This window comes from Monodon monoceros, unplaced genomic scaffold (genome assembly GCF_005190385.1).
Source record: "Monodon monoceros isolate NGI ecotype Baffin Bay Population unplaced genomic scaffold, NGI_Narwhal_1 Super_Scaffold_21, whole genome shotgun sequence".
In the NCBI taxonomy this organism is placed as follows: domain Eukaryota; kingdom Metazoa; phylum Chordata; class Mammalia; order Artiodactyla; family Monodontidae; genus Monodon; species Monodon monoceros.
The window spans coordinates 46273540-46345628 of NW_021703778.1; positions in this window are offsets into that span (position 1 = coordinate 46273540).

Consider the following 72089-nt stretch of genomic DNA (forward strand, 5'->3'; position numbering starts at 1 on the left):
CATTTATTTACTTCTCCATTCAATAGAAAAAGCACACAATGTCTTTTGGTTTCTGTAGGGGACACAAAGATAGATATAACATAAACCGACAAGAGTTTGCATCCTACTAGAGTAGATCAGGCAGCAAACAAATATAAAATAAGATAACAAATGCAGAGTGTCATAACCAAGGTGCTTACCAACTTCTATGACAGTTTGAAGGATGATATCATTTGAATGATGTCTTAAATAAGAGTTAAGAATGGAACCCACAAAGGTATCTGTATAATGTTCCAGTAGAACATAGAAAACAAAAGACCGAAGGAACAAAATATGTGCAAGGAATGCCAGTACATTTGATCTGACAATTACAAGAAGGGGCACAGAGGAGAATGGCCAGGGAGAAAAGACAAAAATGACATGATTACCTGGAATTGAGGAAAGGTGAAGCCAGAATATCTGAATGGATTGAATGTCTTTAGTCCTGTCAGGAGTTGGGTATCCTCCAGCTCCTACAAGCATCCTAGTATCACTGAAATGCTTTTTCTTAAGGATGAAGAGCATTCCAGCCTCATAGACTGAGAAGCAAATCATTATTTATAGATCAAAAAAATTAAAGTCCTTATACAGGATTTTTGATTATCTAATCCTATGAGATTTCCCATTTATAAATTAAAAGAAAATGAAGACCCAATCATGGCTTCCCTCTTCCAATGTTAGAGCGTTAATTCAGAGAATGTGTCCTGCCATGTCTCCGGGCTCTGATTCCTACCAAGCAATCAACTTTGACTTTCTCTAATGCTTCCCCACAGCAAATGCTAGCATAATGATCTGCTTGGCTATTATGGGCTTTATTAAGTTTATTCATGGGCATCATGTTTAACATACTATTTTTAAAGTATATTTAGAGTTATTCAAACCTGAGAAATTGAAACTGAATATATCAATGAAGTAGAAATTGTGGCTTAAAAAACTGATGACCAGGGCTTCCCTGGTGGCGCAGTGGTTGAGAGTCCTCCTGCCGATACAGGGGACATGGGTTCGTGCCCCGGTCTGGAAAGATCCCACATGCCGCGGAGTGGCTGGGCCCATAAGCCATGGCCGCTGAGCCTGCATGTCCGGGGCCTGTGCTCCACAACAGGAGAGGCCACAGCAGTGAGAGGCCCGCATACTGCAAAAAACAAAACAAAAACAAAAACTAATGACCCATATTAACAAATTTAGAAGCATAGAAATCAGACAAAATACATTCTCAGACAACAATGGAATTAAAGTAAAATTAATAAGAATATAATTAGAAATTAATAAAAATTAAACAAAATCCATGGCTTTTTAGAAATCCATAGGTCAAAAAGAAGTCACAAGAGAAACTAAAGAAAATACATCTTATCAAAACTTGTAGAATATAATGAAAGCAAAGCAGAGAGGGAGATTTATAGCATTAAATAGGTATACTAGAAGAAGAGAAATATCTATAATTAATAACCTTAGCTTCTGTTTTAGGAACCTAGAGAAAGAAGAGCAATTTAAATAATCAGTAGAAAAGGAATATAAATAAGAACAAAAATTGAAAACAGGAAAGCAATACAGAAAAATCATCTGTTTTTTTGAAATTTTAAGAAAAAAGAAAAAAACCTCTTCCCAGGCTAACCAAGAATAAAAGAGGAAACAACAGAAATTATCAATATCAGAAATGAAAGAGGGGCCATTACTATGGTTTCTATGGGCACTAAAAGACTAAGAAAGAAATACAATGAGAAAATTTATGTCCACAAATTTCCTAACCTAAATGAAATGGACTGACTTCTTAAAAGACAAAAACTATCAGTACTTACTCAAGAAAATAATAGGTAACCTGAAAATCCCTAAATCTATTAAGGAAATTATATCAGTAATTTATAGCCTTCAAAAAAAAAAAAAAAACACCCATGACCAGATGGTTTTACTGGTGAGATCTGCTACATATTTAAAAAGAAAATAATACCAATTCTCCACAATCCTTTCCAGAAAATAGAAGAAGAAGGAGCCCTTCCCACCTCATTCTATGATGTCTGCATTACCCTAATCAGGTAATTATCACTATCCTAATACCAAAACCAAACAAAGACATTACAACATAGGAAAACTATGGACCAGTATCTTTCATGAACATAGGTACAGAAGTCTCAACAATACATTAGCAAATCAAGTACAATACTTTTTAAAAAATAATTATACATCATAACCAAGTGGGATTTATCCTAGATATGCAAGGCTGATTCAACATCAAAAAATCAATCACTGACATCAGCAGGATGTGTTGGTAAAATCATATAATCATATCAACTGATGCAGAAAAATATTTAACAAAATCTAACACTATTCATGACAAAAAACACTCATTAAACTAGGATTAGAAGGGATCTTACTCACTTAATAGAAAAATTACACAAAGCTTACAGTTAAAATCATATTTACTGGTGAGAGACTAGATGCTTCCCCTCGAGATCAGAATAAGGCAAGAATGTCCTCTCATCACTCCTATTCAACATCACAACCAGAAGTTCTAGCTAGTTCAATAAGACAAGAAAAAGAAATAAACAGTACATAAATAAGAAAGGAAGAAATAAAACTATTTTTATTTGCAGATGACAGGATCATCTATGTATATAAATTGCAAAGAATCTAAAAACAAACAAAAACCAAAAACTCCTAGAGCTGATAAGTGAGGATAGCAAGGTCTTGGGATACAAGGTGAATATATAAAAGTCAATTTAATTCCTACATACCAACAATGAATAATCAGATATGAATATTTTAAAATACCAAAACAAAAATAGAAGTATTCAGCTAACAAAATATGCACAGGATCTATATATGGAGAATGACAAAACACAATGAAAAAAATCAACAAAGATCTAAAAATGTGGAGAGATATTACCTGTTCATGAATTGAAAGATTCAGTAATGTTAGTATTTCAAATCTACCCAATGTGATTTAGAGATTCTGGACAATCCCAATCAAGAATCAAAATCCTAGCAAACTGTTTTGTATATATTGACAAACTGCTTCTGAAGTTTATATGAAAAGGCAAGAGACCTATAATAGCCGACACAATTCTGAAGAAGAAAAGCAAAGTTAGAGGACTCACACTATCTGATCTAAAGCTTAATATAATGCTATAGTGTTCACGAGAGCATGATATTTGTGAAAGGAATAGATACATAGATCAATGGGAAGAATAGAGAGCCCAGAAATAAGCCCATACAGATATAGTCAACTAATTTTTTTTGACAATGATGCAAAGGAAATCCAATGGTTCAAGGATAATTTTTTCAACAGATGGTATGAGAATAATTGGCTGTCCATATGCAAAAAGATAAATAAGGAAATAAGGAAATAAAGAAAGAAGAATAGACAAATCTCTCCTAAATAATTATACGATACTCCGCTTCTCAATTAGGTGGATCATAACTCTCCACTCCTTTAGTGTATACCATTCATAGTGATTTTCTCCCAAAGAGGGCAGCATGGAAAGAGGGAAAAACTAATAACTTTACAGTAGAGAAATCTAATGAGTCATGTCGATAGTAGATACCCTTGATAAGATGTGGTGAGAAGGGCACTCTTTCTCTGTTGTCTTCCTGCCCAAAACCTGTAATTCCAGTTTAACCACAAGAAAAACATTAGGCAAATCCTAATTGAGCAGCATTCTCTAAAATACCTGACCAGTACTCCTCAAACTTGTAAGGTCATTAAACAGAGGAAAATCTGCTTTATGAGAAAAAATGTCACGGCCTGGTATAAAAAGGACTTTAGGTAAAAAATTTTTAAATTCTGGTAAAGCATAATTTCAGTTAATTATAATGTATCAATATTGATTCATTAATTGTGACAAATTTATCACAATAAGGTAAGATGTGACTCATAGGGAAAACTGGGTATAGGGTTCATAGGAACTCTCTCTCTCACCTTTTCAATTTTCTATAAATTTCTGTTTCAAATATCAAAAGGAAATTGTGATGAAGACTCACTTCTTTCAAGTAAATGATTAAATTATTTTTGCTTTTCCCTTAGCCAATTTTATGAAGTACTCAATTTATTTTTCTCTACACTGAATGAATAAACAAGTGAATAATTGAATAAATAAATGCTTTAAAAGAAAATTTGAATTTTGAAAAAAATTAACTGATGACTGTAACCTTTACCATGGTGACCCAACCAAGATATTTTTCATGAGGGGGCCTTTCTGAACAAGCAGCTAGTTCTCTAAACAATATATTTAGCACACAAATAAAAAAGTAAGTTGTAGTTTCTTATTTCCACCCAGAAAATCTGGCATAAAACATCTTCAATAGATTCTATTTTTATTATAATAAAAAGTTGGTGCCAAACACCCTATCTTTATTAACAACAAAAAAAATCAATTACTATATTAAGAATATAAAAAGAAAAGAGAAATGCTATAGACAAATAAGAAAGCATTATTGCAATGGATCTAGTGTTTTTTTGTCCCATTACTCCTTTTCAGGAATAACTTGAAGTACAATCAGGAACTCAAGTGGAAGTGAGAAATTTTCATCATCTTGTTCTGGTCATTGAAAATCTCCCAGTGGCTAATAACTCAGAAAATGCATCCATTCATTCAACACAGTTTCCTGATCATGCATTATAACACAGGTACTGTAGTTTGATCTTGGTATTAAAAAATGGAGTCCGACAAATGTTCTCAAAGAGTTCCTGAGTATTCACTGATAATGCTACAATATTTACAGAAAAGGAGACCAAACCCAGGTCCAAAGAAAGCAAGGAGCTTGGAGGATGAGGGAGTCTTTGGCCATCAGGGAGCCAAGAAAGTGGTGAGAATAGAAGAGAAGCCTTAGATTGTATTATGTCACTCCTAATTTATGCAGTGCTGAGTTTCTCCTTAGCAGTAACTCCTGTGTGTGTGTGACCACTACTCTTCCCGGGAACTGGTCTGGCTTTTCCTCTCCTGGTCTAGGTTATAATGGTAATGTACAGAGTCCCTTAAAGGAGTTTCTGGTTCTCACACAGCAGTGATGATCAAATAGATACATTTACTTTTTAAATTATGTTGTATTTTTTTCTACATGTATATCTTCTGGATGAAAAATGTAAATCTGTTCAAAATGCTATCTGGGGCTTCCCTGGTGGCTTAAGAATCTGCCTGCTATTGCAGGGGACACAGGTTTGAACCCTGGTCTGGGAAGATCCCACATGCTGCGGAGCAACTAAACACATGCGCCACAAATACTGAGCCTGTGCTCTAGAGCCCACGAGCCACAACCACTGAGCCCACGTGCCACAACTACTGAAGTCCGTGTGCCTAGAGCCCATGCTCCACAACAAGAGCAGCCACCACAATGAGAAGCCCGTGCACTGCAACAAAAAGTAGCCCCTGCTCTCCACTACTAGAGAAAGCCCACACACAGCAACGAAGACCCAACACAGCCAAAAATAAAAATAAATAAAATACATAAATTTATTTAAAAAAAAAACACTATCTGATGGATTGTTTGCCAATAGTGAATTTGTTAAATAAAAATGTTCTTACAGGTTATATGTACAACTTTTTTTTATAAGTTTATACCCTCTGATACAAAGGTTTTACTTGTAAAGAACTATCCTCTGGAGTCAAACGTAAACATTTAACATATCCAGAAGACTTGATAATAGTAAAAATGTTTTTCAAAAAAAATTGAATTTGCAACTTGAAGAGAACAGTTAATTATATTATCATGCTAAATCAGGAAATCTTCAAATATTTTGTTTTCAAAGAATATGTAAGACACGATGATATTTCAAGACATGATGTTAAAATTCAACATTCATTTATGATAAAAACCCTCCAGAAGGGGCTTCCCTGGTGGCACAGTGGTCGAGAGTCCGTCTGCTGATGCAGGGGACACGAGTTCATGCCCCAGTTCAGGAAGATCCCATATGCCACGGAGCAGCTAGGCCCCTGAGCCTGTGCGTCCAGAACCTGTGCTCCGCAACGGGAGAGGCCACAACAGGAGAGGACTGCATACTGCAAAAAAAAAAGAAAAACACTCCAGAAAGTAGGCATAGAGCGAACTTTCCTCAACATAATAAAGGCCATATATGACAAACCCCCAGCCAACATCATCCTCAATGGTGAAAAACTGAAACTATTTCCACTAAGATCAGGAACAAGACAAGGTTGCCTACTCTCACCACTATTATTCAACATAGTTTTGGAAGTTTTAGCCACAGCAATCAGAGAAGAAAAGGAAATAAAAGGAAGCCAAATTGGAAAAGAAGTAAAGATGTCACTGTTTGCAGATGACGTGATACTCTACATAGAGACTCCTAAAGATGCTACCAGAAAACTACTAGAGCTAACCAATGAATTTGGTAAAGTAGCAGGTTACAAAATTAATGCACAGAAATCTCTGGCATTCATATACACTAATAATGAAAAATCTGAAAGTGAAATTAAGAAAGCACTCCCATTTACCATCGCAACAAAAATAAAATATCTAGGAATAAACCTACCTAAGGAGACAAAAAGACCTGTATGCAGAAAAGTATAAGACACTGATGAAAGAAATTAAAGATGATACAACCAGATAGAGAGATATACCATGTTCTTGGATTGGAAGAATCAACATTTTGAAAATGACTATACTACCTAAAGCAATCTATAGATTCAATGCAATCCCTATCAAACTATCACTGGCATTTTTCACAGAACTAGAACAAAAAACTTCACAATTTGTATGGAAATACAAAAGACCCCGAATACCAGAGCAATCTTGAGAACGAAAAATGGAGCTGGAGGAATCAGGCTCCCTGACTTCAGACTATCCTACAAAGCTACAGTAATCAAGACACTATGGTACTGGCACAAAAACAGAAATATAAGTCAATGGAACAGGATAAAAAGCCCAGAGATAAACCCACACACATATGGTCACCTTATGTTTGATAAAGGAGGCAATAATATACAGTGGAGAAAAGACAGCCTCTTCAGTAAGTGGTTCTGGGAAAACTGGACAGGTACATGTAAAAGTAGAAAATTAGAACACTCCCTAACACCATACACAAAAATAATCTCAAAATGTATTAAAGACCTAAACGTAAGGCCAGACACTATCAAACTCTTAGAAGAAAACATAGGCAGAACACTCTGTGACATAAATCACAGCAAGATCCTTTTTGACCCACCTCCTAGAGAAATGGAAATAAAAACAAAAATAAACAAATGGGACCTAATGGAACTTAAAAGCTTTTGCACGACAAAGGAAAGCATAAACAAGACCAAAAGACAACCCTCAGAATGGGAGAAAATATTTGCAAATGAAGCAACTGACAAAGGATTAATCTCCAAAATTTATAAGCAGCTCATGCAGCTTAATAACAAAAAAACAAACAACCCAATCCAAAAATGGGCAGAAGACCTAAACAGACATTTCTCCAAAGACGATATACAGATTGCCAACAAACACATGAAAGAATGCTCAACATCATTAACCATTAGAGAAATGCAAATCAAAATTACAATGAGGGCTTCCCTGGTGGGGCAGTGGTTGAGAGTCCGCCTGCCGATGCAGTAGACACGGGTTCGTGCCCCGGTCTGGGAAGATCCCACATGCCACTGAGTGGCTGGGCCCGTGAGCCATGGCTGCTGAGTCTGCACATCTGGAGCCTGTGCTCCACAACGGGAGAGGCCACAAGAGTGAGGGCCCTGTGTACTGCAAAAAAAAAAATTACAATGAGATATCATCTCACACCAGTCAGAATGACCATCATCAAAAAATCTAGAAACAATAAATGCTGGAGAGGGTGTGGAGAAAAGGGAACACTCTTGCACTGTTGGTAGGAATGTAAATTGATACAGCCACTATGGAGAACAGTATGGAGGTTCTTTAAAAAACTAAAAATAGAACTATCATATGACCCAGCAATCCCACTGCTAGCCATATACCCTGAGAAAACCATAATTCAAAAAGAGTCATGTACCAAAATGTTCACTGCAGCTCTATTTACAATAGCAAGGGCACAGAAGCAACCTAAGTGTCCATCGACAGATGAATGGATAAAGAAGATGTGGCACATACATACAATGGAACATTACTCTGCCATAAAAAGAAACAGAATTGAGTTATTTGTAGTGAAGTGGATGGACCTAGAGTCTGTCATACAGAGCGAAGTAAGTCAGAAAGAGAAAAACAAATACCGTATGCTAACACATACATATGGAATCTAAGAAGAAAAAAAATAAAGGTCATGAAGAACTTAGGGGCAAGACGGGAATAAAGACACAGACCTACTAGAGAATGGACTTGAGGATATGGGGAGGGGGAAGGGTAAGCTGTGACAAAGTGAGAGAGTGGCATGGACATATATACACTACCAAACGTAAAATAGATAGCTAGTGGGAAGCAGCTGCATAGCACAGGGAGCTCGGTGCTTTTTGACCGCCTGGAGGGGTGGGATAGGAAGGGTGGGAGGGAGGGAGATGCAAGAGGGAAGAGATATGGGAATGTATGTATATGTATAACTGATTCAATTTGTTATAAAGCAGAAACTAACACATCATTGTAAAGCAATTATACTCCAATAATGTTAAAAAAAAAAAAAGACATGATGTTAAATGGAAATAGAGAAACCATGGCTACTTTGATTTCACACACATGCACAATATATATATATAGCAGAAAGAATGCACCAATAACTGAACAAAATGAAATGAGAAAAATTTTAGTTCATATTTTCATAGTGACCTTATATTTTCTAAACCTTTTCTTGTGAAGAGGAACAGCCTTAAATTTCCCCCATGATAAGAATTTTACATACACCTAAAAAATCATATTTGTTGTGTTTCTAAAAATCACATTTACTCAAAAGAAAGTAATTATTCAAAATTAGGACTTTCTTATGTACTTGTTGTTGACAAAAATTGTTTAGTCAAACCACAATAGAGAGACTGATGTTTGGAGAAAATACCATTTTCTTTTTTAAAAATATGGAAAAAATATATATATATATATGATTCCTGTTCCATTTCATGGTTAGGGTCGATTATGAAGACCAAATGTGGTGAACTAGTCAGTCCTTTGGAAAATTAAAACAGTTAATTTATTATATTATAAACAGTTAATTTTTTATGTTACTATTATTATATACTCTCTGTAAGTGGATACTCTAATGCATTTCTCCATGTGGTTTTAACCAATCAGACTTACATATTTATCATGTATTTTGATTAAATTACTCACCTCACTTTGATTGATTCCAATACATTTTGCTTTACAGGTATCCCCGGCTTTTAGAAAGTTTGCTTTACAGCACTTCTGGTTTACGAAAGACCTTCATTAATATCTATTTTCGCTAACAAAAAGAAACTCGAAGAGGAATTTAGCTTTTACAAAAAAAAGACAAAAAGCAACAATAGTGTTCAGTATGTATTTTGCAGTGAACCATTATAGAGACTTCACGCACCCCAAGCAGTGAGAGTAGCACCGCCAAGCTCCTTCCCCAGGAACAACACTCAGCATCTCAACATCAAGCCGCCATAGCTTTGCATTGTGTCTGCAAACATCTGTGCTTTAATCTCGATTTATTTTATGCATCCATTAGCAAGTTGTGTCCTAAGGTAATTGTTTCTTTGCTTTACACCATTTCTGATTATGAAAGGTTTCATAGGAACACTCTAATTTCAAAACCTGTATTCACAGGAAAGATTAAAACTTATCTTGTTTCTGTTTTTTATTAGTTTTTTTGCAGGTAGGAGCAGACTTTAATGAATGGAATGGAAATAAAAGGATGGGCATGATCTTTCTTCACAAGTCTTCAGCCCTGACAAAATCGCTTTGGAAAACACATTTCACTTTGTCACCACCCTTCCTCCTTTTGCCTCATACCCTGGCCAATGTTCACACACTTTCTTTGATCTGCTCTTTTGAGCAAATCTGAAGTGAAATGTTATTTAGAAGAAAAACCTAATGAGAGGCTATTTGGCAGTGAAAACAATTTCCAGGGCTTGGAAACCTCACCCAAAAGCCAAGACTCTTGTTAATCAGGAGTCCTTGGGGCAGCAGACTCAGGCTTAGACTCTCTCTGCAGCACTGGCCTTAATGTCTACCAGACACAGCTCACTGAACACTGTTGGCCAGACTGTCACATCAGGGTCAATAACAGAACTGGTAATTATTTTTTTCAACCTACATCATCATACAAAGACACTCATTAATAAATGTTTCCATTCTTCCAGAATATACCTTCACATGGACATTTATTTCATCTGTCAAGGGCTGGGTTATCTCCATTTTCCAGTTAAAATGTTTGAACTGACACAACTTGGAGATGATGAGCAGTAGGACTCATACCCAGATTTGTCTGACCCCCAAAGCCTTTTAACCTTTCCTATGTACCCGAGCTTCCTACTTGAAGCCATCTTCTGTGTAGGGGGGAATGGTAATTGATGACCATCTCCAATTCTCAACACTTAAGCAGGCTCTATCCACAGGGGAGGAGAAGAAACATAACTCGTGTGCTGGGTGAGGGACAAGGAGAAGGATGTGGTACAGCTGGAGACATCCATAGGGTCAAACTGCATTGGGAAGTCTAGAGGTAAGATGTGGCTTTCATTATGTATGTTGCAGAATCCAAAAGATTTCTCCAATCATGCCTGGAAAAATGAGAGTTTCGGGAGCTGTATCTCAGGTAACTGTGTGGAGAATTGCTTAGAGAAGGTGGAGAGTTAAAGACTCAATTAAGAGATTAACCTAAATAGTAGAGCGGTCATGCAGATCCAAACCCAAGCCATCTCGGTGAAAAGGAAATGCATGTGACAATTGAAAACAAATTACCAAGGTGTTATTGAGGAATCAATGACAAAGTAAATATTGGTAGGATATATTCAGGGAACAAAGGGGATCTCTGAGGCCACATACTCATGAAACCAAAATGAGGGTAAAATTATTATGAGATAAGAAAACTAGGATGTTTCAGTGAAGAGGTCATAATTCTATTTGAGACTGGAACTGAACACTTTAAAAAATTACAACAAAGAACTAACCTCCTAAAGATCAGTGATCATTTGATATAATCTTGATCATGTTCTATAATGATGCTGATTTATAGGGGAAAGTATAACGTCAGTCATTGTAAGAAAACCTAACTATGGCTGAGAATAGTTCTAGACTCATGGTGGTATTAAGCAAGAATGGGACACTATGTACTAAAAAGTTGGATATAATTTCATGGGAAATGGCAAATAGTTGGGAAAGGACATTGGAAAACAAATCCTTGGGGATGCAAAATAGGATCAATGAAATTCCTTGGTACTACATTCTTAAAACCCCAAGAGGAAAGAGAATAGACAGATGGTTCTTTAAATCTAGGAAGAGTGTTTTTTTTTATCTAAGACAGAAAATCCACACTTGCCCTTAATTTACTCTCAATAAATCCATAAATAGACTCGTCCTTTACTAAAAATAACATGGTAATGTTTAAACTTTGAATATCATCTTAATACAGTGAACACATCAATCTATTTGAAGTTGTTACCTAATTGATTTAAACAAAAAGTATAAGAAATAACTCGGTTTGTAAAGTTTTATTTTTCCATAACAATGAAGCATGTTCACCCAACAACTCTATGTGCCTGCGTACATATTTTTCTTAAACAGAAATACATAAAAACTTTGTAGTCAGTCAATATGATATACTGAGAAGCTTCCTTGTACAGATTGTGGTGACCGACAGCATAGGAATATATAACATTGCCTCCTTTTCAAAAGCATTAACTCCTGAAGTTGGTGTGGAGTTCATAAAAATCTATTTCTCTATTCTATCAGGCCAAAAATAATTCAACTCGAAAAGAAGCTCCTAAAACAAATGAAAACTTGAAAACTTATCTTCCTGAGGTAGACAAAGATCTGCATAAGCACTGCATACACTTCAAAAATGTTGATAGATTATATTTTTATTAATATCTGCATTCATGGATTGCAAAATTGATTCACACATTTGTTCAACTTATGATCATTTATACCATGCTTATGCACAGTACTGTTTTCTGAAGACAACCCAGTTGAAAGTAGCCAGTTGACAGCCCAGTCACTCTACCTCACAGAATTTGTGATATTCAGAGAGTTACTAGTTTATTCAAATTCATTAACTCAATAAAAACACTAACTCAACAAATATTTATTAGGCACAAGTTATGTAAAGCACATCAGACAAATTAATCTCTTAGATCACTTACTGCTTGTTTGACCAAACTCACTGGAGGGATTTGTAAAAATGGTGAAACTAATTATGTGTGTAGAAACAGCCATGTAATCAATACATGAAAAGACCTAGATGTTTAATGTCAGTGGACATAACGATCTAGGAGTTTTATCCTGATGATCAAATAAGTTTCAGATTATTTGTTGTCCTGAAGACAACTGATGCCATGAGTCAATAAATCAGCTGTGGAGTGGGGACCTGGAAAGGAGACATTTGCTCTTATATGTGCCATGGGGGACTGGGTGGACATACATTAGTTCTCTGTTTTGACGTGTCCTGCAACCATTTGTACAACATACTCTAATACAGCGGTCCCCATCTTTCTGGCACCAGGGACTGGGAGGAATGGTTCAGGCAGTAATGCAAGCGATGGGGAGCGAAGGGGAGCGGCACATGAAGCTTTGCTCGCTCGCAGGCTACTCACCTCCTGTTGTGCGGCCCAATTCCTAACAGGCCGCAGACCGGTACTGGTCCACAGCCTGGGGGCTGGGGATCTCTGCTCTAGTAGACTTACACTGCCATATGGCCAGTGAAAGCTGCCTTCAGTAATAAATGCATCAACACAGAAGATTTCTATTATAGAATAAAATATGGAAAATATACAATACATATTTTTAGGTAAGATCATAATCACTGCCAGACTCATATTGTTTCTGTTTCCACCGTTCCTTTCTATTATAATTGTTCCTTTCAGTTATTTACTTAAATATGTATTGGCACATATTGCATTCCTGACATTGCATTAGGAGCTGGGGATACAGAGATGAGAAGAACATGGGAGAAAAAATGACACCTGCACAGATATATAACCATTATGCTACATATTACAGTGGAGGTTCACAGATGACAATGTGGGACAGTAAGGAAGAGAATGTCAGTGCCAGGGAGTGCCCGGATGCCTTTGTGCTCCCGGGGGTCCTTTTAGAGCTACAATTTTATGGACACAGAGTTAACGACTGGAGTGGAGGGTGGGAAGTAAAGAGACCCATCCTAGGTATTTCATAGGATAGTTAGTGACACACTGTGACTAGAACATAGACCTAAAACCCAGGTATCATTATTTTAGGTCTAGTGTCATTGCCACTATATTATATAGATCCACAGCTAGTTAGAGGGCCTAAGTTTTTAATCTATCTGATTTCATACCTAACCAAGGTCTTCGGTGCTTTCATCCAGAATTCTTTGAGATTTGTCTTTCTATATTTATATCTAGTGCTTTGCATAGTACCGGTCATAAAATATATGTTCCATAAGTTTTTCTGAATAAATAAGTAAACAAATGGAGTGAGTAATATAGGTACAAAGCAAGGGTATAAGAAGGTAAGTTGATGATAGATGATAGATAGATAGATAGATAGATATCAGAAACACTTTTTGTATCCCTCAAATTATTCCAGGAAAAAAAAAAAAAACAGTTCTAAAGCTGACACTACTAGAAGTATTGTAGAATATTTTACTTTATTATTTTACTCAAGATTATAACATACTAATCACTTTTGACCATTGTTATCAATCCCCATTGCCTAACTAAAAAAATTAGAAGCTCCTCTCTTGTCATCTATATATTAAATTTCAAATTGTTAAGAATAATCCAGAGAAGTATTAGCACCAAAACTCTTTGGCAGAATAAAGGCCACAGATGCATAAAGCCAAAAATGTGAATGAAAGGGCACTATTCTAAATGATAATAATTATTATGAAGAAAAAGTTACTGAGATTGACTCAAGTTTTGCACTTTTTAATCATGACATTTTGGGGTAGTCGGCATGTACTTTTAATATAACTACATCAAAATATTATTAAATTAGACACAATAGTCTCACATACTGTTAATATTACTTCAAAGGAGTCACAATATCAGGTCCTAATTTTTACCTATTTAGCACATTTGAAGGAATAACGAAACAAATTCATCAAACTAAGCACAACAAAGAAAGAAAAACTTCTGTAAGAATCTTATGCCTTCCTCACTTAGTAATCTTGCAGATCAGAAATTACCGTCACATGAATATTAAAGTTTATTTTCCAGACTGGGTGTTATTGGTAATATATCCAACTTCAATTAAAATTTTGATCGGCCTGTTAAATTTTTACTTTTATAATTTTTTTAATTAGCTGCTAAAGAGAACTTTACTTCTTCACTTTTCACCATACATGTCATCAATAACATTCTTTCTTTCCCGTTACTAAAAAAAAAAACCTAAAAACTTCGATAATGTTTCCAAAGACTCACAATATTTTTCTTTTCCCTCACTCTTATGAGGAAAAAATGTTTAAATCTTCCAGATAGAATTTCTGCAGCTCACTTAAAGAATTCCACCTTCTCAACACCCTTGCATTTAACTTAATGTTTTTCAGATTTCCAAACTCTATTACCACAATGCTAAACAAATAACTAGAGTTCAAAGTTCAGAGAAAGAAACTTATTGGGTGAAAGGTTGAATAACTTGAAAGAAAAGTGTTACAGCACTAAAAAAGAGGTTTAACAGGTTTGGGACCTTTTGCCTGCTGCCACAGACCATTCTTTCTTATTTTGGCTCTTCACCACTAAGGTGTTAACTTTTTAGCTGCTGGGATTTGAGCTTTATTATGTTTTCTCCTTCCATTTACTTATTAAGTTAGAGGAAACATTACTTCATGGCCAAAACAATATTTCAGATTTTATGAATTAGCTTGCCTTAGGGAAAAACCAAGTTAAGTTTGTAGCCTAAATTTGTTCTCATATTTATAACCAAATTAATTTTGTAAACATGATTCTTAAGGAACACATTGAACCATTCAGGTTAAAACAGATGTTACTCATCCATGTAAAAACCTCAAATGTAATTCTTTATGTGTCTATCCACTCAGAAGGAGAAAGAAGGCAACCAAGCATATCCCAGTGAGACCAAAGGCATATACAAAAAGTATTACTACCATATTTAAGTTTTTCCTTTCCTCTTATTTCCCTCCTTGAGATTTTGGCAAAGAGAAGAAAGGAAATTTTGCAAAATCTGTTTTCTTTTTTTTTTTTTTTAATTTTTAAAGATTTCTTTTTGATGTGGACCATTTTTAAAGTCTTTATTAAATTTGTTACAATATTGCTTCTGCTTTATGTTTTGATTTTATGGCCCTGAGGCATGTGGGATCTTAGCTCCCTGACCAGGGATCGAACCTGCACCCCCTGCATTGAAAAGTGAAGTCTTAACCACTGGACCACCAGGGAAGTCCCAAAATCTGTTTTCAAAGACTAGATAGCATACGCATGACTTCAAATGAAGAATAACTAACTGGTAATAATAATAGCTCCTCATAGGGAGCCACAGACTAACTAGGGGAAGGGGGAGTTGATGGGTTCTTGCAGAGATGAAAACATGAAAATTTGGTGCTGATGAATTCATTCACCCCTTTCACTCACCTTTCCTTCATCCTCTACTAAGTGAGGTCCGCAAATATGTAAGACACAGTGCCAGGTACAAAATGTCACATCCACTGATAAAAAAGCCCTTTGAGACTGAATGAATAAAAGGAGAGGATTTATTTCAGATGGTTGAATGGAAATAGACCCTCAAGTTCAAAGAACATTTCCCCTTTTAAGTTGCATAAAACTGGGCTGTAAGCAGTATTACACTGTCTTGGTTTAAAAAGATGTAGAAAGAGCTTTCTCAGGTTCAGCTGTGGCCTAGTTGTGTACATATATGGGTTTGAACACAGCATGTTCATCAGCTGTGCTAACTTTTACTTGAGGTGAAACTAAGAACAGCCTGTGGCTACTCCCTAGCCTCGTGGTAATTCATGGAATTAAAGCTGTTACTCACCTAAGTCATTTTCACCCACTGGATACATTTTCATAATCCAGTGTAATAGTGGGAAAAGTTTATTCTACCCTACAAGTTGAATTTTTCCCTTGAGTAATCTAGAGATACAGGAAAATGTGGATGGAGCTTGTTTTGTCCATCCGGGAGATATCTCTAGTGTATCCAGACTTTTAAAGAACTTTCTAGGTTTACACATCTCTTCTTAGTCAATTTTCCCACTTTATTATAAATATTTTTGCTTATGTCTTTATCCCCTTTAATAAGTCCCATTTAGGTATATGAGCTGGTTGAAAGTAGAAACTATCTTATTGGCTTTAGTATTCTTGAATCTTGGCACATATTTGTGTGAACAGTTCAATATTTTTACCTGAATATGCCCCAGAGGAAATGGACCACGATTTTATAACTGGCGTGGCCATCTATGATAACTTCAGACTGGAGTTGGTCTTAAGAATATTTTTAGAGCAGAAATGGAGCATGGTCCATGCCTTTCAAACTGAATCAGCCAAAAGTCTACATTCACTAAGTTATTCTAGAATTTATCAGTCCCCAGAAAGTTCATACTCAACTTGGGCTTGGCTGACATTTGCAGGCTATTACTTCAGACAGGACATGTGTACATGGTGTTGGTGAAACACTTTTCAGACAGGCCAATCCAGAACAAAGAAGCAAGGCAAGAAAGAATGCAGTTTTTCCAGCAATATCTCTTCAGAGTGGCCAGAGACCCGCCTAACAGGAAGTTCCAGCAGGAGGCATCAGCAGTTATTCTCCAAGAACCATGCCCAGTGTTTTACCCTTCACTGCTGAAAAGGAAGGAGCAGCTCACTAAGTTTACAAGCAGTCCTTGTAGTTAACCATGAGTTATGTTCCTGGTAAAGGTATTGTAATTCACAATGATATAAGGAGAATCTGATTTTCCCATTGAAGCGATGTTATAACAGGGGATTCTGTGTCTAAGAGCCTATTACTTGATGACTGACAGAAATGACAGCAAATACCACCTTTAAGTAAATGCACAACATATTTGAGTGCTATAAGGTGTAAAGCTTTCCAAGGTGTAGGGAAGGCATTTAAACTGGGAGTATGATGATGAGTTCTTTAACTTTTATGAAATGGTATTTCTTTAAGACAATTCCTAAAGAGGATAAGGGAAAATGTGGAATTTAAGATGTTCAAAGCTGACATTGGGAGAGATGATACACAAGACAGGCAGAAAGTATGTCATCATGCAGAAAAAAACAAGCAACACGACGGGCACAGTGCCTGCGGAAAGGACCACAAGTGGTGGCATGACGTGGCTGGACGAAGAGTATCGCACAGGAGAATCTCAGTCTTAAGTTTAAGTAAGACATAAATAAAAAATAAAACAGCCCATGAGCAAGACATCTAGCTTCCCAAGATCTCAAGTTCAAAGCAAGAGCAAGTGAGAGAAAGAAAGAAGGAGGGAGACAGGGAGAAAAGGAAAGAAAAAGTAAGCAAGAAAGAGAGACAGAAAGGAAGGAAGGAAGGAATAGAAGGGAGGGAGCGAAGGAAGGAGATTGATTGATTAAAAGGCCTTCTGGCTAAACATACCAGATTTACTATTTCCTAGCAAAGATAACTAGTATTTCAAAACTAAGTTGTAAATGAAGTGTGGGCAGAACAGAGACGTGTCAGATAAGTTTCTGTAATGCTGTGTGTATTTTCAGAGTATTAGATTTAATGTGGTGGGTAGAATGAGACAGAAAAGACTTAGTTACTAGTAAACAAAACTAAACAAAAAGTAAAAGAAATTCTTTGCAAGTGTGGAGAAGACAATTGAGAGGTATCTCACATCCCCCTTTAACCCCAATGTGTTTTTTTTTTTTTTTTTTTTTTTTGCGGTTCGCGGGCCTCTCACTGTTGTGGCCTCTCCCATTGCGGAGCACAGGCTCCGAACGCGCAGTCTCAGCGGCCATGGCTCACAGGCCCAGCCGCTCCGCGGCATGTGGGATCCTCTCAGACCGGGGCAGGAACCCGTGTCCCCTGCATCGGCAGGCGTACTCTCAACCACTGCGCCACCAGGGAAGCCCCCCAGTGTGGTTTTAAAAGAGTTAAAAGAGTGACAGAGAATCCAATGGATATTTCCCATAAGTTCCAACTGAATCAGGAATCAGAAAAGCCAGGAAAATAGAATTCTTTCTTATAGTCTGATTGAAAAACAAACCGTTTTTTTTCAAAATTCTTTGAAATAGATGACGTTTTTGCATTAAAGAAGTAGAATCACAAAATCTAAATTACGTCGAGGGGTAAACACTCAAAAATGGATACAAATACTATGATTTCAAATTATTTACGTTTTAAAAAATAATTTCCCCTTTACCTTTAAACTGTGTTAACACACGTATGTGCGTATGTGTGCCTATGTGCATCTGTGTGCTGGAGCTCTCTCTTTCACTACTTTTTTTCTAGTCATTTAAGAAGAAGCAAAGATTCCTGTGTGACTGCAGTTTGGCTTCTGAATCCAGAAGACCCACTCTGTGGATGACACACCTACTAGCATAAAAAGGTGAAATCCAGGTGCTTCCAGTAAAATTATGGAAAAGTCTGATTTCTTCTTCCTCCTGGACACACAGGTCATCTATGTTTTGCTACCTCCCTTGAAGGTGCCTGTGGACATATGGCTGGGATGACACCAAAGGAATGTCAGCACAGGGATATGAACCACTGCCAGGCTGGCCAAGAGAAAGACCCCAGCAACAATCCTCGTGCTCTTTTCCTCATTGCACCCTTCTGGAGCAGTCGTGGTAGCGACACACTGATGAAGCTAGAGCCACAGGTGGAAATAAACTGGGCCTCTGACTTACTTCTTGGTGGACACCTCCTTGGAATTTATGTGATCCAGAAATAAATTATATTGTATTAAGCCACTGATATGGGAGAGAATCATTATCTACAGCAGCCATCATCACCTTGACCAAGACAGTTATCCCACCATTTTCTTTACCCTTTCCTATTTTTATACCATCTGAGGGCTTGAGTCCCAGGAACATCTGGATCTAAAGAACTCTGAGTGGCCTCACCCATGTCATCAGCACTGTCAGGTACTCACTTTGATGTCTGATATCTGTCACATAGGTATTGCATGAAGGGAAATAACTTTTTAAAGTCTCTGCTCTATTCCAGGAACTTTCATAATCTTCCCAGTATCCTCATGACTGTCATTTCCAGATCAGTGAGATAAGCTGAAGAAAGGTTAAGGGCTGTGCACTGTAAATCTATAGGAGACATGATTCACATAGGTTCATGTATGCATAATGCCCTCTAAATTTGCTCAGTGTGCAACCCACACAAACCAAATGTAACTTGATAGGTGGTATCAAGAGGAAATCTATTCTTCCTTCATGATATCTTTTCAATCTTCAGTTCCTGGCACTATTTCTCTGCTTTTTCCTTCCTGAAATTTTTCACTCATTGGGAAGGTTGTGGCACAATTCTCTTTCCGTCATGGAGACTATTTACCACTGAATTGCTAGATCAGCTCTTCCTTGCCATTAAAAAAGCCTGTAATTCACTGGGAAATGGGAAATTTTTCCAGCCATAAAATTATTTTTCTGTTTCTCAAAAGCAGATTTCATTAGGGGGTTTATCAATAACTCAGGTATCACCTAATAATGATCTGTTAGATAAAAATTGTAGAACAAGCAGGGAGAAAGCACAAAATTTATTTTTATATGATCTTATTTTTTATTCATCTTTTTTATTGAGTGAAAGTTCAAGCTATTTATTTTAAAATTTTTATTGAAATATAGTTGACTTACAATGTGTTAGTTTCAGGTGTACAGCAAAGTGATTCGGTTATATATATATATAAATTTATATAAAGAATATATATATATATCATTTATATATATATATAAAGTTATATAAAGAATATATATATATTCGTTTTTAGGTTATTTTCCATTGTAGGATATTACAAGATACGGAGTATAGTTCCTCATGCTATACAGTAGGTCCTTGTTGGTTATCTATTTTATATAGAATAGTGTATATATTTTAATACCAAAGAATTTTTTAGAAGCAAACTTGTCTCCATTAAATTACCAAAGAATGAAAAAAACAAGCTGAGGCCTGATTTATCTGTGTAAGGTCACCTCAAGTTCTCAGGCAACTGACTTTCCAGTTATCTTGTGCAGACCTGGCCCATTACAAAATTTCTGGAAAACTTCTCATTGGTCATAATTATCCTCAGGGCATTATGGCCATGCCCCTTTGCAGGTTTCACCTACATGAATTGAGAATTAAGTGGGGGGAAAAAAAATCCACCTGCATAGAAAAAATAAAATCTGTCAGCTTAGCATTTTGTTTTAGGCATTACATAAGCAAGCATTTTACACGTTCCAACATAAGTTGAAAGGTTCTAATGATTTTTTTCTAATTGCAATGATGAGGAAGGTGTAGTTAAATAGAACCCCACTAAGTGAAGGTATGAGCCATAATAGTCTCAAAAAGGCTCATCAGACGGAGCCTCCTGCAGCTGGGAAGTATCAGGGAACAGCAGCTCCCATGGAGATGCTCCAGCACCATGCAGAGCTGTGGGAGACTGCACAAGCGACAGCCTTCTCATCAGCAATCTGGAAAACTTATGATCCGTCCTCAGAGATCACTAGTGAGAAATGGATGGATCGTGGGGTTTCCACTAGGTAAAGGAATATGTTATGTGATTCATAACAAAGTAAAAAAGTAAATGCATGAGAAAGATTGAATGATCATTTTATTTAAAGAGGACAAATAAGGCTTTCCATCAAATTCTCATTTACATGGGTTAAGCAAGTAAGATACTGAAATATTTCTTTTTCTTCAGCTTCCTTAACTAGCTGACTCAATTGCTAGCATTTATTGAACTCTAAGTGCCAGACAATGCCCTGAGCACATGGTCATCATTGTCTAATGTAATTATTTAATATCAGTCATTCAGACGAACAATATTTATCAAGAACCTTTGGGGGAAGTAGATAAAAGCCAAATGCTGCAAGGGAATACAATAAAGATAATTTTTCAGCTCTCCTAAAGTTTGTCGGCATAATTGGGGAAATAAATGTGCAGGCACACACATAGAAAGTACAAATTAATATGGCATTGAGTGAAAATGATTGACAGGAGGCAGAAGGGTGATCTGGAAGGACAGGCTGACCAGTCTAGAGAAACTTCCACACTTGAGAACTTAGGAAGGAACACAAGTAGAGCATTCAGTTGGGAAGGTGTGCTTCCCCCAGAGGGCTGAAATCATTATGGAATATCAGAGCAGAGGGGAAAGCCTAGTGCTTATCATTATGATGACAATTTTCACATATATTTATTGACATAAACAAAACCCAGACCTAACTTTCAACTTTGCATGTTTTTCCATTTTCACACACACACACATGCACACACAATTCACCATATTAAAAATATTACTTGTCAGTGATATGTTGACTAATTTTGACAACAAAAAAAAAGTCCCGGGATTTTTCTGTTTTCCACATTTGGCTATTTATAAAGAGAAAACTAATCAGATCATTGGCTATTTTCCCTCTATTTTTAGCAAAATGAACTCAAGTACTTGTCTAAAAATCTTGGATTTAAAAATATATGTCGGGCTTCCCTGGTGGCGCAGTGGTTGAGATTCCGCCTGCCGATGCAGGGGACACGGGTTGGCGCCCCTGTCTGGGAAGATCCCACATGCCGCGGAGCGGCTAGGCCCATGAGCCATGGCCACTGAGCCTGCACATCCGGAGCCTGTGCTCCGCAACGGGAAAGGCCACAGCAGTGATATATATATATATATCTCCAGTTTCTTGAAATGGCCAGATATTTGAGGCCCCTATAAAAAATGTTTATTTTGCAAGTCAGCTTGTCATGTCTTTTTTTTTTTTTTTTTTAATTTCTCTTAAATGTCTCTATGAGCTGGGATGGGGTTGAGATTCCCCACCTTACTATGTATATAATTAGGACATAGGTGTGTGCTACTATATACACTGCATGTATGTGACTGAATTTCTAATTTGTTACATCAAAATGAAAACTATTACCTTGAAGGATAATTATTACAATTTCCCTGTAAGAATAAAATGCCACCAAGCAGCACACCTCAGGGAATAAATATGCATCATACTTTCTTGAAATTTTCACACAATTCAGGTCAGGTAGTTAATGCAGCCATAAACTACACTATGTGTGAAGTTCTAAACATCACTTTATTCAGTTGGCCTCATGATTGAGAGCAGAAGATGTTTACTGCCAGAAGCCACCCTTCTTGCCCATTCATAGCCAGCTCGTTGTAAATAAACATATAACCTGTGCAAGGTAATTTAAGGATGCGCCTTAAAGGAGATATTAAAAGTTCACAGAGAGAGAGAGGGAAGATAAAAAATCTCATGAATAAAGTCGATGGCTGCAGGCTAGGTGGTTATTAAGTCTCAAGATGTTTTTCCTTCACTTTTCCTCACCACCGAAATAAAAACAATTATTGCTCTGATGCTCTAAAATTAGAACACATTTGTCGTTTTTAAAGGCAGCCACAATTGAACTTGAGCTCAGCAGTAAAAACGGAGGCAAAGAAAACAGTTGTGCCCCACGCCTGCCCTCTCCGAGTGTGGCATCAACCAGGAAGGAGAGCTGTCAGCCAACAAGACTCTGGGTTTTACGCAGAGGGGCCTGGGCGAAAAGTCCTCGTAAAGGGGATTTAAGAAATCCCATTGGACGCTTTCCTAAGGCAGGGATGCTACAGAGCGCATCTCTATTACACAGAGAGTGCTGCTAGCACGCCCTGCGCGGGGATTGGCTGCAGCCCCACCAGAAAGGTTTGCTTTATTATTCCAGATGGCCAGCCTTCAGGGACTGTGCTACCGTGTTCGAGAAAACCCGGGTTATTAAATAACTTTATTCCCTGCTCTCTTCTACAGCTGCACAGAGAGAGCTTCGCCTAAATAATCAATTATTAATGACCAAAAGCCTCTACCTCACTTGAGCTAAGAGGAAAACGTCACAATATGTAATTCTGGTTCAATATCCAAAGTGAGTTGCCCAAAGGAGGCTTTTATTCAGAAAATGCAATTGTGTCTGTCTCCCCCAGACCACATTTTCCTCAACTTCCTTAGACATCTCAGCCAAAAAAGGTTTGGCCAGTGCCCTTAATTACTGAGATAATTGTCTTAGTTCTCTCTTCACTTTGCTAACGTAGCTCTGGCTTTGAATCTTAACCGTTAGATCATTGTAATTGGAAAAAAAAACTGGATTATGACTCAATGAATACTAATCTAGCCTTTTTTAAACAATGTTGTGAAGAGAGGGAAGATTTTATATATATATATGTATGTGTGTGTGTGTGTGTGTATCTTTGGGAGACAGAGAATATATGTACAGAGACTATATGTAAAGTTACATTAAATTTATATTAAATATATAATTATATATATTCAATCATATACATAAGGTAAAAACAGATTTCCAAGGGAGAAATACTCTCATATTTCCAAGCACAAATTTTGAAATGGCTTAAATAAGGAAATTAGTTTTCTGCCATGTAAATATTTGTGCTTACAAGTAATCTAGTGTTCCAACATAAATGTGTTTAAAAATAATAATAATAATAAAAAGCTAAGGCTGAGGGATGTGGACTATGAGAAAGCCCTGATTTTGTGCCTTCACTAAGTATTGCTTGTCGTATCCACGGGTCACAAGTCTTCCAAAGCTATGAATACTCATTCCTCGCCCGCCTCTCACCATCATGAGGTGAAGGGCAAGCTCCAGCCCACTTTTCAGGATAAAGTAGCAAACTGTGTGAATCCTGTGGCGATTCTGAGAGAACTGGCTTTCGTTTTAATGCAATTGTAAAATGTCTAGAGATGCTTAGCTACAAGGCACTATAAAAGTTTGATATTATTGTTAAAAGGACACAGCAAAGCTATTAATAGCAAAGTTTCAGCTGACTGCAAAAGCACAGGGACTGACGAGTAAGAGAATCCAGGAGGGTTTTTGTAGGAGGGTTTTGTTGTTGTTTTAATTTTTGTTTTAAAGTCTTTCCATCAACAATTTTACAGGATATAGCTATTCGAGGTGCTGCAAATAGGGACTTCACATCAGCTTTTCTTTGCTCCAGAGAGGTTATAATTTGACTGAACTGAAAAGCATAAAAACATACATCATCCTCAGAATAATCAAAAAAAGAGGAATTTATTAACCAACAGAGTAAATATCTTGTTCCTAATTCTGGTCCTTAATTCTTTCTAACTTTGATCCAGTCCATGGAAATGTTGCTTTGGGGATGCTTTTTTTACCACATCTTTTCAAATATCTATATGGTGTGTCCAGATCCATTTTTCTGGATAATTCAGATTCAAAACACTCTGGTAATTGAAAACTGTGTTTGAATGTTCAATAGCATTCCCTCAGCCGACAGGTACTGAGCATCTTTTATCTGTAGTCATTGAATTGGCTTCTGGGGATAAAATACTGAGTAAACATGAGCATGATGCCTGCCCTCATGGAGTTCAGTAAACCAGGGAGACACACATTCATCACATCAGCTCCCAGAAAAGCATAAAATTCTAACTGATGCAGGTGCTGCGAAGTGGTTCAGGGGACTATGCATGTATAAAATAGGGTATATGACTTAGCCAAAGAAAGCATTCTTGAAAATCATAAGAGCTAATATTTATTGAAACTTACTATAAATTATAGTTCAAAGCACTTAGATGTATTTTTTTATTCAACCATATGAGATGAGGCCTGGATTTTAAACATTTCCTAAATGGAGAAGTTGAACAGGTAAAACATGGTTGTTTTTTTCAGTAGGATTTGTTGCAATGATGATGCAAAATTGGAGAACTAGAAATATTCTTCTCATTGCTGAACATAGTGTGCCCAGGCTCCTAGTGAGCTGTCCTTTTCCTGAACATACACTTCTGGGTCAAGTGTAACGATAGTGAGAGGGTTAAACAGATCCTGTATACACTTATGAGTTTTTGACAGCTTCTGTTACTCCATACTTCCAGCCTACCATTCACATTACAACGAAATGAATACTTACACCCTTCATTTAATCTATGTTTCATCCTGATGACAAGGTGAAATTACCCATTAAGAAAAACCTAGCTAGAGGTGAAAAAACAAAGTTTTTCTACTTCTCTTTTAGACCCCACATGAACCTGATGAGTTCAATCTCAAGCCCAAATTGAGACTTTTAAGCTCAGATTCTATTTCCTTTCAGCCCAAATCTGACCTCTTTATGCAAATAAAATAAGGAAGGGCTTAAAGATGCTTTTTAAAAACATTCATTGGGGTTTTTGGACACCAAAAATGTTTTATTTTTTAAAAAATGCAATGAGTTAAGTTTAAACAAATCTGAAAATATGGGTCAAATTTTCCTTAATGTACACTTGGGCTTAAAAATTAAGGGAGAAGTACTAAGAAAAAACTTTCCCTGGTTGTGCCAGAATAAGAACATTTGGGCAAAAACTGGCAACAATTGACAAATCTAAGGTATAGCCAGTTAGTTTCACCCACCTCTTGGTGACAAAACCATGGGTACCATACTGTTATCATTGAAGAAAGCGTGGAGCATCAGGATGGAGGATGTTGGAGAAATAAATATTTTTTTTTTCTTCCAGAACTTAAATTCTTATATGTACACACAATTATTTCATTCTGGTAAGAAAAGGATAGAGACATATTCTAAAAACATTCTGACTTGGCTTCTCATGGTATATTAAAACATATTATAGAGGCACAGACCCAAAGTTTGGAGGTTTAACCCCAGGGAGAGAAAATTATGGTTCTCTCCATTTATCCATGAACCCTACAGCTGGTAAGACTGCACTCTGTTAGTAATTACACTGAACAGATGAGGGACTTTTTAATTTTTTTTTTTTTTTGACCTGCCGTTAAACACAATTTGCTTGTTTTATTTTTGGTTAAAAAATGATGAGGCAGCACCAACCCCAGTTTCACCCCAGAGCTGTTGATTTTTCCCCCTCTTTCCTAATTTGTTTCAGACGAGGAGTGCAGATTCCCATTTTAGTGGGAAACGTTTGCTGCCAAGACCTTCAGGGGCTTTATCTGCAGTTTATTTTGTTAACTACAAGTTTTAGATTGTTGTGAGTTTTTTTTTTTTTTCTTCAAACTTTGCAACGGAAAAGTTCATCTTCTGCTTTTATGAAACAAATTTAAAGCAAAAAGGAAGGGAAGGATGGTTTTGGAGTAGTCAAAAATTGTCAGCAATGGTCTAAAACCAATGATATTTATAAAGAGGAATCATAAAATAATACAAATGAATTCACTGTCTTAAAGGTTTTAGAGCCTGGTCCACACTCCACTCCCATCCTTCCCCTTGTAATTCAAATTTAACACTAATAAAAGAGAGGAACTAAAGATAATTGGCTAGAATCAAGCATTACATAGCAGGCATTTCACAAGCTGACCCAGCTAAGCAACTGCAACTCAATGCGTTTTAACTTACGAGTTCAGAACAAAAAACAATGGATCATGAGGTGGAAAGAATGTGGTACAACACCCGCATTGCCCTAGCTGGTATTTATAAAGTTTTGGCAAAATTTCATAACAAATTTTAAAATAATGTGAAAGTGTCCTGTTTCCGGTTTCTACCCTGCACCATGCCTGTCTTGAGGATGTTGTGGTTAGGGCAAGTGGCCAAGAATTTTGCCTGGCAACAGGAATGGAACAGACAAGCACTAATAATCCTCACGTTTGTACAGGACTTTCTGATTTGATGTTTCAAGGAACTTCATATAGATCCTCTCATTTAGTTCTCATCACAAGCCTGGTAGACCAAGATTGTTTTATTTCCCTGATGATGAAACCAAGGTTAAGAAAGATGGGGGACTGGTCAAGGCTACATAGTTGATAAGGATGACTGTAGAAATTTAAATCCACTTTTCTGACCCTTAGACCAAAGAATTTTTCATCAAGATTCAAATGTGGAATAACTACCCCAAATCCTCTTTGTTGCCCTCTTTCTCTACTTCTCTATAAGGCTTCCACTGACCTTCCCCACAATCACACAGGGCTCTGTGTGTCTCCCCAAGAGTACCACTGGAAGAATGTGGAACTCCACTGGATATACCACAGCAAACGATTCACCTGAGGCTGACCCACCTAACCATAGAAATTATAGCTCTCATTCACTGATCAATATTTGTTTAAAAACACCAAAGCAAATCATCTAATTTAAAAACCCATGTGAAAAATTCAGGCTAATGGCATCTTTTGCTGCTATCATTAAAATCCCAAGTAAGCAGGACAATCTATAAAATTTAGCTAAATAGATGTCTTCTTCCGTGTTATACATTGTATCATGTGAAATGTGTGCTATGCCCATCGGGTGAATAGCAGTGTGACTGAAGGAGGAACAGTGGACTGGAAAAGAAAGGCTTGGGGCAAGAAAAACCTGGGTTAGTATCTTATTTCTCCCATTTAACAGTTATGGGACTTTGGGCATGTTATTTCACATCACTGAAACTTAGTGTCTCCGATAAAACTGTTCCTTTAATCTGACAGGATTCTTGTGAGGATTAAATTAGACAGTACATATCTTGCATCCCCACAATCTTAGCCCCTTTGTCGAATTCTGTTCCAAATATTTTAACTCACTGATGCTTCAGGAGCTCATTCTTCAGCTTTGGTTTTCCAGATGTAGTCCTGGCTTGTAGCTCTAGCAGTTGAACTGTCTTGTGACCAAATTAGTTATAGTGTAATTTGCACAAAATAAAATGGCAGAGAGTTAGAGAATTCTGTGATGCAGATTTTTTTTTTTTTTTTTCCTACAGGAGAACTGCCCACTCACTGATGGGTTGTGGTAAGGATTGAGTGAAGTGGGAAAGAGGTAAATACATGGAGCAGATACTACTAAATTCTTTAAATATACTATTTCGTTGAATCTTCTCAACAACCTGGAGTAGACTTGAGCAGTTATATAATTGTACAGCAAATAGATCAACTATTTATATAGCCAAACTCAGGAATTAGTAGTGAAAACATTATCAACTAAGTTTGTAAGTGAATCCTTCAGGTATTTATCTTAACTCTCTTCTTCTCTTTGTTCACTGTAAATTTTCAGCCCTACGATAATTTATTCTGTTAACTTAATTGGCACTGAGGCCAATTCAGGTCTAAATTATTCACATTGTCTTTCAAATTATCCCAACATTAAAAGGATATTCCCACTTCCCCTTGTTTTTTTGCATGGGGTTTCATCTACAACATGACAACCCACCTACCATAAAATTGTGAGCATATGTTCTGACTGGTTTGTCCCATCTTGGGGCTGGAGGAGGATAAAAGAAATTTTTCTAATTTTAAAAATTAGATCATTGGCCTTGTAAGAGTAATACACATTATCAGCTATTTTAGGCCCTTGAGCCAAAGGACTTTCTGTAGGTTTAGATGCAGGATTATTCTAAGATCCTAAGAAACTAAAAACTTTAGTGAAATTTGTCAGGCAGTTATACTGAAAAGTTAAGGTAGATGTGGGGTCATGTGAGGATGAAGGGTTATCCACCTAAAATATAAGCCAAATCTTCTATTTTAGATGACTTTTCAAAGTTGAGGTTTCTTTCAAAGCTAAGTATTATAATACAATTCTCAAAGAGAAAAAACAAGATAGAGCTAAAGTTGTAAAAATTTTTTAAATTCCCTATAGACTCATAATCATTATTTTATTCTCCTCCACCAAGTCCTTTAATTATCTGTTTAGATATTTTTTTCCCTTCTTGATATATACTGGATTTAATATAAAAGTAATATGTACATGGATATTAATACTTCTTTGAACTGAAGACTATTCAGCAAAAGATCGAAATACATTGATAAATACAGTACAGATTTCATACGTATGGTATCCTTCAAGAACTAAGTAGAACTAAAATTAAAGCTGGGAGATTCAACAGTAAACATATGTCTTATGAAAAATAAAACTAATTTCATACAATCTTAAAAGCATTACTCAATTTTAGAACCGCAGGAATGTATAGGACTTTAGACCACCCTATGCCATTTCAAATTTGTGGGTTTGAGTATTTCCAGTTTACACCTCCTTCCTAGATTAAAATTAAGGCATCCGTGTACCATTTGGCTGAAGTATCCACTTAACTTGAGATGAAAGGTGATTCCTTCTAGAAGCATGCAAATATATGAGGTTTTCCCCAAAACATACCAGGTACATGCCACAAAGTAGTAGGAACTGGGCCAAGAATTTAAAATAGAATTACTATGTTTTCTCTTCTCCTTCTAACTGTACTTTTCTTACACACACTGAACCGCCAAAAGTTGAGGGTGAAAGGATCCCAGACCTACCCATTTTAACTTGTTGTAAATTGGATCAGTTCAGCCAAATTTTCTTACATACAAGAACAGATGGTATGATATTTTATCATAAAATGACTTTTCCTTTGCTTTACTGTAAAAAAAATAAAAATCCAACCCCAAATGACAGTATATTTTTCACAGACCTGTGGCCTGTTATAATCTGAGCTTGTTTCAGCTCCCTGATCTAATTTATGGTTGAGTATGGCTTCTTTTGTGTCCTCAGATGTACAAAATGAAAATAACCCTTTTGCAAATGGAAATATCTTTTTCTGTTTGCATGATATGTGTGTGTTTAAGAAGAGGGAAAAAAGAGTTTACCCAATTGGAACAAAGAATGTTCCAATTGTTCAGATAATGGGCTCCCTACTTTACTCATCAGCACATTGTTCTTTCACTTAAAATTAATTATAGAACATTCTCGAACGTGTACCCTCTGCCTGTGTGTACACAGAGTGGACAGTTGAAGAAGTCACTGGAATATTTCCAGCAGAAAAATACTTTATTTAAAACATACAATTGATTAACAAAATGTAGAGGATTCTGTTTGAATTATTAAGAGAATTGTATGTTGTTAATTTCCTTTTTGTGTGAGTAGTCATCTTTTAAATAATTCATGTTCCCTTGTGACCAAGTTCTTCCCTTGCTCATATGTACTTTAGAGATGACTATAGAATCTGAACCTGCAACACTTTACCATGAAAATTTAAGAATATTCAATGAATTTCAAAATATCCCAATATTTTTATTCTTCCCTCTCTCTACAAGGTATGTTCTCTCTCAGTCTGTATCACATTCTATACCACCAAACTGACAGAATTTAAAGAAATTCAGGGTTTTTTGGGGGGAGGCGTTTGCTGTGTGTGTATGTGTGTGCTTCTTGTTTTCTCTCAGAGAAATGGAAAATTTAGTTTTTGTTTCTGTTTCACATCTAGTTTCCTTAGAAAAGCTGTTACCATCTGAAAGTCTGAACTAGGGAGGGGAGAGCGAAGCCAAATCAAGGTATCCACTTAGCATGAATCCCTTTACAATCGTGTTAAATGGAAGTTGTAGGTGGTCTTGGTAGAGAGACTAATAACTGAATGGGAAAGGAGTCACAATTCCCAAAGTGGACTTGCTAATCCCCAGGCAGTGTCATAGTAACAAGAATGTACCAGATGGTTCTGCTAATTCCTCGATACACCTACTGCTGAAGTGAGAAGGGGATTCAAGCTTTGCAGTTGGGGTGCTGTCCGTCACCAGCACCAAATTTAGTCCCAAGAAACCAAAGGAAACTATGTCAGGCCCGTCTTGTAGCATCTTTCTGATTCATAGCCAATTCACAATGTTCCATGAAGGGTTTGCAATAAAGAGTAATATGCTGGGGAAATTAAATCGTGAATTGAAGCTGTTAATTACACACACATTGGTTTAAAGCTGAAGCAAATACTTCTATCTGCCCTTTTTGCCCATTTTGCATGCCTGCCTGTTCCTCTACTGCTGCTGCTCGGTCTGTTTCTCTCTAATCTACCGCCCAGACCACTTCCACTACCCAATTCTAAGCACTAACGCAAATGTAAAATGTAAATTGTGGCCTAGATTGCTGCTACTGGGGTGTGGAGAGAGATGCCAGATTCTGTAAGAGCCTAGATGTGCCTAGGATCAACTTCCATGTCCTTGCTGATTGAGAGCCTTTTCTCTTATCCATCACTTTCCTCTTTGGTTTCCTAACCAGCTTCATTCTTTGGCCAATCATGTGGATTTCCCATGCCTATTTACATGTGTTTTTCTTGGCATAGAAGAGACCACATCTACATTTGAGACCTCCAAGCCAACTTACTTTGCACTGAAGTTCCCTTATTTATTTTTCTTCCTCATTATAAAGCCTAAAGAATGACTTAGCCAACATTTCCCTCCAGCAATAATTATCTGTCTAACTGTGTCATCCCCCAGTTGTTAAGGTATGATTGACCACGATAGTGTACTAACCTAACTTCCATCCCTGCCCTCTAAGAGCTTTTCATCAAAGAAGTGGTTTAGTAATTCTGAACTCTAAGGCTACTGTCAAGTCAAAAAAGAGAGAAGAACACAGGCCAAGGCATAGATGCTCTGGCACAGTGTGCTTGGAGGATGGTGAGCAGGGGATGGTGGTAAATGATGGTGCAGGATAAGGTATAGCAGGAGATGAGCTGAAAGGAAAGATTATGTTCCAATCATGATGGTGCTTAGGCACCAAGAATTTGGATTTCATCCAGTAAGCAGCAGGAGGAAATCAGTGGACATTTTTATCCAGAGACAGTACCCACTTCATTTTTTAGAAGGCAAAAAAAAGTACTGATGGTTGTTACAGAGAATTAACTGGGGAAGAGAAAAAATGAGTGAGAGAAAATCTGTTGCCACCATCAGGACAAGAGATGTTGTGACCTAGTTTGAGGCACTGGGAGTGTGTGAATAGAGAGGAGGGTGTGCTTGAGCACATTTCTGAGGCAAAGTGATGGATGGTACTTAGTGTTCTATTGGTGTGACGGGTGAGAGGGGAGGGTTTAACATGGATAGGTAATGAGTTAACTAAAAGAGGGAAGGAGAAAGAGCGGATGTTGCCCAATAATATCCAAATTTTTAGTTACAGTCAATCTGAGGTACTTACGGAGCCTCCAAGACAAGATGCCTGTAGATAGTTGAAAACACAGCCCGGTTTGGAGTAGTCAGGGCTGAAGAAAGAGATAGGTGATCATCAAAGCCACAAGAGTTCTTGGAATTGCCTACAAAGAGAGTGGAAAATGAACAGAACTGGAAACAGAACCATCAAGACTACCAGCGTTCAAGGAGGAAGCAGTGGAAAAAAAGCCAATGATTGAATCTGAGAAGAAATTAGTTGAAGAGAAATTCAGGGCAGAAGTTTGGGGTCAGTAGATGCAAACTGTTACATATAGAACAGATAAACAACAAGGTCCTACTATATAGCACAGGGAACTCTATTCAATATCCTGGGATAAAACATAATGGAAAAGAATATTTTAAAAATGTGTGTATAAATAAATAAATATATATATATATATATATATATATATAACTGCTACATATATATGTATATATAACTGTTGTATTAATTTTTGCTTACTGCAGAAATTAATACAACATTGTAAATCAATTATACTTCTATTAAAAATAAATTAAAAAATAAAATAAAATCCATAAGCAAAAAAATTCAGGGCAGGATTCTTGCTATAACATCCAGAGAGTAAACTTGCCAGCTGAGGGACTGGAATACAGGCTACAAGGGAGTGTGTAGGCTCCACTGCAAAGTGGCAAAGTGGGCATTACCTGGTCTGAAAGGTTTTCCTCACTGAAAGCTGTTACAACCCCAAAGAGGCTTTGGGAGTCAGTATCTAAAATTTTCCATTTGAATGGGAATGTTATTGTTTTTGAAACCAGCTAAGTAGAGTGGAGATTTTCCAGATTATTCATGTTATTCAGTCCTTGAGAATGCATTTAGCAGTGAATTGAAGCAAAAGTGTTCTCAGCTTAAATAATGAATATAATGATCATTGGTTTTTGTGTTTCATTTAACAAACATCAACCTGACCTAAGTTTTTTGTCTGTTTGTTTTTTTGTGGTTTTGTTTTCTTCTTACTGATGTATATTTCTACTTTCATTTATTTGTTATTAGCTTGGAATTCTGGGGACCATTTACTGTGACTGATGAACATTAAATCAGAAAATCATTATTTAGTCTGTACTGAGGACAAATACTATGTTACATCTATGGTGGATACCTCTGTTCTCAAACTAATGCTTTATTTATTTAGCTGTTCATTTTAGAAACATGAAAAGCATGTTTAAAAAGACCCCAAATTAGCCTTGGGAACAGATGAATAAATATGAAAACAATTTATCCCTTTAACAGCCTAATAAAATATGTTTTCATTATGCTAACTGACCCTGATAAATTCAATAGCCATCAGTTAAATATATCCATCATCCTCAAGAAGTACATCCAAATGTTTGCTCATTTTCTGATCCTCAATGAGCCTTGGTCACATGATGATCATTAATTGTGACATCTATAATGTAATACTTTTTTGGCTTTCAGTTTTAAAAAGAATTGGTAAGGTATCATTTCACCTCAAAAAAAGAAATGTTTGCAATCCTACTTTGAGCCGTTTTCCAAATTTTGATTTAAGCTCACTTGATTTCTCTTCGGTTCCTTTAGAGTTTCTCAACAGCCACTTTAATTATCTTTTGCTGTTACAGAAGTGATAGCATCAGTTTCGTTTTCTAAGTAGGAAGCACCAGGTTCTGACTTTGCTCTCATGTGGTAGGGATTGAAGTTGTGAATTCCGGTTCTCACTGTTAGTAGTGACAACCACAGTTTTCTAAGGATGTCCAATGGATAACATAGGGCATGGGACATCAGTTTTTGCTCCTCATTCTGCATTTCAGGAGGATTTATAGGATAAATGAAGGAAAAGAGAACCTCTCTAGATGTGGGATAATCAGAGCCCCTCAGATTGCCTCTGAAAGTGAGTGCATCACTCAGGACCCCAAGACTGATAAGCTTAGAATGAGCTTTCTCACAGCAAGACCAAGGCAGCCACCCTCGGTGGGTCACACTGGCAGGCCTGGGGGACATCGTGGGCCACTCTCCCCATGTGAGATGAAATTTACGAACACCTAAACATGACTAATACACAACCCAAGAGAGCCTTTCCAGCCATTTCTCGTTCTTCAGTCAATAGCCTGTCGCGTGATTTTCTCTTCTAACCCTTCCCACAGGGCATTGCCTCCAAGCTCTAAAACCAGGACCACGTGCTCTTGTTTGCACATCTGGCCTGGGCAAGCCTGGCTCCAATTTAAAACCTACATGTTGGTCCAATTCCATTATTGGACAAGGAAATTCTGTTAACTGGTGGGCTCATTTGCATATTATTACCCAGAATGCCTACCCAGCTCACAGCTGTTTCCCAGACACTGAGTGGGGAGACGGTGGGGGAGAGGTGATGCTTTGGAAACAGAGAGATGTGTGTATATGTTACTCAAAATTCTTTTCCCTCTGTTTTCTATTAAGAAAGAAAATGTAATACAAAATTACGAATCTTTACCTGAGAGAAAATGTTCACCTTATTTTCAGGAAATTTAAACAAATGGAGACCAGAAAAACTAAACCGCCAGGTAATGCTCTATTTATTTATGCAGATAAAAGAGAGAGTAACAAACTTCCATTCTTTATTTCCAACATTTGCCAAAGAACTTTCTTTTTTCTTGGGAATCAAAACACTATTTTTTTAAAGTGATGTTAAATTGATAAAAATGGAGGGCCTCCGTGGGACTAAATTTTGATAAAAGCCACAGTCAGGAAGGATTTTACTTGGATAAATGGGAGCCACACCATTCTTCTCTTCAAATCTGAGCTCACTTAGTCACAATGTAAACTTCTCTATTGTTTTCTGAAAAATATCTAAAGGATTCTGGGCAACAGCTGGGAAACTAGGCTCTCAGTACAAAAAGAAAAAAAAAAATGACTACGTAGACTGTCCACAGTTAAAGGTTTCAGGGTTGCTTTTTATGCTTACATTTTACATTTTTTATCCTTTACATTTTATTTTACAAAAGGAAGGAATGCTTCATTCACAACAGAAAGACCAAAAAAAAAAAAAAAAAAGAAAGAAAGAAAGAAAGAAAGAAGGAAAAGAAAAGAAAAAGAAATGAAATAAAATAAAATAAAAATACTATAACTGCTTTGGGGACTGAAGTTAAAACACAGGTGTTTTGAGGGGAACATAAACATTTTTTCCTAAATGAGGCGTTGAGGGCTGGGAGAAGGGCAGTAAAATTAGTGGAATTACTGCCTGATTTTAACCAGATGATTGCTGCAGTTGGACACCAGCGAGTTTTCATTAGGGACTCTAATTTACAAGCCATTCAACACATTCCAGTGGAACACAACAACTCCCCCAGGTCCTAAAGAATGCCAGCTCTCCCTCTTTATGGCAGAGATGCCGAACTGAAAGGGTTTTAAAGGCCAGCACGACTAGGAAATGGAGCTCAGGGTCTGTGAACTGGAGATGATCACATCATGGTCTCCCTGAAGGAGACAGTCGCAGGGAACTGACTTCTTATACACAGCTCACCCGCAGTTTGGGAACATGTGGTCCCTCGGTGCTGTGCTAGCAGCCGTGGTGTGTCAGGAGATGTCCATGTGGTACTCCAGGAATGTTATTTGTTTGCATAATCCAGTGATAGATTCGCTTCTAATGTGCAACTGAAAAATGATGTCTAACCTTGTTTCCTTGGACAATCGGGATTGCTGGCTGTGCAAGATAAATAATTTTCTAATGTTCCACGGCTTTCATATTCCTGGTGGAGTCAGGATTTCTGTCTCATGTGTTGCACCTGGACAGTCTATGCATTTTTATTGTGATTTGTCAGGGCTGGAAAGCAATGTGGCAAGGTCAGGAGTTCAAGTTCTGCTTATCATCTCAACCTGCTCTAACCTCAACAAGGTGAGAAATTGTATGAAATCATCCCAAACCAAACTCATCTCTTGAAGAGGAGAGAGCAGTCTCTCAGGGAATCCTAAAGAGCTTTTTTATGTAACCCAGAAAACAGAACAAGCAGGTCTAGACCGGTTTAGATCTTGAATATCTTGGGATTGAAGCCTGGTATCTTTAAAGCATTAGAAGTGAAACTTGCAGAAGTTAACACAATGTTAACCAGAAGAGTTGGCCAAGATCAAGCCCCTGAATACTTCTACAGTCACAGAATCTCTACAACTGTAGAAAGTAGCCTGACATTTGCAGGGTTGTAATTCACTTAGTGAGCACTGGTTAAACTTGGCCATAATGTTAGAAAAAGTTGGCAATCCATTTGTTGGGTCATATTTTCCATGTTGTACCTAAAACAAAACAAAACAAAACAAAAAGGTTCCTTAAAAAACTAAAAATAGAGCTACCATGCGATCCAGCAATCCCACTCTTGGGCGTATATCCGGAGAAAAACTTGGTTCCAAAGTATACATGCACCCCAATGTTCATTTCAGCACTGTTTACGATAGCCAGGACATGGAAGCAACCTAAATGTCCATCGACAGATGAATGGATAAAGAATATGTGGTACATATATGCAATGGAATATTACTCAGCCATAAAACAGAATGAAATAGTGCCATTTGCAGCAACATGGATGGACCTAGAGATTATCATACTAAGTGAAGTAAGCCAGACAGAAAGACAAATATCATGTATCACTTAAATGCTGAATCTAAAAAAAAGAAAAAAAAAAAAAGAATGATACAAATGAACTTGTCTACAAAACAGAAGCAGACTCTCAGACTTAGAGAATGATCTTATGGTTACCAGGGGGGAAGGGAAGGAGGGAGGGATAGACTGGGAGTTCGGGATTGACAGATACACACTGCTATATTTAAAATAGATAAACAACAAGGACCTACTGTATAGCACAGGGAACTCTGCTCAATATTCTGTAATAACCTAAATGGGAAAATAATTTGAAAAAGAATAGAAACAAATAAATAAATAAAATTTTAAAAAAAAACCAACAACTCAGGAATGCATCTAGCAGTACTTCAGTGTCCTGCAAATATCCAAGTGTGTCCTGACCATCCACACTTGATCATTCTCTTTTATCTGTTTGTCCCTGCTGGTGGAGGTTAATAAAGACAGTGATGTAGAGAATCTTAGCGCTTGTCTTTGTTTATATTTTAGTTCCACGGGATTCTATACTGTGGTTGAAACTTAATTAAAGATTGTTCTGCACATGAATCAAGTACTTCTTTGGTAATTGGCCAAAAACAACCAATGATAAACAACCAGTTGAGAACCTCTTCCAGGGTCACAAAACCTCAGAGCCTCATTTTCTGAAACTTGAATCTTGAGAGCCAATACTAGAAGAAACAAATATTTAATACATATCTAGATAGGCCATTGAAGGTACAAAACCACTTTCTATAATTCATAACTGAGAATTATTTGTTTTGTTTTGTTTCAGATTATATTGGGGAGAGAACAAAGTTAAAAGTTTTTCATTATTTGGTTTCTCCAATTCTATACTAAAACCAAAAAATGTGTTTCTAATTGTATAAAAGTAATGAATCCTTATCTTTCAAAAAGTCATGAAAATATGACTTCTAACTCATCAAAGAATCAGGTCATTGTGATCTTCATATTTGCCCATAAAATTTCAGGACTTTTAGTGAAAAGAATTCTAGATAGTGAATTTTGAGGTTATCATTACCTACTCCACGTGACATGAAGAATACCATTAACTTGAGAAAAATCATCAGACGTCCACTTCTATGGAGTAGTTTTTGATTATTCATATTTTTGGAAACATCTTTAAAATACTTGCCAAGACTTTATTCATGTTGAACATGATGCCTCTTTATGATATTTTATTTAGCTGAAATTTAAACCCAAACTCTTCATTACCAAAAAAAAAGAAAAAATCAAGAGTCTTATAATAATTATTTTTATTATTTTCTTAGTCATTTCAACAATTGTACTTTAAATTAGGTAACTCTGCTGTTAGGAAATTTGTATTTTTACATTTGAACATATCTATGTCAAAAGCTATCCAGGTGGTAACAAGTTTCTGGGAGTAGGGGTATGTAGGGCAGTAGGAGGGGGGAATTAGGACAGTGAATGAACACTTGAAATGAAAAACTAACAGTATTTCTCTTTTATGTTCCATTTTAAAGTGCCTTTATACAGAATTTGTTAACTTTTTAAAAAAAGACACAAACTCTAAGAAGAATAAAAATAATTTGTAATCCCACAACCCAGAGAACTGTCATTTCACCATATATTTTTCTAGATTTTAGAACTATTGCTCTCATTACATCTATGCTGCTTCATAACTGTTTTGCTTTTCTAAATTTGACAGTATATGACAAACACTTTACCTTATGAAAGATTTTTCTGAACCAAGATTTCTGATAACTATAAAGCTATTCCATTATGTGTATAAATTCCATCCTACTGTTTGGCTTTTGGACATTCACTGTTATAAATAATACCACATAATGGAAAAATACATTGTAATGGATAGTTTACATTTACTCTTTGCTTATACTTCTGATTATTTCCTTGGGGAATTTTCAAATATAAAACTTTGAATTTTTAGGTGACGTATGTGCACTTGCTTAGGGCTTTTGACTTATATTGGCAAATTGTTCTCCAGAAATGTTGCACTGCACCAATTTTCGTACTCATCAGCAGTGTCAGGGAGAGGATGTTGGCCCACGGAGGGTGCTTTTTTTTTTTTTTTTTAATATGTATGTTTGGTAAGAAATCTATGAACACTTCAAAAATACGTTCTCAACAGGGTAGCCTATCAGTTCTGTTTGATCAACCATTATTTATTGCATGCTTACTCTTTGGTAGACTTTGTGTTGTCCATTTACTTCACATTCATCATTCAATGTGATGCTTATAAGAATCCCAAGACATATGCTCTGTCCTCATCCTCCTGCATGCAGATGTGAAAGAGGGTACAACCTGCTAGTCACAGGTCTACCAGGTATCAAAGCCTGGCCTCCAACTGTGATCTGTTTTCTTTCTAACTCCAGGCCCTGAACTAGTACTAAACTGCCTGCTTCTGTCTTATACTGATAGCTATCTATTAACCAAAGGCCAAATATTTTGCTCTTTCACACTCTTTGGCTTTGCCACTAACTGGTTCATAATCCGGGATAGAGATGCTCTCCCTAAAATGAATGTCGAAAGGCGAATCGACTCAATCTCTAGATTCATGTTTTCACACCTTTTAAACTTTTGCTTCGGCCAGGGCACGGGCTACGTCTGGGTTCTGATCACGCTTCCAAGGACCTGCTGAGCACGTCCTTCTACAGGAACAACAAACACACTGAAGAGGTTTCTGCCAACAACACTCTCTGGACTGCTGAAAGAAAAACATACCACTGAAGGCAAAGGAATGTGTAGTCTGAACTCAAAAGTGGAACTTTCTTTTCTTCTCCTGTTTTCAAGTTGTTTGCCCTGTGATATTTAAACTTTACCCAAATATATGTGCAGCCAGATTGACTATGAGATTATTGGAATTTGATTTTCAGATAAACCACAAACTTGGATGAGCTCATATTATTCCAGATGCATTATCTCCTTATCTTCAGGAAGAGGCTCATTCAGTGGGAAGGGGCATGGAAAGACCTTCCCTGAAAGAACAGGAATAGCCTTGTCTAATCCCCACCCTGCCTGGGAAGGAAAATGTTCACCTACCTCCCATGTCAGGGCAAGAATCAGAGTTCCTCTCAAATTCTTAAAATGCTGCAAAGTAAAGACAGATAGTCATCCTAAATATGATTCATCCTTGAATTATTAAAAAATGGAATTCATTGTACTGGAAGAAAAATGATAAATAATTTTAAATTCCAAAGGCAAGGGAATGTTTTTGGTTTGATAACCCCAAAGAGTATGGCTTCTGACAAGAGCTTAGGGAATGTACATGTAATATTTAAATCTAATTAGTTTAATCATTGGAATAATCAGGTATTTAAGAAAATAAACTGAGTAATCAATTATGAAAGTGATTTTCCATTTAAAAGAGAATGTAATATGTGTGCAAATAGTTTTCAAACTGCCAAGATTCAGTGGTCTACTTTCTGAATAATTTATACCATGACTTCATTGCAGTCTTTTCATCTACAAAGGAAAAAAAAGAGTGTTCATTCATTCAACAAGAATTTATTGAAAGCCAGCATTTTCTAATCATGATTCCTGTACTCATGGTTCTTACAATCGTGTGGATTGTAACTTTATTGACATGTTTTATGGAAACAATTAACTTTTGATAAATGTTCTGAGTTATTTAAGTCTAAGAGAAATGGACCTATTCTGAGTTATTTAAGTCTAAGAGAATGGACCTATTCTGAGAGAGTATTGTCTAGTGGAAAGATCCTTACACCAATCTGCCAATGTCTCACTATTTCTTCAATTTCAATTTTCTCATCTTTAAAATAATGAGGAGATGGAAGGTGGGACTAGCTGATCTCCAAGTTCCCTTCCAATTCTTATAAAATGTGATTTTAAGTATTTACTAAGCAATCGCATTGAGTAAGATGCTAATCTGCATATAACTCAGTTCTGTCCTGATTTTAAAAGGAAACCAAGATGGAACCATGAAGTACTATATAAATGTGCCTTGGCAATTTTTAAGAGGCTCTCCAAAGAAATGATCCCCTGGTCATTCTTAGAGCAGTCAAAGCTCTCTAAAGCTCATACAAGAAGCAAGTTGCATTCTTTTAAACCTCCCCAATTTTGATGATTTTCGTAACCTGATAAAATCTTTCTGTTGTTATTTCTCAGTTTTCCATTCGCAAACCATTTCTCAGTGGGTATAATCATTTTATTTTACTGACAATTCACTCTTCAATTATTGCTGTCTTTAAAGTGTGATATTAACCACCTTTTGGGTGCACATTGCTGAGTTCAGATTGATTGAATTTGATTGTGGTCTGAAACCCACAAGGGTTTACTGAACTCTTACCATCCTGTCACCACAACCCACACATCAGACAGCCAGTTAGAGTTATTAAACTTCTCAGGGCATAAAATAGATACATATTAGTTAATTTAGTGACTCCCAGTCTAAACTAGGTTGACCCAATTCAAATCTTCCATCAGATTTTTAGTCTCATTCAGCTACTTTTCCTATTCCTGCTTCTTATTCACTTCCCATTGCTCTCTCGCTCTCAATTTCTTTTGTATTCATTCTTTTTTGCTCTTGTTTTCATTTTTAGCTTTCCTAACAGTTGACCCTAGAGCTTTTTTGTGCTTGGAAATCTGGAAATATACTTCTGTGGTCCTTGACAATCTCTACTGAAAATCAATGCCTCCAGTTGCATTCTCAGACATTAAGTTGTTAATTGGATGCTCATTCAAATACCTTTATCTGAGACATGAGACAGCCTTCTTCAAGGCCCGTGGCAAACTAAAGAAGGTGATATAGCAATAACTCTGGTTGTTTACCTTATATTCATTCTCCCTTTCTTTCTTACTAACAGAACCCAGGTTCCCTGGTAAAGAAACTACATTTCTCAGCCTTCCTGGTAGAGATAGCCATGGAACCAAGTTCTTGCCAATAAAACATCAACATAAATTTTTGTGTAGGGCTTGGTAGTGGGGTCTAACTCAATGAGCATACACCTTTGTCCATGTCTCCCTTTCCATTCTTCCTGCCTGTAATGCAGATACAATATGATGGCTGTAGCCGCAATAAATCATTTTGCAACCATGAGATAAGTGTGCTAAAGATCTGGAGCAGAAAGGCAGATCCAGATCCCTTTCAAGTTTCTGGAAGTGCCATGTTGTGAAGGAAAAAAGTATCAAATTGTTTAAACCACTGAGTTTTTGAGGTCTGTTACTTAAAGCCAAGTACAAATCCTAACTGATTCTAACAAATGCTAATATGTATATGTTCTGTGTGTGTGACATCGCATATGAATGTATATCCATGGCATGCATTTATTGCTAGATAGATAAATAGATTCATAGATAGATAGATAAAGTCTTATTGTAGTCAAAGTCTATTCTGTCTCTCTATTTATCAAAAAAAATGTAGACCCTGGGCTTCCCTGGTGGCACAGTGGTTGAGAGTCCGCCTGCCGATGCAGGGGACATGGGTTCGTGCCCTAGTCCGGGAAGATCCCACATGCTGCGGAGTGGCTGGTCCCGTGAGCCATGGCCGTTGAGCCTGCGTGTCCGGAGCCTGTGCTCTGCAAGGGGAGAGGCCACAGTGGTGAAGGGCCCACATACCACAAAAAAACAAAAAGAATGTAAACCCTAATGTGAGGTCTTCTCCAAAGACTTGTATAGTGTGACAATGTTTATTTATTTAATTAATCCATTAATAGAAACACTATAACCCAAAGGGACCTTAGGAGTTTTATTTTCTTGATATTGTTAGCCAGCATTTAACAAAATATGATCAGCTGATTACTAGTTTTGTCTTGCTGAAAGTTCCTCAAAACCTAAATGGGTTCTCTAGAATTTGAGAGTCATGGCATATATTAAAAACCTTTAAGGAAATCTGCACTAGAGAAACTTGCTTAACTTTGACTTTTCTGAAGTTATCTGATTATAAAACATTTCTTTTTCCCATGTAACCCCAAATATCCCTTAGCGCAAGTTGGCAGTAAACTGGTTGGGGGAGGTGCTTAGACCTCTGAATATCTGACAGGAAAGCACACAGTGAGTGGTCACTAAGTAATTGTGTTCTGGTCATGTCCCCACAGTTGACATAGGTGATCATATTATCAAAATCTACCTCTAGGAGCTAAAGGACAAGGGCTGGGAAAGGGCCATCGGTGGTGCTGATTCTTTATTTGATGCTCCTGTGGCCTCTAGCCTAAGTTTAACCTATTTTGAGCCCCAAACATCTAGTTGATGTCTCCAAAATCATTTCTAGTGTCTCCTTTGAAGAAGGTTAAAAGAAATGTTAATAATATGCACTTCGACTGGTCTTGTTTTTAAGTTTCCTGTAAATATATGTAACTTGAGAGTGGCTGAGCAGTTTCTTTGTCTTTCAGATGCCCTGCTTTGTACTTGGAGTGCTAGTTAACCTTAGCAAAAAAATTATTGTAAGCAATAAATATTTACTTTTCAAAAATATCCTGAGGAGACTTGAAACAATATGGGCAAACCTCTCTGGCACTGTTTTTTCATTTAGAGATGACAAAAAGTCTGGGGAAAAAGTGACAGTTTTAAGGGCTTTGAAAATATCTAATGCTTTAGGTTTGAAATTGGCAGTGAGCCAGGTCCTGTCTTAAAGGGACAGGCACTTTATTATACTTTCTAATTCTTCCAAAGTCTGTCTTTAGGATATATGAGCTGCCTCTAATATGACTCCTCTCTTCTCATCCTCTAGTGGTATACTCTGGTCTCAGCTCATAAATTGAAAATTGAGGATCTGTAAATCAGGGCAGACTATTTCAGAGAGCCATTGTGAATTTCCAGTCAAATCTTCCAGTTTGTCTTAAATATTTCATCTTAATGTCGCCTTATGAAAAGTCTTTGATTCAAGTAAGTTACAACATCCAGTTCTAAACCGATTACACTTCTCTACTGACCTTCCGCTAGGAGACTGCTTGTTGGCATTAACGTCACTTCTGCTGATCTGGTATTGAGCTAAAGGGGGAAAGTTTTTCAAAAATCCAAATTATTTGATGATTAACAGATAAAGAATAGTAACCCAAATGTGTACAGTCTACTAGCTGCTCTACAGGAAGAAACAATTAAAAGGATCATTTTCTGTCTTTATTTGCTGTTTATATTTTTATTGTCATTGTGTTTTAAATGCCCAGGCTATTATGAGATTCTGAGACCTGAGTTGAGTGATTCAGGTTATACACTAGAGCATCTACTCATAATTAGTTGCCAAACATCTGTTGTAGAAATTAAGTTTATTATTTTCACCTTCTCAGTATATTCATAAGCATGTGAACTTCTGCCAACTCTGATTGCCCTTGGATGGCGTCTGAAAAAAATCATTTCCTTCAGTTTTCCTTCTTTGGAACCACTGTTCAACAGGTTAAATGAAATTGAGGATATTTCCATGTCTGTTTGTTTATACAGGAATCAACATATTCCACCCTTACTCACCCACTGACAAGTTGGATATTGAACTTTCTTGTCATTTGAGCTAACATTTAATAACCTGTCAGTTGAAAGGAGTTTAAATAAACATTTTCATGTAATATTTAGTACAATTCAAGGGTACATGCCCTGAGGCCAAAGATGAATAGACAAACGTTACAAGCCTTCGTCTTTAGTAATATATATATATTTCTACACATCCTAATCCTTTAGTCCTTGAGACTTATAGGCAACAGCCTTGGATCCACAAGAATCCAAAAATAAATAAGGTAGTGATATACGTGATTCAGCTTCCTGTACAAGAGCCTCTTAATTGTCTCTCTCCACTCTCTCTAGTCAGCTCCCACCCACAGAATCAACAAAGAAGCAAGGACCAAGGTTATTCGATTTTTTGCTGAAATAATTTGAGATTAACTTGATGTTGAAACGTGAAAACTTGCCAGGTATCCAGTTTTCCCAGAAGCAAGAATCTCACTTGGGTCAAGGTTGGCGTGGTCAAAGTCCGCACCAGACCTGAGGAAAGGAGGCCAGCTTGATAGTGTATATCAAATCATAGAATCTCAAATGACTGAGGTGGGTGTGGTAACATTCATGTGTGAGCTGGGCAGGGATGTGATCATACAGAAGGGGAAAGACTAATGGCAAATTGGGATACCTATACTCCTACCACCTGATACGTTTCAATTTCCAATTTTGAAATAACTGTGCTAACCAAGCAAAGAGAACAGAAGATGCCAGTATGAAGCCCTGGTCTTCATGACGAATGTGAGCTAGACCAACGACTATAAAATGCAACCCACCTGACCCAAACAAGAAACATAATAGATATTAAAGATAAGCTGTATAGAGAATGGGATGGGCCGTCATTTTATATAACTGATTCACTGTTTTTCTGTGCTATTTAGGAATCCCTTTATAGAATTCAAAAAGTAGAGCAGATTTAGATTTTTAGACTTTTGTCTAATTCAAAAGTTGAGCTGCCTAATAGTTGCTTTTGCAATTAAAAAAAATATGCCACTGACATCACCAGAGGACACATAAAGCACTTTTTAAAATAAAAGGAAAATATATGAATCAGAGAGAATGACAATGTAATATCATTTGTTGTCATCCAGATGTCTAAAAAAATCTCTGTAGGTTTCATTGGGTACTGCTTATTATTGGTATTTCAATTTTACGGTATTACAATTTTTTTTAACACCCCTAAAGGCCTTTGCCAAACTTCTTGTCCTTATTTCGGGCTAACTGCAAAAAAACACCTCTTTCTTCTCTCTCCTAAATTTAAAAGAGTGAAGACACCACCTCATAACAGCTCAATTGGCACAGCAGAAAAAGTACTCACTCCATCTATTGCCTGAGTTTCCACAATGATCTCTGCAGTCCTCTGAATTTCAGGGAAAATATTTTTCAGAATTTATCTGAGATATTGGATAAGATTTCATTTTGGTAGTCATTATGTTAAGTAAATTTGCATTCAGAAAGGCAAAGAGATTATTATCCAGATTCAACAAACTATAAATTAGAAAAAATGTATCGAATCTAAATGGTACGTTTTTGTTTTTTTTTTTTAATTTTATTTAATTTTATTTATTTATTTATGGCTGTGTTGGGTCTTCGTTTCTGTGCGAGGGCTTTCTCTAGTTGTGGCAAGCGGGGGCCACACTTCATCGCGGCCTTTCCCACTGTGCAGCACAGGCTCCAGACACGCAAGCTCAGTAGTTGTGGCTCACGGGCCCAGCCGCTCTGCTGCATGTGGGATCTTGCCAGACCAGGGCTCGAACCCGTGTCCCCTGCATTGGCAGGCAGATTCTCAACCACTGTGCCACCAGGTAAATTGTACGTTTGTTTAAACAAACGTTGAGAATTTCACTATTGACCTATAAGCTTGCTTCCTATACTATAGGTAATTCTCAAAATTCAAAAATTTGATACGATATTGATATGTCAACTGAATCCACTCTTCCCTCCTCCATCATGTAGTCAAATGGCTTCTCCCTGAAGAAAGAATCCGGTGTCATTCTTATACTGTTCCCTGCTGGTGAGAACGAAGTTGACTTCAGAAGAGAATCATTGTCATGAGCCATTTCTAGAATGGCAGCCAAAGAACATTTTTCTCTTCCAACAGTAATGTTCAATAGGACAATTTTTCATTAATAGGCCTTGGTATCACACCAACAGTGGTTGTAGAAAGGACAGAGTCCCACCCCACAACAAAAATCTCAGAGAAAAAGCCCTGAATCCAACCTCCAGCTTGCTGAGTTTGATAGACCATGTTTGCTTAATTAAGTACATTACAGATTAGATCTGTCAAGATTTATAATCCTTAAGAAGAACAATTCAGGATAACAACACTGGAGTTTAATAATCTTCCTGGAAGCTCCTACATTACTCGTTAAGCAAAAGTACGTATTCAACAAACAAAACTGCCGGTCTTTCACACCAATGGTTGTCACACCATTGAGACTTCCTAGTCTGAATTACGTACAGAACTCAAAATTGTTTTCTCTTTAGCTCTTCCAAATCCCTAACTTCTGATTTCCTTTAATACACTTCATATTAAAAGAAAGATAAACACAAAATGTATAGTTTTCCTTTGGCTTCCTTCTTCACAGCTGCTTATCCCCTTTCCTATATTGGGTTGAATCAAAGATCACCCCACTATCCCAAGTGTTGATTACACCGTTATCCCAGAGCCCAGGCCTTCCTGGAGAATATCCCAGCCTCCCTTATTTAGAAGTGGCTTTAGGGCTTCCCTGGTGGCGCAGTGTTTGAGAGTCCGCCTGGCGATGCAGGGTACACGGGTTCGTGCCCTGGTCCAGGAGGATCCCACGTGCCGCGGAGCGGCTGGGCCCGTGAGCCATGGCCGCTGAGCCTGCGCGTCCGGAGGCTGTGCTCCGCAACGGGAGAGGCCACAACAGTGAGAAGCCCGCGTACCGCAAAAAAAAAAAAAAAAAGAAATGGCTTTAAAATCCCAAAATACCTATGTTAATCCCACTCAAGGCCCTTCATTCCTTCATAAAAACACGCTACATTATTAGTCCAATGTACCATACCAACAACCCATGAGCTGTAACATGGAGGCACTGGCAGAGAACATAGCAGAATCATTTTTATTAGGTTTTGCCTCAGCAGGAAGGAACAGAGTGACCCCCAGATGAAAAACTAATGGACAGCGAACAAAGAGGGTAAGACCGGGTTTTTCTTACAAATCAACAGGCTCTTGTTCCCTGGAACTGGTATCTGCCTCACATCCAACCAGCCAAAGTGTTATACCTGGCTGGGTTTAATTTGTTATTTATGTCAGCTTTGCATATTTGTAAGGTTCAAGGGTTTATTGCCCTGGCCTGACCTTGCCAAGTCAGAGTTAACATGTGGTTCTCTGGTAGCAGTTTCTTTCTAATAAACTTTACTTGAAAGAACATGTGTGATAGATTTTGCTCATGATTAAAAAGAGCAGTTCTATGTTCATTGTTCCCCAATTTGGTTTTGAAGTTCTGTTGAAAGTCACCTCTGAACTTAAAAAAAAAAAAAAAAAAAAGAAAATATTGGATATTTAAAATATTCTCTTTTAAATTTTATTGCAGACTGTTATTGTACTCTATGTTTTAGAATGTTGCCTTATTTGTGACTGTTTTAAAAGATTCATGTGATCTTCTAAAGCCAAGCTAAATAATATGTTTCCAAATGGTTAATAACTTGATAAATAGTTTAATTTTTGTTGTGAGAAATATTGAAGTTTATTTAGCAGCCTCTGGTTTAGAAAAATTGAAACACAGTCCAATTAATATGCAAGTAAATATTTTGTTTGCCCAACAATAAGATATAAAACAGCAGAGCAAGTGAGGGTTATCTTTCATGTGCCTAGTTCCATATCGTCATTCATTTCTGGAAGCTACTTTGAAGAGTGAATATATCTAATCTGTGGCAATTATTTCAGGTCTTTCAGGGTAAGAACGCAACTTCCATAGTGTCAGAAACTGGCTACTGGAGAGGACTCCCATATCTAGGGTGACCTGACTTGATCTGGTTTGCCAGGGACTTTCCTAGTTTTAAAACAGAAAGCTCCATATTCCAGGAAACCCCTTGGGTACAGGCAAACTGAGATAATGAGTTATTCTACTGTCCCCATGTCTAACTGGAGAAGTTTCTGGGTCCTTTCTCTTTAGTTTGATACAGGTACCTGTTAAATAGAAACATTGTCTTGAAGGCTAATGGACAGAGACTCTAATCAAAACCTAAATAAATTCATCAACCTGTTCATCAAAATGAAAATGGATGGAGCTTCAGCTTAACCTGCTGAAGCGGACATCAACAGTAAATCGTTCATCTCGTTTCATTTCACAACCATGAAATTAGTTAACCTGGGTAAAAATCATCATAAATATTTTCTGCTTGTTATGTTATTTCTTAATGTTGTTCTGTCCTACTTTTGATTCTGATTTTGAAACCCTGGATTCTTCATGAGGATCTCAAACCGTGGCACGAGTATCATTAGGTTTCCATTAAAATCTAGGCAGTGGAGAGCAGTCATGGGACTTGTCTGGATAAGGAAAGGATATGCGTAGACAGAGCTCCTAAAGGTCTGCACTTTTGGCAAAACATTTTTTTTTCTCCAGAAAACCTGAACTGAAAACTAGCACATAGTTTTACAGACACTTGTTCTGATAGAGTCCTTACCTTAGATAACACTCTTTTCCGATTGTGTGTGGATAAACGATGCCATGTTATGTCTTATTATTTAAAAATTAATATATGATTTTAAAGCAATTATCACTTCTACAGTACAATAAAAGTCAAATTAGTACAAAGGCATGTGATCTGGGAATCAAGAAGAAAATCATTTGGAGATTTTAGGATATTTAGGAGATATATGTTTATATATTTATAACATACCTATTTAGGATATTTCAAAGATACATACATACATACATATTTCTATATATGTATATATAAAATTTATACATATATGTAAAATTTGGAGACATTTGGATAGAGATATATATCATATAGCACATGTGACAAATACATAGGAAAGTGAGAGATTGAACTGAGAGAAGATAATTATTTAAGTGGATTTGTGTTTTAAAATCTTTAAAAAATACTTCAAGATGTATCCAAGGAATAATTTTTTTTCTGAGATCTCTGCATAATATGGAGGCAATTATGCCTTAGTAGGGGAACTGGGTGACATAACCTCTCTAGGACCCTCCAGCCCTACCACCTATACTCCCATGTCCCCTTCTCTCTTCCCCTCTGCTGCCTTCTATTTCTATAGTTGGAACACAAGTGCACACACACACACACACACACACACACACACACACTTCCTCACTGGAACACTGTACTCAGGACAGTGCATATTTACATGTGCCTAGGAGGTGGAGCCACACAGTGGGGAGATGATGAGCCGATGTGAATTGGACCATAAATGTGTTATTGGAAGTTTATATGTTCCTTTGAAGTATACAGTATTTGCCACTGTCAGGGAGAAGATACCAAGCCAGACAGTAATTGCAATAATGGAACAGACAAATGGTCTATGTCCCCATTAAGGTTATCAACACCTGTAATTTTTGAAAGGAGCTTGTTGGAAATACAGTAATTGTGATTATGTTGTCCATAAAGGCTATGGGTGATCAGCCATTGTCAGCATTCCCAGTACCTTTCCAATATCCTTCGGAACAGAGCTAAGTAAATCCAAACACTAAAGAACAATTCATTTCTGAATAACCAAATAGAGAGGGTATTTTATAATGTTTAAAATTTTAATACAGTATCTAAGTAATACCTTCCATTTGTAACAATTTCTCCTTTTTTTTCTGAATTTTTAAAAAAATTTCTGCTTTCAAGTCCTTTAACATACAGATTTGCTCCAAAACCAAAAAGTCTGGCCCTCCTTCATCCTAATGCTGTGTTCAACCCTCTTTGTAATTATGCTTCCTTGCATTTCCTTCATCATTTCTCTCTGGGTTCTTCTGCTTTCCCTGTAAAGATCTCCTCTTTCTCCTTGGCCTGCCTTTCTGCTTCTCAGCCTAATAATTGTGTTTCACCAAGATCACAGCTGGAAAACAATTGACAACATAACATCTATGGCAATTTGCAGAGAGAACTCCTCAAGGTTTAAAGAAGAGGGTTCTCATTTTTAGAATAGATGCTTAGTGACTTTCTCAAAATCCTGAGGATCTAATTCTTGTGGTAAATGTGCTTACTTTCCAGGAGCTAAAAATACCAAGAAAGCTGGTCTCATTTTGTGGTCACTGGGAATGTTGAACTGACCATGTAGAGTGAAACATGAGCCATGATGTTCCTAGTTCATGCCAAAGCATGGAATCCTTCCAGCTAGGAGGAATGTCATCCCATAAATGACATAAATAACTGGTATAAAATTAACTTGACGTGAGGTGTCGTCAGCTTATTCTCTGTTAACTTTCTTCTAAGTATGCAATTCTTCATCTGAGAAAAACTGTTGAAACTACTAGGAAACCTCATTATTAACAAGATTCCTTCATTCTGATTCTCAATCTATCAAAAGCTGAAATGCAACACTTTGCCATTTAATCTTTAACAAGGTCCTAGGCCATTGAAAACAGTATGAAGTGAAATTTATGGGCTAACATTTAACTGTTAAATTATTCTCCAAATCTTCCCAGGTTACTCTCCACTCCAGCGGGCCCTCTTTTATTAGCAAGAGTAAATATAGAAAAGCCTACTGTTAAAACACTTAACAGATCTCCTCTGTCTAGGCCTTGAACTGCAGTGTCCACTCTATTTGGAAGCCTCTGCTTCTCTTTTTTTTCCCTTTGTTTAAAATATGCTGACCACGCAGTGACCCCTCCTAACCCATCGGTCGAAAATTACAACCAGCCACACAAACAAGCAGCTCAGGGTCAGAAAGAGCAGGGTCTGCTAAAAGTTAGTAATCATACATTAATTCCCTGACATAATTAATCAAAATGAACCACCGTTATCTAGCAAGAAACCTTTAACCTATTACAAAGGGGTCAATTTGCAAACCACTTGAGCCTGGGAGTTTGGTACAAATAGCATACGCCCTTCATCCAGGGTGCCCTAAGTAGGGAAAAATGCCTTTGAAGTACCAAATCTATGAGATTTAGATATAATTTCATCAATCAAGTTAAAAGCCTGCCTCCCTCCAGAAGGATTCTGTGGAGCTCTGTCAACCAGCTTCGTTGAGTGGTGACTGAAAATCCATTTGTAAGGCTTTTTTAGTCACAAGTTGGCTAGAGTTGGTCTGATCTGACAAAAGAGCCAAGGGTTTATCAAACTGAAGAGGAAGAAGAGAGATTTGTGGAGGAGCCTGTTTCCCCCTCACTAGAAGAGTAGTAAATGAGATGTTTGTTATGTGAGCGAACTGGTTATGTGTCTGTTGACCTTTCTTCATATATGTAGTACTTAGAAGATGAAGCCTGCCTGGTGTTTGAATCCATACTCACATGTGCAGTCAGAGAGTAGGAAAAACAGAAGAATTAAAACTGTCACTCAGAGAATTAGCTGTCACCCAGAGAATTTTTTTTTTTTTTTTTTTTTGGCAATGTGTGGGCCTCTCACTGTTGTGGCCTCTCCCGTTGCGGAGCACAGGCTCCGGATGCGTAGGCTCAGCGGCCATGGCTCACGGGCCCAGCCGCTCTGCGGCATGTGCGATCTTCCCGGACTGGGGCACAAACCCGTGTCCCCTGCATCGGCAGGCGGACTCTCAACCACTGCGCCACCAGGGAAGTCCCAGAGAACTTTTTTTGTAGTTTTACATGTGTATAAAGGGAGAGCTTGCCCTCTGTACTAATGTAATCACCCTGATGGGATATGCATAGGTGTCCATTTGCAGAAAACAGAGAAGCATGAAGCATGGTCCTTTGGATTGTATGCCTCACACCAATTACTTCTTACATCTTCAGAGACTAATTATGTTTCCAAGGGCCTCAAAATATCTTTAACTGGGATTGGCATCTTTCATGTGCTTAGAAATGTATTTCTATCACCGCATCATTTCAGAGTGTGAAAACATTAAAAACCAAGAAAAGGCACAACATGTTGACTCATCATCTATGCTTTGAAAAGAGCAAATAGATCAGTATCCCCGTCACATATTTCAAAGGAAAATGATGATAATCAATTTCAGAATTAATGTCTGTCAAAGCATTGATAGAACTCTAACTAGGGTCACCTGAGAAACTGATCCCGCTAGGAAAGCCATGTCCTTTGTAATCATGTACCTCAATCCTGGATATAAGGTTCTATCCATTACAAACAATTTTTTGTCTATTTCTGTTTCGTTTTATTTTACTTTCCTATTCTTGGAACAAGTACTTTCCACAATATCACAGTAAACATGTATTTTACTGAATTTGATCATCCCAGTGTGCCCCAGACATTTGCTGGGAGGTTCTTCAGTATGGTAAATACTGTCACATAGACCTGTGGACGGGGCAGCTTGGACAATGTATTTGCTTCTTCCAAGCCAAGAGATACTTGAAGACCCTGTAGTACTCATCTTGCCTTCTAAGTCTTGAATCTGTTTTCAGGATGAAGAAATGGAGGCCTGGAGAGATTAAATACCTTAACCAAGAACATGCATTTGTATGTGGCTGAAGAGGTGTTCAGATCTAGGCCAGTTTGTCTTCAAACTAACTTGTTCCCACCAAGTCCAGCTCCTTTTATAATGTACAGCATCTGTGGCATCTATCCTTATATCAAATTCATTTTTAAAAAATTGTAAAAAAAGCAATTTTCAAAAAAAACTTTGTGTGGAGATGAAACATAAAAAGAATGAGCCAGAGCATCCCCTCCATTTTTCTAAGTATAACTCACCACCCAGAACAAGAAAGAGGGAAATAGCACTCCTCCATATCCTACCTAGTTTATTTTTTCAGCTGGAACAACAACCCTTAAAACCCACTCCACTCTCCCAGGGTCAAGCCCTGCTGGCCCACTTTCTGTTCCTAAGAGGTATCAAGCTTGTCTCCCCAGGGCCTTATCCCTTGCTGTCCCTTCTACTTGGAATGTTCTTTCCCTCACACAGCTCTGCTGGTGCCTTTGCACCCTTCTGGTTTCAACTTAAATGTCCTCTTCCCAGAAATGGCTTGTTTGGTGTCCCATTCGGAGTCCATCCTTTCATCTCTCATTCGGCCGTCACGTTTTCCCCTAGTTAGGTTTTGTCCACTGCCGTGAACACGATTCAATGTTCAGTGCTTACTGAATTTGCTTGACATCTCATCCTACCCTCCCCTGTCCAAGGGCAGCATCGTGTCTGTCTTGCGAACCATCCAATTCCCATATCCTCCCAGCACCAGACCTGCATGAGTGAGTGAAGGAATGAATGACTTTTGGAAAAGTTATGCTCCAAAATGGTGTTTTTGGGGGGTTCATTATTTATTCACTTGCTCATAGGGGTGTTGAGGAAGGAGCACCAATGGCTCTAAAAGATTCTGTAACTTGCTAACCAGTAGAAAGGAGACTGACTCTCCTTCTTTGGCAAAGCCCTGAGGAATGTCAACCCATGGACTTTCTACTTAGCACAAACATCAGGAAGTTATGTTCTCTCTTCTTCAAAAGGATCTCTGAGGATATGGATGTCCATTTTCATGCTTTCTTTCACTTTTCACTTTATACATTCACACTTTCTTTCACTGCTTGGATGGACAATCCTGCTTCACCAGTACTCATAGCAAAGAACACAGAAGCTAACTTCTGCCAAAAGGCACCGATGTGCCAGGATTGTGACAGACACTTTCCAGGTCCTCCTAACAACCCTCAAGAAACCCCCTTCCCCCTTCCTGCAGATGAGGGAATAGGGCCTCAGCAAGGATCAGCAACACCTGGGAAGTAGCCTAACTTCAAACTGCATGCCCCACCCCTCACTCCATGCCATCTAGTCACCATTCAGAACAGAAGACAAACAGCACCAACTAGCCTGGAAATGCTAGGCATACACAAAAGACCTTGTGGACCAGGTTCACAAGTTTCATCATTTGAACATAACCAAGTTAAAATCACCAAGGATTCATTTTTCAGTAACATCTTACTGTCATTCACCCAATTAATGAATACCAAAGTAGATTTTCCCTTTCCAAAGGGCTGCCTGATAGCCAAAAACCATGTCATCGCCATCCCACGGTGACCAGTCTTAGGATGCTAATGGGTCTGCCTGCAGAGAGTTCCTGCTTACACATCCCTTGGGCCCCTTCACTGTCTGTCTGTGAATGTGCAGCTGGGGAAGACAGGCAGACTGCCTGGAAGCCACCTGCAAGGGCCAGGAGCAGAAACACACGAGAACTTTGACTTACAGAGGCTGGAAGCTCTTCCTTTAAAGCATCCCTGAATCCAAGATAAGGAGAACCCGTTGCTGTGCTCCTTCTTGAGACGGGAAGATCATACGTGTTCCAGCTGCTCCCACCCACACAAGCCCTCCCTCCTAGCCGGGGCTGGTTTACCTCCTCCCTAGCCCCTGGACCCCACCCTCTCCAAGTGTACTGTTGCTGCCCCCACCCACCCCCAGCCTCCAGTCCATTGCTCCAGGGAGACATGGAGCCCCTGCTGGGAAACAGGAGACCTGGGCTTCCCTGCTTGCCTGTCAAACTGCAAAGGAATGTTGCTGGGAAAATGTGTGGATGAAATATAGCGCTGGGTGACCTGCACTTCCCCAGGGCTGTCCAAACAAGAAGTCAGGCCAGAATGGCCGGAGCTTCCCTTGCCCAGTGATGAGAGAGGCGGCTGGGGTCTTGGGGGCTGTCTGTACCTACCCTCTGCTTCAGGTCAGGAACTTTCCAAGGGTACGAGGCGGAAGACATGATTCTATAAATTTGCAAGGGCTTCGCACCTTGAGATAAGATCCCGATTTTACCGTGGATATGCAAGGAAGAAAAATGTCTGGGAAGAAACTCTGAAATTATTACTATTCTCAAGGAAGATACAAATCTAGGCCCAAAAGGCTACTCATTACAACCAGCTCATTGGAGCCCATCTAAAAATGTCTAGTCACATGTTCACCCGTAACAGGGAAGGAGGGAATCATATTCAGTTCAATTTATATCTTCCATATTCTCCCACTGAAGCAATTTATTTTATTTTTTAGGAACAATCTTAGGTATTTACTTTACAAAGTCATTAAAACCAAATGAAGGAGGCTTGCTCTTAAATTGTGAGAACTTTTACGTACACTGTAGAACTCTTAGCCCGGAGAAGAAATGTTTAGCACTTCATGATGAGTCATGGTTTTAAATATTATTACAAAAATTTGAGGATACTGTAGTATGTAACTCCAAAAAATAAATGCTTTCTGCACACAGAGGTCAGGGGGCCTTCAGACCAATTTCAACACTGCCTCTTGGGAAACCTTCAGTAAGGTAGTGTATCATGCCAAAAGAGGAGATAAGATATTGGTAAGAGATTTGCTAGAATCAGAAGAATTTGAGTTCAAATCCCAGCTCTCCTCCTACTGGCTGTTTGACCTTAAGATAGCTATATGGCTCTCTAAGCCTTAGTTTCACCATCTGTAAGATGGAGACATTAATCCCTACTTTATGGGCTTATGAAGATCAGAGGGTGTGTGTTGCACCTAAGAAGTGGAAAGTTACCCAGTATAAAGGCAGGATAGTTGTCATTTCTCTCAATTGTACATTTCTCTGAATTGAATTCAAGTTCTGACTCTCCTGGGCTACATTATATTGTTCTAACTGTTCACAGATGGGGAATTTGGATTTGAAGCTAAGCTATAGAACCCAAAGGGAATTCCCCCTAGGAGGAATTGGCTCCAGTTATTAAAAATACTTTTTTTCCTCTTAGAACAGCTATCCCCAGATGAGGTTACATGACACCCTGGGGTGTTTCGAATGATCTCTAGAGATATTGGAAAATTCTCAAGTTATTCTCAAATAAAAATTATTTTTTAATAAGTTCACTTGGGTGTTAGAATTAGTCTGTGCCCTATATGGACCTAACTATTTGGTTGGGTGACAATGCTATAAAATATAGAAAAAAAAAAGCTGGGTGGTTGAGAGTCCGCCTGCCGATGCAGGGCACACGGGTTCGTGCCCTGGTCCAGGAAGATCCCACATGCCGCGGAGCGGCTGGGCCCGTGAGCCATGGCCGCTGAGCCTGCGCGTCCGGAGCCTGTGCTCCGCAAGGGGAGAGGCCACAACAGTGAGAGGCCCACGCACGGCAAAAAAAAAAAAAAAAAGCTGGGTGTCAAAGTCCCAAAAGATTGGGAATCCTTTTAACATATAGCTTTTCTGGTTTTCTTAATTGCTCACTGTAAGGATTTCCACATTTTTCAACCTGGTAAATCAAAAGCAGGATGTATTATGGGGCTAAAAACATCAGAAAAGAAACAGGGACTTGTGCTGGTATCTGAGTTTATATTTAAAATCTAGAAATGTTAATTTTTTTCACTTAAGTAGTGGATAATCATCAGAGTGATTCCTACATTAGTCTGTCACAAACCAGTGTAGCTGGTGGAAGCCAGTAGATACAGTGTGTACGGCTCCTTCTCCCTGGACTCCTCTGTTCACAGCTCACCTTGGTAGTCTACCAACACAGACAGGCCCCAGCCCTGCTTACCAGTGGTTCCCCAACATCTCGTGGAATAACTGCTCGGGCAGTGACTTCAATCTTCTCTGAGTAATGCTTAGCCTCTTGGCATTCATTGCCCCCAAATACCAGAGACATCAATTTTCCTAATTAAATACAGGACAATTAAGAAAATCATTCATATGCCTCTCAGAAATGAGAATGGGTTCTCCCCCTCACTCCAAAAATGTTAGTTTTAAACAATGATACTCTGCATAAAAGTAAAATCATTGCACAGCATAGAGATTCTGGTAAGTTTTTCAGAACCTATAGATGTTGAGGAAAGAGAGAGAGAGAAAGGAGGGAGGGAGGGAGGGAGGGAGGGAAGGAAGGAAAGAAGGAAAGGTGGAAAAACAAAACAAAGAAACAAAAAACTACTTTCCTCCAAAGCTCTTCTTTAATGGCATATGCAAAACAATGACTTCCATCATTTTAAATGATTTCCAAAATCAAAGCGTTACTAACTTGGTTTGGTTGAAAAATCTACCTAGGATCTTCCTTTTTCTGACTGGTAAGAGCTGAGTAGATTTCCCATTTGAAAATGTGGTGAGAATGCTTCTTTGTCAGTGATAGAAACTCTTTTCTGATACACTCCAGCTTTAAAGGGAGTGGACAACGAAGGGATTTTTAAGAAATGATTATTGTCAAAATTAAATGCAAGATAATGGTTGGCAAATGATAGCTTTAGTTTGGGGGGGCAATAGATCGTGGAAATTCATAGGAAAATCCATTTCTGAGAGAGGACAGGAGACTGTCAATGGTGAAGTGTGATAAATGACATTTTTATATTTATGAAGAATGTTGTAGATAGGAGGAGTCTCCCACCAAGTCCTGGGGATGCTCAGTCTCTGTGGGTTGCTGGTGATCGTCTGAAAGTTCTCATTTTTATCCTTTAAAAAACTCTCACATTTTCCCCTCCACAACCAGGTCTCCTGCCTCTTCCTGGTTTGTGTCACAAGTTCAATTAGGTTATTTAGACACTTCGGACATTTAAATTCTTTGTTTGTGTATGTTTAAAATCAAGGAAAAATGTCATGGAAGGTTACCAAATCCATGTAATTTACCCAAGAAATGAGTCTACTGGGTAAATACATATTGAGGCAATTTTTAAAGTCATATTTATTTACTCTACACACCTCGGTCTGTGGAATAAATAAATATTTGAGCTGCGCACTGTGTGTTAAAGCACCTCATGAAAATGTATGTTGACACTGCGTGTGCAAAAAGAATCTCTCTTCTAAGTTTTATATCTGAGCTGTTTGACTTTGGGGGGAATAGAAAGAAAGGAGCAAATGGAACCGTTTTTTATGGATGTAATTACCTGGCCACATTCTTGACACCTCCACCTCCCAACCAACACCCATCAAAGCCTATTTAAGATCGGCGTCTGAAACTTTCCACAGTTTTTCCCTTTTCTTTTCAAAGCAACTTCGACTGCACCAAAAAGTGTGCTTTGTAATTAATTCCTTTCAATCTGGCCCACACCTCTTTCTCCAGGAGGTATCAAATCATTTCAGGAGGGTCACATCTCAGCGTTAGATACGTTTAAAAGGATGGATCTTAAAATCTGGGGTCTGCTTTCTTTGTTCTGTCCTGGAGACCTGGGAGTAGTATCCTTCAGACATTTTATTGATCATTCTTCCCCTTTGCCTCATACATGCTAATTGTACCTCTGTAGCAAAACAATCTTATTATCATGTTAATTAGTGGGAGGGCTGTTGAGGTTTTCCACTTCATTACCTACTAATTTCAAGATAAATGAATCCACAGGTTCCTAAGTAAATAAGGTCACCTATCAAGCACTTGTAAACGTGTTTGTAAACAGGGAGGGGGTGGAGGCAGAAGGCAACATGTTTGGTTTTCAAATGAGTGGGCTGGTTGGGTTTTGGCTTTTGGTGGAGCTAGGGGTCCCACCATGGGGGGCCCTGTCCCTGAACTCATTTGTAATGGATAGGGAATGTTTGCTGTCCACCTGGCTTCTCAGTGGGGCATTTCCTTTAGTGCTCTCAAAGGGCTCTTTGTGGCCTGATTCATTCTGTGCGTTGGGCGCTCATCGTGGTTGCTTTTGTAGAGAAAGCGTGAAGTGAGGTTTACGTTGGGCAGGAGAGCTTTGAAAGGGACTGGCCAGTGGGTGGTGTGATTACAAATCACACTGTTCCCGGTTTCCCACCCTTCCTCCTATTTGGGGCCAGGTTGTTCCTAGTTTCTCTGCCTTCAAAAGTCGAAGTCTTACAAAAGGAAGTAGAAAATTAGGCCTGCCGATATCAAAGTTTCTTTTTTAGTAGGCTTCATTAAGATGGAAAGGGGAAAAAAAAAAAAAAAACTTTGGGAGATTTCACCTTAAATACCAAAGACTTCAAAGGCAATCGTGCCTGGGAATGACTTTCTTTACCCTTTTATCCATTTGTCTTTTTAAAACGTCAATACAAACGTACAGTTACTGTTTTGCCTTTTAATCTGTTACTGTTGCTGGCACTTGCGAAATACAAACAAAAGAAAAAGTTTTACATTTTTATCCACCAGGAGATACCCGTTTGGAATCTCGTGAGGGTTCTATTCTGTAAGTGGAACCTCCAGGGGCATCCTTGCCCAACAATCTAACTGGCATCTGAAACATTGAGTTCCGCCTTTTTTTTTTAATTAAGATAATAAATTGGTCTTAAATTATCCCTGAAATCAGACCACTGTTGATTACAATGGGGCTCATGCTGTGACAGCTCAAGATGATGTTATTTTTATTCCTTTTCAACGAGATCTTAATCTCTCCCTGCGTGTAAACAAATTGTCACTGTAACCTTGTTCTAATCTCCCAGTCCAAGACCTTTAAAGCATTGGGAGATAACAGATCAGGCCGAGATTTCATCAGCTCTTCAGCGCAGGCGGATAGGACGCAGTTCACTCCCACTAGCTCAGTCCTTAAACATTGAAGGAGAGTTAATAACTACATCCTACATGAAAAGCTCCACGGAAACCTTTGAAAGCAGTATGTGTCATGTAGTTAGAGTTTCGAAAAGGCAAGCCAGAGGTCTAGGTGACAAATGCTATTGCTTCCAGGAGGACCCAAGCCCGCCCGCCTCCCCATCTCAGAGCCCCGTTCCCCTGGGCACGGTGGGGGAGGGGCTGCTTGAGCGAGGGATGCGGATTAGAGACACAGAGAGGGACCACCGAACCGAGACATTCAGAGACAGGGAGACACAACGAGAGACAGTGAGATCCAGGCCCAGAAAGGGAAAGAAGGAGAAAAGAGAGGTAAAGAGACTCAATGGGTATGAAAAAAGAGTGAGGAAGCTGGGGAAAATGTTTAACCCAGCAACTTGTCAATGCAACCGACAAACCCCTTTGCTGTCTTTTTCACTTTGCTAATGTGCAAAAACATTCCAGAGAGAAAATGGATCAGATTACCTTCCCAGCCATTTCAAAATATCACTGTGTGACGTTCTCTTCGAGAATGTTCTTGGGACTTCACTGGTGATGCAGTGGTTACGAATCCGCCTGCTAGTGCAGGGGACACGGGTTTGAGCCCTGGTCTGGGAAGATCCCACATGCTGCAGAGCAGCTAAGCCCGTGCGCCACAACTACTGAGCCTGCGCTCTAGAGCCCGCGAGCCACAACTACTGAGCCTGAGTGCCACAACTACTGAAGCCTGCACGCCTTGAGCTCTGCAACAAGAGAAGCCACCACAATGAGAAGCCCGGGAACCGCAACGAAGAATAGCCGGCACGCAGCAACAAAAACCCAAGGCAGCCAAAAATATAAATAAATAAATAAATAAATAAAAATGTTATTTGTTAAAACAAAAAAAAGAATGTTCTTGCATGCCATGAAAGGGACATTCTGTAAATGTCCCCAGACACTGATGAGCAAGGAGCAATTACTAATGAGATGCCTAGTGAACCCCAGCTCGGAGGCCCCTAATGAACTGTTTGACTTGTTTGTTTTGAAGTCAGTGAAGAGATAGGCCCAGGACATTGCAGACCATCAGGAGGGATTCTAAGAGTCTACAGCCAGAGACAGTCTTGTAGCCTGGAGAGGAGGGTGAAGATTCTCTTTAGAGGGCTTGCCCAGACTCCAGCAAAGCCCACCCAGCAGACATTTTCAAACCCACTCTTTCCCTCTTCAGGTCTTCCCAATCTGATTTCCCCTGTCCTCTGACTCCCCAAAATTTCTGGCTAATTTGATTAAAAAAATAGGACAGTGAGGTTTAATAGGTGATTTTCTCTTCAATTAGTAGGGGATTTTGATCACCAAAAGGGTGATTCAACACAGGAAGGGTAAGCTCTGAGTTTGCCTGGCTCCTAAAGAAGATGTTGGGAAAATACATGGATTTCCTTGTGCCAGCATTTTTTGAGTGGAAAAGTCATGGACTCTGTTTCAGCTGTGTAACCTCTGAGGATCTGTAAAATGGTGAAATAGGGCTTCCCTGGTGGCGCAGTGGTTTAGAGTCTGCCTGCCGATGCAGGGGATACGGGTTCGTGCCCCAGTCCGGGAAGATCCCACATGCCGCGGAGCAGCTAGGCCCGTGAGCCGTGGCCGCTGAGCCTGCGCGTCTGGAGCCTGTGCTCCGCAACAGGAGAGGCCACAACAGTGAGAGGCCCGCGTACTGCAAATAAATAAACAAATAAATGGTGAAATAGTAACATCTTCCCCCTGAACTATTGCAAAAATTAGAGGAGTTAATGTCGATAAAATATGAAAGACTGTCTTTCACATTAAAAAGTATAACATGAAGCTTTTCAATGCATGTTAATTTTTAACCCCCCACCCCCCAGAGCACACCAGAACCTGAATTTAATTTAGCCATAGAATAAAAACATTTGCTTTGAGGTCTGGGTAAACACCTTTGCCACAGCAAACAAATGAATAGTTTATAGGAGGAACTGCTTGGCAATTTTCAGGAGTGCTGTGAAAAATAGCCTTGCATAGAGGAAAATTTTTTCCTGGGTCAGGGGTTTCTTTTTTCTCTAGTTTCTCCAGAAACATTTTTCCTCTTTAAGAAACACTGACTTTTATAATATTAGGTGATGTTTAAGTACCTGCTGGGTATTAGTCTGCTTAATTTTATTTTTCATTAAGTCAAAGGATTTGCACATAATTGGTTTCCCTCTGGGCTTCGATACCCACCTGTGGTTAGCAGCCACCATTGTGATATAGCATCCAGACAAAGGTGGCTTTGCTTCTTTCTCTTTCTTTTTTTTTTAACAGCTCTTGGAGGCTTACACGAGGTGATTGGTTTACTTCATTTTTGACAATAATATTTATTGCACGTTTTCTGAGTATAAGAGTAATATGTTCGTTAAAGAAAGTTTGGCAAAGAAAAAAAATATACATGTATTTCTACCTTTTATTGAGCACTTATTATTTGCAAGACCCTTGTAAAGCTTATGCCTTGCAGGCTTACCCATTTAATCTTCATAACAATCCTGTGAAACAAGTAACCTACCCAAGACCACAGAATTAAGAGGTGAAAGAGTCAAGAAGTGAACGTGGATCTGTCTTTCTCTAAAGGGAATGGTTTTTATACCTACCTGTGATATTATCTGTGATAGGTAGGTAGACAGGCAAGAGACATGCAGTTATACAAAGAGGAAAAATAAAAGCAACAAATTCTCTGTTATCAAGTGGGTGAGGGAATCTTTCCTTCTAAAGTGCAATTTATTGGAGGATGTATTTGGGTCATGCCGGTTGATAGCATAAGTTTTATGTCAAACGTGTAAATGTTACAATCCTGCTTTTACCACTCATTAAGGGATAGAACTTTGAATGTCTTAGTACATTCAGGCTGCTATAACAAATTACAACAGACTGCGTAACTTATAAAAGGCAGAAATGTATTGCTCACAGTTCTGGAGGCTTGAAGTCTGAAATCTGGGTGCCAGCAAGGTCATGTGAGGATCCTCTTCCAAGAGGTTGACTTATCTTTGTATTCTCATATGGTAGAAGGGGCTTAGGACCTCTATGAGGTCTTTTTTATAAGGAAACTAATCTCATTCATGAGGGCTCCACCCTCATGACCTGATTACCTTCCAAAGGCCCCACTTCCTAATACCATCACCATTGGGGGTTAGGATTTCAACATATACATTTTGGGAGGGACACAAATATTCAGACTATAATATTAAGTTATTTACCCTCCTTGTCCTCTCTTTCATAATCTGTAATAAGGCATTCAACTCACAGTTGATATGAGGATTCAATGGAAAAAATGTACAAAAACCATTTAGCACAATAACATAATAACTAAAACATGGGAGAACTCACTACACACACATACCATACATACTACCTATACACATCTATTACAAAATCAGAATGCACCCTATATACATTCATTCTCTAGCATGTCTTTTTAAGTTTAACATTAACATTATATTCCAAACATTTCCCATTTCAGCTAATATTCTTTTAACAGCAATATATACTTTTTTCTTGCAGTTTCACCATAATTAATTTAATTTAATGATTCTCTTATTGTTGTGCATTTAATTCATTTTAATTTTTTTGCCATTTTGAATACTATTTCAATGTACCTTCATACATGTATCATTGAGCATCTTCTGTATTTTTTTCTCAGACTAAAAATCATTGACTTAAAAAATGAATGCACATTTTTAAGGCTTCCTGTAAATACAGTCAAAATAACATTTTGCCTTGGTCAATAAAAAATTGCCAATATAATATGTTTAAAAAGTCTCTTTGATACTTTAGTTTTCTTTTCCAAATGAACATAGTTTTTATTTCTTTGGTTACCAGTGTCAGTGAAAATGTTTTTATATTTTCATTGTCTAATTGCCTAAAATTTCTAAGTTAACAATATATGTCATTTTCCCATCTTCTGTTGGTTTATCTACTTGATTTTTTAGGACTTGTTAAAAAACTATGTTTTTTTTTCATTTTAATTGCCTTTTAATTATACATATGTATATCATATGCAATTTCAACATTAATGTAATTAAATGTCTACTTTTATACTTTCTCACCTTGCATTTGTACTTAAAAGAGATAGAATATAGTCATCTATATTTTCTAATTTTTTTATGACTTTATTTCAATGGTTACTTGTACTTGAGTTTTGTTTCCCTTTTAAGGAAAATATTGACGTAAGACCTACCTAATACTATGCTTTTGAGGATGTATATACATTATCTCATTTAATTCTTAGAAAAAAAACCCAGTAAGGCAGCTGTTAATATATCCTTTTCACAGATGAAGAACTGGACTTGCTCTGAGTCTAAGAAACATCAATTGCCTGAGTTGTGATTCAAATTCATATGTGCTTATTTATATGAAAATAAGAAGAAGATGGGGCTTAGAATCATAAAAGTGTCTAGTATCTTTATCATTAAGAAGTGATAGGAGTAGGAGGAGGTGTATGGCTCAAGAAAAGCTAGAAGAGTGGATTGATGGATGGATGGATGGATGAATTAATAGTCTAAAAAGGCAATTTATCAGCCTGACAAAAATGGCTTTCTCTGCTTGGTAGACCATTAGTCTGGTTTAGCCTATAGTCATTTCACAATCTTGAGCCTTCAGATGAGGCTGTATCATTCTGGGAGACTCAAGAGTGTCATAGAGTCAGAGTAACTGGCATGGATGAGAGAGTCCATACTTCCTGAGACCAACAATGAATCCTTTTATGCCAAAGCCAGTCTGCAAGTGAACATTTTAATTGGATGTTTTGTAGTGGTTAAGAGAGAATGATCATGAGGCTGATTGTCCAAGTCTGAGTCTCAGCTTCCTATCTCTGTGACATCTGGCAAGTAAGTTACTAAACCTCTCTGTGCCTCAGTTTCATCACCTGTAAAATGGGGATAAAAACAGTCACTGGTGACAAAAACAGAGAACTTTTTTTTTCCCCAGACCAATGAATTGATAAATGCAAATCCCTCTAAATAGTACCTGGTGTTCAATAAGTGATTAATAAATGTTACTAATTATTATCATTATTGTTTTCTTCCTTAATATAGTTATATGTGATTTGTAAGAGCGACTGTTTCATAAACAGTGAGAAAATTGTAAAGGGATTTTCCTGGTTCAGTAAAGTGGCCCTACATACTCCCAGGGGAAAAAAGAATGTAAGAACAGAGAACTACCTAAACGGACTATGATTACTCTTAAGAATTCAATCTTTTGGGACACACGTGATTATTCTGAGGTTAAGTGAGCTACATTTAAATTTTGTAAAATCACTAGCTACATCATAGTTCATGTATAAAGGTAGTGATTTCTGTACTTGTCAAGATTGCATCATAAACATGACCACATTTTGAATTTGGAACAGTTTTATAATAAAGACACCTGATGGGCTTGGCAGTATCTACATTTTATTGGGAAGTAAAACTTAAGGAACTGTTTATTCAACATCATTATGAGTCTCTAAACCTAGTTCTCTGAAAAGTTAGCGTGAATATGTATGTGTATGTGTACAGTGTAGACACAATCTTAAGTTATCTAATGTTGGAAAAGCAGACAGTGACAGAAGAGGCAGTATAACAGTCATATGTTTAAGCACAGGAGACTTTATGGAGAGAATTCCTGAGATCATTCATCCAGAAATGCTTTCCCCTATCTTATCCCATAGAACCTCGGCTGCCCAGCACACACAGAGTGCAGACCGCACATTCAGAAGGCAAAAGAGACACCCACACAAACAAAAGTGGCCTGAGATAACCACAGTTTGAAGTTTACAATAGAGAAACATCCTATCTCTGGATAAGCATAGTCTCTGGGTACTCTTATTTTTCTTCTCGGATTTCTGAAACCTTTTACCCTCAAATGTAATCTACATTTTGCTCCTTCCACCTACCTCCCCATCACCACTATTCCAAACAAACGCCCAGGAACTTTGATAGTAAGAGAATGTTTGCATTGGTGAGAGGCTGGGTGATAAGTGACTTTACGCTGAACTGAATAAAACCAAGAAAGTCACCATGTCCCTTGTTAGTGATTTAATTTATCAAAGTAAAAAGCTTAATCATTTAATAGCTTCATTGAAACAACACCAGAAGATGTTATTAAAACAATCATCCACATCTCATAAGAAATTGATTTTTTTCTGGCACTGTATACATGGCAAATTGAAACTATGTACTAAAAAACTTACAACTGCTCAGATAACAGCCAAAGGGAGAAGTGATGACAGTGAGTAGTTGAATCTGCATTTTAGCTGCAAATACACCTATGTTTATCAGAACATGAAAAAGCTATCAAAGAAAAAGACAATTTTAACAAAGAATCTTGTATATTGCCTTTTGAAGAAAAGTATAATACCACGAAAATCAAATAATATATTTTATAACTGTGTATCTCAAACAAACACAGATGTTTAGAACATGATGTGATGTCTGTGAGTGGGGTAGGAAATAAAACATTCTAGACTAATATGCACTATCGTATAATAAAGAGGGAGTTTCATTTTTTAAGGCAAAATCTCAGAGGACTGGATATACTAACAGGTTGCTTTGGGATAATGGAAAATATGATCTCATTAGCACCAGGTTTGTTATTTGTTCTACAACAAAAAAGTAAATTACAATGTATTAATGCAGTTAGTGTTGTTTTTAATGTGCATGGGGAAACAATAAAACTTTTATTAAGGAAGTGTGATGGCATGTTTGTGCTACAGGATCAGCATCCGGCACTGTTTCAACAGCCAATCATGTGGCCCAATGGAACATTCTCATAATGATGTAATAAAATTTGACTCTGATATTGTAAAATATGTTTATGGTAAGGCTATTGGGATATTTTTATGCAATCTTATTAGAGCAGGTGCCTAAACCCATTATATTTTGTAGTCCAATTTCAGTGGAATTTTTTAAATGTCAAACTTCTAATCTGGAGTTTGAATGCTGAAATGATTACATTATGATGTATAATCTAATATGCAGCCCCCCTCCTCCAGGACTTACCCATATGAGTGAGCACACAACTGCCATCTGAAAGCAGAGGCCTAAATGGGCGTTTTGTCAGTTGACACAAGACTGTTGACCACATTGTGGAATTTTTCTCATGGGCCATTGGCTATTTTCTAAAGTAATGACTACATTTTCTAAAATAATGTAACTCCATCATATTTTCCTGGGTCTTCTTGATCAAAAACAATGTACGCTTAGTTATTTTGCTTCTCCTGTTGCTGGCCACTTTTCCCCTCCAACTCATCCTTTAGACCTCAGCAGCAGGTTTGAGGGAATAATACATGCCCACAAGAGGCAAGCTAACTAGGAAATCCAAAGCAAAGATGAATCAGAACCAAAGGGTTTTCCCTCCACGGACACAAAAACACATGCTGTGGCCCCTCATAGAAGCCATATCAATGGCTTATTATTCATAGAGTGAATGTCATTAGGTGCTTCTACATTAATACATTAGAAAACCCCTGGCCTGGGAGACAGAAGCTGTGAGTTTTAGAACTCTCCTTTGGCAAGTCCTCCCACCTCTCTGTCTGTTTTCCCATCTATAACACGAGGGCTTTAACTATCGGCCGAGTTCTAAGTCCCTTTAAATGTGCTCTCTACAGTGATTTATACATCCCATCACATTTCCTTCATGCATTGGCTTCTGGGAAAACCCAAACTGAATTTAACGTTGATTCAACAAATAACAATTTTATATGAGCACAAGTCGGTGTCTAGACACTAAACTCCACGACCAAAGTCCCTACTCTCGTGGAGCTTACGTTCTAGATGATTCATGGAAATATCTCTATCTACATCTTAGGAATAAAGTGAATATCCATCTCCCACATGGCTTTGGAACTCTATGTAATTTCATCTATTTCTTCATTTAATTATCTTTGTTGTCAACAACCTCAAATTCATTTTTAGGAAAGCAGGAAGGATCTTAAATAAAAATAAATGCTAACTTTGACCACTATAAAGAGCAATGCATATGTCTACAAGCCTGAAACCTAAGTATAAATTACGAAGAGGATTCTGGAGAAGAATGGTGTTGTTGGCCACCATTTAATTTTAAAAAATTAATTTTAATTTTAAAAAATTAAAAAATAAAACTGAAAACCCACGTTTCTTTAATTGATGAGTGTCTTTAACGGAAGGGAAGAACAGGAAACTCAGGGTGGAATAGTTATTACAACTCCTACACTGAGGAAGGTCATTTAGGAAGAAGCATCAATTAGGCTTTTTAAATCCTTCCTACTTGTAATGCACAGAGCAAAGCTTATAGGAAAACCGAGCTACAAAAATTACAAATAGTAATGCTATTATTTGGCATGTAGTTGCCAAAGGCATTCGATATAAAGATTTTATGGAGGTGTCAACTGATATATAGCAAACACACAAATAGTCTCAAACACTGTAAAATAGGCAAGGCGAGCTGGGGGGCAAAATATTAGGCACATGAATTATATTTTTTGCCACGTAGACTGAGAAAGTGCTTGCGAGGCACTGTAGTTAAAATGGGCAATAAATACCAGGGTTAATGCTGCCAGTGACTTGTTGGGATGGGGGGTTTCCATCCACCATAATTTTGGTTTTCCAAACCATGTTTCCAATCCCTACTTTGGATAACAAAGTGATTAGACTATTTCTTCCTGGTCTGTTACACATTTAAAACAGGTTTCAGTGCTCTCTCTCTCTCTCTTATTTTTTTACCATCAGGATTTGTTTGGGGAGGCAGGCATGTTGAAGGAGAACATGGAGAGCTTTTTAGGATCCACCTTCCCCCATACATACACCCTCCCTCTCCAAGATAAGGCCTTGCTCTGGAGGTCAAACATCTGTCTGCCTCTCTCCTCCCTGTGACATTTCTGGATAAGGAGAAAGGTGGGGACATAACCTCACAGGGGCTGGAAAGCATCGCAACAGAAAGAAGTTGTTCACTTTCTCTTTCCCTAATTCCACTTTGTGGGAAACATCAGCCTGCATTTTCATAGTTACCTAGTGTTAAAACAGCAGACTCTACTAACTCCATCTCAGCCAAGGCGATGAAATGCCGAATATTTTCCATTGAAATCATTTATACCAGTCTTTGGCTTTACTTTGTAAATCTAGTTAGAAGACACCATCTTTCTTTAAATTCAAGTAAAAGTGATTTCACAGTTAAAAGTGCTACGTTTGGGGAAGGGGAATTCAGATAAAGGAGACCTGAGTAGGAGACAGAGAGAAAGAGAGAGAGAGGAAGAGGAAGATCCTTTTATGTGTTGGCTACTTACTCTGAATTTTTACAGTTGAAAGGAGAAAATGATGATGGGCATGATTCCAAATAGAAAAGAAAGTCATTTGGGGACTTCCCTGGCAGTCCAGTGGTTAAGACTCCACACTTCCAAAGCAGGGGACAGAGGTTCAATCTCTGGTCTGGGAAGTAATCTCACATGTGGCCAAAAATAAATAAATAAATAAAATAAAAATAGAATTAAAAAAAAAGAAAAGAAAATCATTTTGATGTAATTTTGGGATACATGTGATCATCCTGTGTCTGTCAATGTGTCTTCAGCTGGGTTTCAATTGGGCTGATATTAATGTGAATCAGTGAACCCTTGGAATTTACCTGACTTCAGACTCCCATTTTGCAGATGGAAAAGCCAAAATCAAGTCAGGAGAGATGATAAGGTTGGAACTCAAACCCAGGGCAGAGGCTTCCAACCAGAACCTTCTCCATGCAAGCTAGCACACAAGGACTGTGGGGAGAGGAGGGGATACTGCCTGGAGGCTCTCTGGGCAGGGCAGGGAGCACCTTCAAAGTTAGCATTTCAGCTCAGATCTGTAAGAAACCTTGAATTTTCAGATGAGACCAGTTACAGGAGCAGCCCATTAAGTCCACATATATGGGACAGGAATGTTTCAATCAGCTGAGTTCTTTACAGACAAGACCTTTCCTTGGGTGTGCCCACAACTTGACAGTCTGTCACTCCAAGCTGCAGAAGAGGTCCAAGGTGACATAGGATTCCGGGACCTTCCTTTAATTCTGAACTTGAGCACAATGTTCTCTACACAACTGTGCAGCCGTTGTCTGACCTGAGAACCTCAGCTATTGTTTGTATTTGTCTATCCCTTTGGGGTTTACCCTGCACTCTCTATTATCTCATTTTAAAAAATCATCAGAACGGCTTTGACAAATGCGGAAAGTGAGGCTCAGATTTGGAGCTCTAGATGTGCAACTGATTCAAGTTCTGACCTTCAGCCTATTCACGTTAGACGAGTGATTTAAATAGTGTGTGAGTTCAATAAAATGGAAGATGAAGTTTCCTCTTCTAATTAACAATTATTCTAGAATGTGCTTTTGAGCAAAGCAAATATAGGAGATAATACTTCATATAAAGGCATGGATTTACAAAGCAGATACATTTGAAAGCCTTTGTTTTGGACTGCAAAAGAACCCCAGCTCCAAACCACCACTGCCTTTTTCTAAACAGTCACCTCTCCTCAAATTTTGTCTCATTAAGGGAAAAAAAAAAAAAATCTTATTTTGCTCATATTTTATGAGCATATCTGCTATACCATCTGAAACATATCTTCTGGAATTTGAAGAAGTAAAAAAATATTTTTATAAATATATATTGAGCACCTATTATGTGGTAGATTCTGTGCCAGATGCTCTAAATCCTGAGAAAATAAAACAGTCCTTCCTCACAAAGACCTCCAAATTCATTTCCATAGCTCTATTCCAAGTACAAAGTATGTTTTGTTGATGATTAGCCATGTACAAAAGCTGTTGTTGCATAAAATATCATAAGATTCAGATATTTACAATAAGGAAAGTCTGAGTCATTTGAAAGTTTTAGGAAATGTCTGATAATGAAGGTGCCATTGATGCCTAAGTATCCATCTACAGTTATCAAAGTCAGTTTCCATATGTGGTACATGAACTTCATATGGGACAGACTTGCTTATTGGTGTGAGCTAAAGCACTTTTTTGTTGTTTTTGTTTTTATTTTTGGCGGTACGCTGGCCTCTCACTGCTGTGGCCTCTCCCCTTGCGGAGCACAGGCTCCGGACGCGCAGGCTCAGCGGCCGTGGCTCACGGGCCCAGCCGCTCCGCGGCATGTGGGATCTTCCCAGACCGGGACATGAACCCATGTCCCCTGCATCGACAGGCGGACTCTCAACCACTGTGCCACCAGAGAAGCCCCTAAAGCACGTTTTAAAAAGCATATCAGAAAGCAAGTAGGTGTGAATGCTGTTATTACAGGAAAAGGCAATCTCATCTGTAATATCAGTATGAGATCCACAGACCATAGCACTTTTTTTGCATTAATAACAAATGACTTAGGACCCTCCTCGTCACCGAGGTGGGGAATGGTGGCTGTGAGAGCCAGGCTGTATGACTGTATTTTTAGAAGTTCACCTCAGGACCTGATTAGCCATTTGATTTTAAGATATTTTAAATCACACACACACACACAAACACACACCCACACACACACAAACACACACACACACAGAATGATCTCTCTGCCACCTCCTGTAGAAACAAGAAACGCTGCAGCACAGAAGTCACCACCCTTACCAGTTCAGACCTCTCCCTCACCTTACTCTTGGTAATTTATCTGTTAGGCTCTCAAGGGCCTGGGAAGAGCTACTTAGATTCATGATGAAAGAAGTCTGATGTCTCACAGCATTCTTGCAGCCCATGGCCTACTGAAAACTCACAATTCTCGGAACAAGGGGCAAGCAGCAGTCCTAGGGAAGGTGGGACATCTGCCACTCAGCTCCCCGTGGGCAGGTTTCAATTCTGATCTTGACCTGAAGGGAACAGAGAAGGAAGGGTGCTCAAAGAGGCAGCATCTCAGCCTTCCTCAGCTCCTTTTTATTTCTAGTATTGATTATTAAGGTTGGAGAAAAATTGTAGGATAATAATAATAATCAAAACCACTCCAAGGCATTTTCCACCCCAAAAAGGTAAATGCCATCCATGAATTGAGGAAAAGCATTTTAAGGTGACTTTGTGTGTGTGTGTGTGTGTGTGTGTGTGTGTGTGTGTGTGTGTGTGCATATGTGGTCATTTTAAGGATTTAGTACATTTAATCATAAGGGATGTTGAGCAAATATTTTTATCATTTTAAACATCATTTTTCCTCATGACTTTATATTAATAAACCTCTGGAAACTCACATTTGAAATTTGATTCTTTCCAATTTCCTCTTTTTGTTTTTTGCCCCTCTTCACTTCCTTGTGGGAACTCACTGATTTACTATTGCTGGATACATTCTGGGCTGTAGCAACCTCATCCTGGGAACTAAGGGATGATCACGTGGGCTGCAGATCTGCTTTCTTCTTCTTAAATAAAGTTGATTCTCGTATCTACACAGCAAGAGAAATACCTAAGAAAAGAATTTGCAACAATATGTGGACATGAATACTTCTGATGAGTGAATGAGCCCAGCCCTACAAAAGGTGTCACCCCATTTTCAGATCTGCCATAGAAAGGCGTTTCCATCTACCTGTGTCATGAAGGGTTATCCCTGTGCCAAACACATGAGGCATTACAAAGAATCAATACAGGAAAAGGGAAAATGTCATGTGCCAAGAAATAGAATTTGGAATCATTTCCTTATATACATGCAACTTAATGGATTATATGGAA